We start from the raw sequence: 72,089 nt of genomic DNA, 5'->3' as shown, positions 1-72,089 counted from the left end.
GAATTTAATCCAGTGCTTCTCAAACTCAGGGAGAGCATCAGAACCACCTGGATCGTTGTTAAAAACACAGATTGATGCTCCCCCCCCCCCAGGGATTCTGAGTCATTCCCAAGGGAGAATGAAGTTTCTGGTCTTTGGAGGACATTTTGGAAAGCACTATTTTAGTCTTTAGTCTCCGTAAATAATCCAAGTGATTCTCAACTTGGGATATTTTAGCCCCCAGGGGACACTTGGCAATGTCAGGAGGCATCCCAGCTCTCATCTTTGGGGGTGTGGGATGCCTCCAGCACCTAGTGGGTAGAGACCAGGGATGCTGCAAAATTTCCTACTTAGAGTGCACCACGAAAGAATGGTCTGGTCCAAAATGTCAATGGCTTTCTGGTGGAGAGCCCCAATGACATACAGCGAGATCCACACATGCTATGGCTTTTTGTCTTTGAGCAGTTTACTGAGTGTCCGTAAGCTTTAATTTGTCAATATATAAAATAGAAATAAAATGTTAATAGAGTTATAAAAAAGATGAGATGAGATAATGCAACAAATTATGCAGCCGATTGTAAACTCGCCATAAAAATGTATTGATATAAAATGTATCCCTCCACTTTAATAATATATAATTTCCTAGTCAAGAAAGGCATATATTCAGAATCACAGGGGGCTTTGAGGTTCTATTATAAATAAGCAACCTATTGTCACATCAAGCTAATCACCCAGCAAAAAAATGCATATTGGCCTTTCCTGGCAAGATGCGTCTTTTATTTTTTAATGTTTATTTATTGACTTTGAGAGAGAGAGAGAGCAGGGTAGGGGCAGAGAAAGAGGGAGAGAGAATCCCAAGCAGGTTCTACACTGTCAGCACAGACCCCACCACAGGGCTCGAACCCACAAACTGTGAGATCATGACCTGAGCCAAAACCAAGAGTTGGACATTCAACCGACTGAATCACCCGGGCGCCCCTGGAACAATGAGTCCGGAGAATTGAAAGAACAATGTGTCTTCTTCTGTTTCCACCAATGGAAACTTCCGTTTCTTGATAGCACCCTGAGTCACCAGACTTAACATCAGGCCAACAGAAATCCATTCCAGCCCGTGTAACTGATCCACGTGGCTACCTTATTTGAAACCCTCCACTGTGCTGGTGGTGGTTAACTTGCAAATGAACTTGCCATGATGATGAGAAACGATGGACACGTCTTTTACAAAAGTGTCTCCATGGTTTCGCCAGGAAAATATCAGCCCTCGTTCAAGCATCGGCAAAGCGTTATTAAAGACTAGGTATGCGTGACTTAAAAGTGTTTATTTACCGCCCCCCCAAATGCTCTTGATATTACAAAATTTATGATTTTTCAAATGGTATTCTCCAAAGTCTTTCTCTCCAGGGCCTGCTGTTTTGATATTTAATACATGAGATGTGCCAGATAGAAGGTTGAGGAGGAGGAATGTCTATCAAAATTGCTAATAATTTAGAGCCATTATGCCAGGGAGCTTTTCAGAGGAAGAAGCAGAAAGGATGAGACATTTCAACGTGGCTCTGACATCCCTCTCTGCCGTTCTTTCCACCCTCAGCTCTTAATTGCCCACGGACGCTTCTCCAGTGAGTGCCTGACAGTTCTGCCTTTCCGGAACTCGCACATGGGGGAGTAAACAGCCTTTATTTTTGCGTAAGAGTCTTCAAATGCAACATTTATAAATACAAGAAGCAAGCCGGAGGGCCAAGGACATGGTTACGCATGCTAATGGGTGATGAATATTCTCAGCACTGGTGTCTACATAGTGCTGAAGGAGAGAGAGCCCACTGGACTCCTGTAGACACCTGCCTGACTGACGATGCCTTTTTGTCTGATCTGAGTTAGGTTCTCTCCAAGGCAAGTGTCAGCTCTGAAAAGGCTCTTGGGGTTTCCTTGCTGTGATGGACTATGGCAGGGACACGGGCCCTCGGAAGTGATTATTTTGACACTTTGGCAGTTGTTGTAGATATATATAGATATATATATATCTCTATATATATAGAGAGAGAGAGTTTTTTTTAATGGGCTAGGCTGTTAAATGGATGCCATCGAGGAGGAGAAATGATTGCTTGGATCTCTGGAAAATGTACGAAAACATCAGTAGGAGATTTTTGTCCTTCCCCGAGACGTGTTTACTATCGTAACTGTGAGAGCAATATTACCACAATTACGTGCAATGCCTTCTCAAACTAACTTTTTCCTCTTTCTTTTACTCAAAAAACATATCTTTGGTATCTTTTAATGTGGGCGTATCCCACAAATACAGCACTCATGTCCTTTCTGAACTTTTGAGAACAAAACACTTTCGCCCTAATACGAACTTTGTCCTGATGATAAGAGTCAAAAATGGAAGAAGGCCTCCAGTGTTGATCTTGCATTTTGGTGTGCCTCTCCAGACCCCCCCCCCCCAACTCTTAGGTAAAACAAGCAAAAAAGCATTGGGTCCATGATCTTACTTTCCAACCACGTGTGGGCTCCAGTTAGCTGACATTTGACTGATGATCTCATCACACTACTGAAGCTGTTCTAGCCAGGATTTTGTTTTTAATTTTTGTATTAATGTTTTTATTTATTTTTGAAGGAGAGAGAGAGACAGAGCATGAGCAGGGGAGGAATGGGGGGGGGGTGGACACAGAATCCAAAGCAGGCTCCAGGCTCTGAGCTGTCAGCACAGAGCCCGATGCGGGGCTCGAACCCATGAACTACAACATCACGACCTGAGCCGGAGTCAGATGCTTAACCGACTGAGCCACCCAGGTGCCCTGATGATGGATAATATTTTAATTGAAGCAACACCAAAAGGGATTTGAGGGCAGCCATGGCCGGAGAACTGGAACATTCTAGTCTAGGTTCTAAAGAAAGCTTGGTGCGAGGAAAGCTGGTTTCCCTCACTTGCTCGTGCATTTATGAACAAGGGACGTGTTTATCCTGTGCCTCGTGTGCTGTTTGCCCCATCGGGGTCTGCCCTGATGCCGTGGCCTACAATCAAGAGATGGAGGAAACAGAAACAGTCGGGTGGAAAACCCTGGCCACGTTTTCCCCGAACCCGAAGCTCCATTCCAGAGACCTGCAGTGTAAGTCACCAAGGAGGAGCCATGCTCTCTAGAAGGCAGGAAACGAGCCTGTGGGGCCAGGCTGCTGGGGAGGCACTCTCTCCGTGCTGCCTCCCCACTCTTCCCTTTGGATGCGAGCACGATACTGTTGGGCACTCCGCTCAGAGATGCCCGCAGATCAACCGTCAGGAAGCTGATTGCAAATAATTTGATCATCACTCAGCACCTGAGAAATACTCTGTTTCTCTCACGATTACACAACCTCTTGGCGAACGTGGATTTATTTCACTGAAAAATGTGTGAGGCGAAAACAGCACGTCCATCAAATCAAGGAGTAAGGAGGAAAGCTCCCTGTCCAAATGACAGACAAAGGGAGATGTGGTCATGCGCTTGGTAGCCTCAAGGATCCCTGTTCACCGTCAGCGTTCAGTTCTTTGGGGACATTGAGGCAGGGTCCTCACAGTTGTGCTCCCGACAAGCCAGCCTGATGCCCCCACTCCCTCCCTCCGTGCTCCCCCAGCATCCTCTGAACACGTGTCACTTCTGCTTCTGATGCATTCTTCTGCTGTGTTCACCTCTGCCCCCTGGCCTCCTCACTGCTTCCAAGAGCGTTTCTTGCAGGATTTGTTAACAAACATGGGTGAACCACTTGTCACTCAAAAGAGCAATTCTCAAAAGATGAGTTTTCATTGGAAAGGAACTTCAGCTTCCTGGGGAGAAGGCAGACTCCTGTCCAAAAGCCAACTCTGATTTCTGCCTGGCCCACGGGTCTTTAAAGGGTTTCATCAGTTAAGGGAGTGCAGTGGTCTGTGATGTTCCTGGTAACAGGCAGACTCGACGACCTCAGCTACAGAGTTATCTTGGTGCTTCGATGTTGTGCGAGAAGTTCTGGTTCTTGGTGCCCAGGGAGTGGTTTTGCAAGGTCTGGTTCTTTGGAACCCCCAAAGGCAGGGCAGGTGGGGGGAATGTTGTGCAAAGGTACTCTGTTCTTTCTGCACAGGAGGGCAGGCTCAACAAATGCACACAGGTTGGTCAGTAAAGTCATTTGTGTGATCTTGAAAAAACAAAAAACACGTGCTCAAAGATTGCCAGGGTTATCAGAAAACCAAGGGCCTTCAAACAGACCTGTGGGCCTCTGTGACCTGGGAACGTTGAGGTCCTTCGCTCCACAAAAGCCACCGGACTGCAGATCTCAAAGGAAGTAAATTAGTTCCGTTACAGATCAAGGGCCTTAGGTCAGCAAAGAAGGAGCGTGTTAACTTGAAGCAAGTTAACCCTTAAACACTGGCTGCAGTCTCTAGGTAGCTGGGACCAAAGGAACAGTGCTTGGAGAAGCCACCTTAATGAACCAATGTGTCTAGCCATGTTGATGAAGGACGCTCCTCCCCGCAAATCAGTGAACACTCCATTTTCCATACATCCTTTGGGATCTGCCGTCCAGTGGCTGCCGTCCAGTTCCAGTGGGAACACGTGGTGACATTAATTTTTATCACTCATTACCGTGGCGATGGCTAACTGTACTGTTCATGGTATGTCTGCGTCCATGATGCGTCGTGCAAATTAATCATGGGATTTGCACCTTCACAAATGTTACGTAATTACTAATTCCTGATAGTTTTATTAAAATTACAGATATGCAACTGGGAAATTGAGAGAAAGCTGCACACAGGATGTGTGTGGCCATAGTTCTTAATCCTCTTGTCTTTGGAATAAAAAGTGGGACTCCGTGTTCTCACTGTTGTACCCCTCATAGTTTTTTAGCTTCATGCCTGGCTATGTCCTTCTGCTCCAGGAAAGGAAAAACTAATAGAAAAGCCCAGTTCTCTGTTCTTTTTTGTGCCAGCTAGAAGTTTACCCCAGCACCAAGCCCTAACCCAGTGAAAACCCCAAATCTGGGACGCCTGAGTGGCTCAGTCAGTTGAGCGTCTGCCTTCAGCTCAGGTCATGATCTCACAGCTTGTGGGTTCGAGCCCGCATCGGGCCCTGTGCTGACAGCTTGGAGCTTGGAGCCTGCTTGCGATTCTGTGTCTCCCTCTCTCTCTGCCCCTCCCCTGCTTACATTTTGTCTCTCTCTCTCAAAAATAATAAAGCATCTTTAAAAATTAAAAAACAAACAAACAAATCTCTCTTCTTTCCTTGTTCTTTCTACCCATTTTCAGATGTTGGGGAGGAAGAATTTCCTCTGCCATTCAAGGTCCTCCTGGTTGAACTAAGAATCAAGTTGACACGAGGCAGATGAGCATGAGAAAATCACGTTTACTTTACTACGTACGGGGAACCCACACAGACACGGAAATTCCAACGACAGGCAAAATAAGGTACATATGTCATTCTGAATTAGGGGAAAGGGGCTAAGGGTCCGGGTCTTCAAAGGAAAGGAACATAGTTCTCAGGAATACGAAGAAGGAAATGTTTGTCTGTGATCAGAAACCAGTCTCGTGGCTGTTCCTAAATTATTCGCAACCAAAGAGAAAGTGAGAGTCTCTTGTCTGGCCCACATCGAATGATCCTTATGCTCTGGGCTGGGGAGAGGCTGAGCTTTCCAGGGCGTGTCGTTTAAACAATATCAGCCTCCTAAAAACTGAGAAGAAAGGAAGGTCTGTTCACCAGACAGCCGTCCCCATCTGCTGCCAGCAGTCACCTATGCGTGGAGTACCTTACCCTTTCTCCAGTCTCCAAGCCGTGGCAAGCAGGGAACAGCCTCTTTAATTTAACACTGTGAATATGAAAATAAATAAGCTCACAGGGTACATGCTCTGTGAAAATATACGGCCAGGAATAATAGCTATCTTCGACCTTTGCCTGCAACATTCATGTGTTTCAATTAATTTTTAAGACGGTCTGATAGTATAGAAATGTACAGGGAAAGACATCCAAATAATTGTGGAAGGGAGAAGCTTGAGTTATTTGTAATCATGTGGAAAATTAATTAGAATTAGATAATCACAGCTTTTTACAACGGTGGGATATTTCATTTAAAAATTCATTAATTTATGTATGAATAACAATCTTTAATTTAGTCACTGTATTTTAGCATCTAATTATTTGTGGGAGAGCCATAATTCGCTAATTTTGAGTATACCCAAATGGATTCATTTGACTTCTTAACAACCAGAGGACTAAACTGAAACATGGCAAAACCTTTTAAAAACGTGGCGCCTCAGGTTGTCATCAAAATCTGTCATAACATAATATTTTAAGGCTGCTAAAAGCATCCTACGGTAGGGCGTTAATCAATACTGAGAAGAAAATTAGTGTTGGTGGTTATGAAATACACATTAAAACATTTTCGTTAATAGTTTGGAGTTTTAAATAATGCACAGGTTCGGGGAGAAATCTTATGTGAGGCAGGGGGATTCTGAGACATGTGTGCAGCTGTGAGTGTCGTGTCAGCACTAAAACAGCTCCCCTGTCCTTGGCTGGTGCATCAGTCACGAGCCTCGTAGGGTTCAAAGCTTATGAATGTTTACAGGCAACGCCTGCAAGGTTCAACTCCGAGTCATTTGTTTGGAAGAAAATAAAGTATTTGTTTCTGCACAGCCGTGTTATTAACAATGGCAAGGTTCCCAAACAACCCTCAAAAAAATCTTCTGTCTAGCCTTCCACAAAAAAACAAGATACTCAAGACTTTCGGTGCACAACCATAGGACATAACACCATGGTAGTCATAAATAAATGAATATAGACTCGAATGTTTTAAAATCACAGTTTCAGAAACCTCTTAAACGTTGAAACACAGAATGAAGGAGTTTCCTTTCGAGGATGATGAAGTGTCAGATGTAGCACTTTATGGGAATTCTGCAGACTCATTCTGGAACCTTTGAAGGAGTTGGTACGTTTGGTTTCTTAGCACTGGCTGCAAGGACGGAGGTTGGACCAGAAGAGGACATGTGGACAAACATTCCCTGAGAGGCAGGGACTGTCGCTAGGAAAAAACCCAGAAAGGAACAGAACAGGGCTTGGGGAGTGATCCTCGTCACCCTAACAAAAATGATGCAGACCTAAAACCTTGGCAACAGAATTCTTAGGCCAACACTGGGCGGAGCCGTTGAGAATCTGGTTAAAGCAAACTGGAGGGCAGAGTCCATTCAAAGGTACATACTAACCGAGCGAGCGCCCAGTGCAAAATCCCTACATAGCATTTGAGAATCCAAGGTCAATTTTCAACATGCAAAGCTTAATTGTGGGGTCAGTCTTTGCTGGTTGGCTCATTTGTATACGGGACTTAAATGTTTCCAGAATTTCAAAACGCATACCTTAATCGTAAGGTCAGTGTTTGCTGGCTGGCCCAGCTGCGTATCGGAGTTAAATATTTCTAAAAAGATACTTCCTGGGGCGCCTGGGTGGCTCAGTCGGTTAAGCATCCGACTTCGGCTCAGGTCATGATCTCGCGGTTCGTGAGTTCAAGCCCCGCGTCGGGCTCTGTGCTGATGGCTCAGAGCCTGGAGCCTGTTTCGGATTCTGTGTCTCCCTCTCTCTCTGACCCTCCCCCATTCATGCTCTGTCTCTCTCTCTGCCTCAAAAACAAAGGTTAAAAAAAAAATTAAAAAGATACTTCCTTGCTTTTGATGGTGACCAGCGTAGCTGCCCAGACATCCAAGCTATTTTCTGACGTGTCAGAGTGACTTCAGGTCATCTCCATTGAATGAGTAGCGACCTCATTACCCTAAAGATGTAGAAGTTGTACTTAAAAAGACTCTGTTTGCTTTGTTTCCATTTATTTCTTGCATATTGGAAATGTAAATTTCTGAGACTCCAATTCTCCCGTTGCGTTTTCTCACACAAGCTACCGGAGGGGGATTTCATAGATGTTTCCTCAGTATTTACCAAATACTTAGCATTTCCACTTGTGGTTTCCAACTCAACATATCTGAAAATGATTCCGTTCAATGAAGCCAGGTTTTGGTCTTGGGTCGTTCTGTTTAGAGGTGATAATTGGGCTGGGGTTTGAGACACCGGGACATCCTTTTTGTCTTATGGTTTCCTTCCTCCAAAAATTATGGAACTGAATCTGTTGAGCCGTGCTTTTCCATTTTACCGCCATATCCTCTTTATTGATGCTGGTAACAGACCAACTGATGCCTTCTCATGTACAAGACCTTTGTGAGCACAGCCTAGTTTCCTTGGTATTAGAATGATGTTGAGTACATTAGAGTTTTCCACATATTATATGGCATTTATTATATGAAAGCTGTTTTAGATTCTCGCCAAAACTGGGGGTAACTCATTTTGCTGATCTAGACTTAAGTTTGATTTTTTAAACTACAAACAGTGATCACGTCTAAGGACAAGAGACTTAAAGACCTGTCAAAGATATAGAAGGTATGGGCCAGGGCAGACAGCACGTTTTGCCTAAAATTGGGTATTTGTTTCAAAAGAATGGAGCACAGGATCTTGGGCAGAAATGGTGCAAAAAAAAAAAATTCGACCATGAGGATTTGACAGGATTCTTGGGCTGGCATAATTTGTGAATTGTGATAATTTGGGGGTTCCTTTGGTTGGAATAATGTGAAATCGTATTATCCTAAGAAAGATGCATGCAGGTATTGGCATGACATAGTTGGCATCCATTCACAAAATGTTTATTTTCCCCTGTGTGAAGACTGCAAAGACATCAGTAAGTGTATGAAGGTGGGTCGAGACATTCAGATCTCAGCAGTGGCACGTAACTTAGCATCTCTTGAAACACCGTCGACAGATAATGCATACTGCTGTCCACAGTAGGTGGTGACCCACTTATGGGTAAAATAGGGCCTTATTTATGTTTCCATACTAATGAGGAATATCTTACCACAGTAGGAACATAATAGCATAAAGAAAAATAAAGAAGGAAAAACACCTAAGGAAAACAGTAGGACTTAATCAAAAATCCCAATGTGACACCAATTATAAATTTTGAATTGCCATTTGAGAATGAGCATGTCAATATCTTGAGGCAGAGATAGAAATTTCCATTTCGTTTTATTTTATTTATTTTACATTTATTTATTTCGAGAGAGAGAGAGAGAGTGAGCAAGAACAGGGGAGGGGGAGAGAGAGGGAGAGAGAGAACCCCAAGCAGGGTCCCTCATATCAGCACAGAGCCCACTTCAGGACTTGAGCCCACAAACCATGAGATCGTGACCTGAGCCAAAGTCAGGAGTCACAAGCTTAACCAACTGAGCCACCCAGGTGCCCCTAGGAGGTTCTGTGTCAGAGGGAACATTCACATGAGGGCAGAAGTTTTGGTTCTCTATTCTTGAAATATGTGGTTTCAGTTCCAACCAAAGAATCTTTTTCAGGCATATCTCATGACACCCATCTGGGTGTCCTTAGAGAAATCATTGAACCTCAGGGGTCCTAAAGGCCAGTGATAAAAGTCTGTAGCAAGACCCTTAAAGCCAAATGAGAATGTTCAACGTTTGAAGCATGCATGCATTATTCTAGAGAGAGACTCATAATGTGAATCAGATGCTCCAAAGCTCTGTGATCCCAGAAATATTAACAACCACTAACAATTCCCTTGAGTCATTTTTTTCTGATTTTTCAAATGATGGAATGGAGCACACTGACCTTAAAGTCAGTAGTAGCTCTATAATTGTAGGCATCTGTGAATTATATAGTAACTTCTTAGAGACAGACTTCCTCTCCCCTTTCCCTTGGTATCCTATCTCAGCATGGCCTCCTAACATCTCCACAAGGAAATAAATCACGTTGAACCAAAGTAAGTGATCACGAAGACAGAACTGCATCTGTCAGTGCCCACAGATTCAAGATTCCCTTTGAAGAACGTGTCAGATACCATGGTTTATTGCATCACAGGGAAATATTGTTTAGAAATAATAGTAACTGCTACCTAAACCATAGGAAAGTGTCTTCAATCAATCAAGTCCAATAATGGCATGTTGCTACAGAGCCGTTTCATTCAAAGGATCAATCATTTGCAACCCGCATAACTATTTTCCAAAACTAATAATCTTGCACATTTATGGGGAACTTTTTCTTTTGCAGTGGGTGTTCACCTACTTTGAAATCATTTAGTCTTCATTTAATCTCATTGCCCTCACATATAGTCACATAAATGTGAAGATAGGTAGCCATATTTTTCAGCATTTAGGGAAAAAAAATACCATCCCAAACCATGAGATATTAGGAATGTCTCCCCAATATGGCACAGACAGGAATGGATGGGAAAAGTACCAATCAGGTCACGGTTCATGACAGTGTCAGGAAAAAATAAAACCTTAGCAGAAACACACCTGTAACACAAACAAGGAATGAAAACAGACCCGTATATGCTTGTTGTAGCAAAGGAGCCATGTCTGAATAAACCGTGGTGTAATCATTTGGCATTATGACTTGTCTTCAGAAATTATATCAATTGACTTAGGGTCACCGCCCAGAGTTGCCGGCTTGAGTATGTATCCCTCATGCATATATTGTCAAAAGTGGCAGCATCCAGTTGTGCCTGCCCTCGTGGTGGAAATCAGCTTTTAATTTACGCCACACAAGGTCTCTACGTGTATCCCATGCCATGTCGCACAGGGGCTGGGTAGTATTCCTTCTCATGTTGGGAGACCACAGTCCGTGAAAAAAGGAATCTCCCCATATGTCCATTTCAAGAAGTAAATTTGAGATGTTGTATTTACAGGTCCTGTCTCTGGTAAGTGGAGATTCTTTGCTATTCTTGGTTTGTTTTTTTGTGTCACAGAAATTGGGAGTGTTGGCAAGATACGATGCAGTAAGCCAGAGAACATTACCATTGCGTGGGGAGCCCACCTAGCCATTCAACAGAGGAACAGAGAGAACCCCACATACATAAGGGACAGAATTCCCAAACATTGCTCTAGGATATCTCAAAGGGAGAGTGCAGGGTGGCAAGGAGAATGGACTGGAGGCAGCGGATGAGACGTGGCATTCATATGCTATTTCACCCCGACTTACCTTGGTGGCACCACATGGCCACCATCTTGGACCTTCGACACAGTTCGTAAAAACAAGAGGCAACTCTTCACTGAAGGGAAGGGCCAGTGCCCCACCCTTGGCATCCTAGGAACGTGCAGTTGAAACACAGAGGAGGTAGTTTAGGTAGAGCTTTGACCTCGAGCCAGAGAAGGAGACACATGGGCTATCTGAATTCCCAAGTATATTTCACTTGGCCCGCAAAATGGTTTTTTAAAATGTTTAACCTGTAGGTACTTCAAGCCCCAGACACATTCATCCGTGCCCTACATCCTCCACCATTTCCCTTATTATTACCCCTGGCCTTAAAGGAATTTGAATTTCCAAACAGTGCAGAGGATTGAGTGCTCTCACACTCGATAATTTTGTAAATCTAAATTTACCTAGGAGAGATGGCAAGACAGCAAAGAAATGTCCACTTAAATAGCATTACGATTTCCATCTTTAATAGAGTGAATACATGTCTGGTCTAGCTCCAACTGTAATCATTGCCTGGTTATTTTTTTTTTAATAAGACAACTGAGTGATTTAAAATCCAATTTTTCTTCTTTAGGGCTTTATCTATTTATCATTCATTTCCAAGTGGAAAATAAGTTAGGCAAGCATAAAGTATTGGTTGTAAACTTAGCATATCAACAAAGCTCATGTGCAGAAATCCTCAACAATATAACAAAGACCAGAATTTGTTATTAGCCCGAAATAAATTTTCATTAGGAAGGATGAGGGTATCCAGCAGTGGAATTAGGATATGAGGTGGTTTACCTTGAATATCCTTCACACGTGCCACTCTGAGGACTAAAAATTTAATAAGAAGTTATTGGATTAAAGTTCCTTCTTTGAAAACAGTGACAGAATTACATGGGCTCTGATCATAATCATCCGTTAAAAAGACATGTCAAGGGAACCAAGTGCCTTAAGACAATGTAAGACTTTGAGGCAGGGAAGTTTTATTATATGGACAAGTTTGACTATGGCTAGAGCACAGAAGTGAGCAATCCTGGGTGAACACAGATGTCACCTTGTGCCCTAGGAAGAATTAGGGGCATCGCCTCTAGCAATTTAGCTAAAGGTGTTCTCTTAAGCTGGGAACTTCTATAAAAAACAAACTAAGGAGGAATTTGGCTTTCAAATCCATAGACTTAAGGACAAGACAGAGTTCTAACAAAATGTTTTGCATGTATGCGTTGCCTTCATGGCCACCATGGTTTAACACCACACCTCTTTAAAAACCTCAGGTGTTTCTCTGTTCTCTACCCAGGAGGTGTTCAAGGTGCCACATCATGCATGAGTCAGCTAGAGCTCAGAGAAGCAAAATATTTTGATCGGGGTAAAACGGGTTGAGTTGGTTTTCAAGAAGTCTGGCACACTTTACCATTCATGCTCAATCTTTGGAATCCTGTCCAAAGGAGTAGGGATATGAAGAAGAAGCCCAGAGAAATCTTAACCTTTCTTTCTTTCTTTCTTTCTTTTTCTTTCTTTCTTTCTTTCTTTCTTTCTTTCTTTCTTTCTTTCCTTCTTTCTTTCTCTCTTTCTTTCTCTCTTTCTTTCTTTCTTTCTTTCTTTCTTTCTTTCCTTCTTTCTTTCTTTCTTTCCTGTTTCTTTCTTTCTTCATTTATGGATATAGTTACGATGTTTCAAGATGTACACCTAATCTCATGACTCACCCCTTAAGAAATAGGAGATAATAGGGCGCTTGGGTGGCTGGCTCACTTGGCTAAGCATCCGACTCTTGATTTCGGCACAGGTCATGATCTCATGGTTCGTGAGTTTGAGCCCTGTGTCTGGCTCTGTGCTGACAATTTAGAGTCTGGAGCCTGCTTCGGATTCTGTGTCTCCCTCTCTCTCTGCCCTTCCCCTGCTTGTTCTCTCTGTCTCTCTCAAACAAAAATTAAAAAAAAAAAGTTGAAATGAGATGATCTCCCTTTTGTGTTCCAACCACGTACCCCCAATTCTCTGAACCATGTCTACATATCTTCACAAAGTCACCAGCAAGTTTGACTTTAATGTGCTCATGCACTATTCAAGAGCAGCCTGCTTCAGCCTGATTCCTGCCAGTATCTGAGTTACTGAAGTTGCCTTTTCATCCCCAAAGATAACTGTGGACCAAGCCCACAGGGCCTGTCTCTTAGGAGCATTCCACTCACCTGTCCATCCGCCCCTTGAGTCCATCCTTCCTTCCACGACTGGGAGCTCATTTTCCTACCTCATTGAATGGTTCATCTTTATGATCTCTTTCCATGGCTTTCTTCCCAATTTTTTTTTTATGAAATTTATTGACAAATTGGTTTCCATACAACACCCAGTGCTCATCCCAAAAGGTGCCCTCCTCAATACCCATCACCCACCCTCTCCTCCCTCCCACCCCCCATCAACCCTCAGTTTGTTCTCAGTTTTTAACAGTCTCTTATGCTTTGGCTCTCTCCCATTCTAACCTCTTTTTTTTTTTTTTCCTTCCCCTCCCCCATGGGTTCCTGTTCATTTTCTCAGGATCCACATAAGAGTGAAACCATATGGTATCTGTCTTTCTCTGTATGGCTTATTTCACTTAGCATCACACTCTCCAGTTCCATCCACGTTGCTACAAAAGGCCATATTTCATTTTTTCTCATTGCCACGTAATATTCCATTGTGTATATAAACCACAATTTCTTTATCCATTCATCAGTTGATGGACATTTAGGCTCTTTCCATAATTTGGCTATTGTTGAGAGTGCTGCTATGGACATTGGGGTACAAGTGGCCCTATGCATCAGTGCTCCTGTATCCCTTGGATAAATTCCTAGCAGTGCTATTGCTGGGTCATAGGGTAGGTCTATTTTTAATTTTTTGAGGAACCTCCACACTGCTTTCCAGAGCGGCTGCACCAATTTGCATTCCCACCAACAGTGCAAGAGGGTTCCCGTTTCTCCACATCCTCTCCAGCATCTATAGTCTCCTGATTTGTTCATTTTGGCCAGTCTGACTGGCGTGAGGTGATACCTGAGTGTGGTTTTGATTTGTATTTCCCTGATAAGGAGTGACGCTGAACATCTTTTCATGTGCCTGTTGGCCATCCGGATGTCTTCTTTAGAGAAGTGTCTATTCATGTTTTCTGCCCATTTCTTCACTGGGTTATTTGTTTTTCGGGTGTGGAGTTTGGTGAGTTCTTTATAGATTTTGGATACTAGCCCTTTGTCCAATATGTCATTTGCGAATATCTTTTCCCATTCCGTTGGTTGCCTTTTAGTTTTGTTGGTTGTTTCCTTTGCTGTGCAGAAGCTTTTTATCTTCATAAGGTCCCAGTAATTCACTTTTGCTTTTAATTCCCTTGCCTTTGGGGATGTGTCGAGTAAGAGATTGCTACGGCTGAGGTCAGAGAGGTCTTTTCCTGCTTTCTCCTCTAAGGTTTTGATGGTGTCCTGTCTCACATTTAGGTCCTTTATCCATTTTGAGTTTATTTTTGTGAATGGTGTGAGAAAGTGGTCTAGTTTCAACCTTCTGCATGTTGCTGTCCAGTTCTCCCAGCACCATTTGTTAAAGAGGCTGTCTTTTTTCCATTGGATGTTCTTTCCTGCTTTGTCAAAGATGAGTTGGCCATACATTTGTGGGTCTAGTTCTGGGGTTTCTATTCTATTCCATTGGTCTATGTGTCTGTTTTGGTGCCAATACCATGCTGTCTTGATGATGACAGCTTTGTAGTAGAGGCTAAAGTCTGGGATTGTGATGCCTCCTGCTTTGGTCTTCTTCTTCAAAATTCCTTTGGCTATTCGGGGCCTTTTGTGGTTCCATATGAATTTTAGGATGGCTTGTTCTAGTTTCGAGAAGAATGCTGGTGCAATTTTGATTGGGATCGCATTGAATGTGTAGATAGCTTTGGGTAGTATTGACATTTTGACAATATTTATTTTTCCAATCCATGAGCAGGGAATGTCTTTCCATTTCTTTAAATCTTCTTCAATTTCCTTCAGAAGCTTTCTATAGTTTTCAGCATACAGATCCTTTACATCTTTGGTTAGATTTATTCCTAGGTATTTTATGCTTCTTGGTGCAATTGTGAATGGGATCAGTTTCTTTATTTGTCTTTCTGTTGCTTCATTGTTAGTGTATAAGAATGCAACTGATTTCTGTACATTGATTTTGTATCCTGCAACTTTGCTGAATTCCTGTATCAGTTCTAGCAGACTTTTGGTGGAGTCTATCAGATTTTCCATGTATAATATCATGTCATCTGCAAAAAGCGAAAGCTTGACTTCATCTTTGCCAATTTTGATGCCTTTGATTTCCTTTTGTTGTCTGATTGCTGATGCTAGAACTTCCAGCACTATGTTAAACAGCAGCGGTGAGAGTGGGCATCCTTGTCGTGTTCCTGATCTCAGGGAAAAAGCTTTCAGTTTTTCCCCGTTGAGGATGATGTTAGCTGTGGGCTTTTCATAAATGGCTTTTATGATCTTTAAGTATGTTCCTTCTATCCCGACTTTCTCAAGGGTTTTTATTAAGAAAGGGTGCTGGATTTTGTCGAAGGCCTTTTCTGCATCGATTGACAGGATCATATGGTTCTTCTCTTTTTTTTTGTTAATGTGATGTATCACGTTGATTGATTTGCGAATGTTGAACCAGCCCTGCATCCCAGGAATGAATCCCACTTGGTCATGGTGAATAATTCTTTTTATATGCTGTTGAATTCGATTTGCTAGTATCTTATTGAGAATTTTTGCATCCATATTCATCAGGGATATTGGCCTGTAGTTCTCTTTTTTTACTGGGTCTCTGTCTGGTTTAGGAATCAAAGTAATACTGGCTTCATAGAATGAGTCTGGCAGTTTTCCATCCCTTTCTATTTCTTGGAATAGCTTGAGAAGGATAGGTATTATCTCTGCTTTAAACGTCTGGGAGAACTCCCCTGGGAAGCCATCTGGTCCTGGACTCTTATTTGTTGGGAGATTTTTGATAACCGATTCAATTTCTTCGCTGGTTATGGGTCTGTTCAAGCTTTCTATTTCCTCCTGATTGAGTTTTGGAAGAGTGTGGGTGTTCAGGAATTTGTCCATTTCTTCCAGGTTGTCCAGTTTGTTGGCATATAATTTTTCATAGTATTCCCTGATAATTGTTTGTATCTCTGAGGGATTGGTTGTAATCATTCCATTTTCATTCATGATTTTATCTATTTGGGTCATCTCCCTTTTCTTTTTGAGAAGCCTGGCTAGAGGTTTGTCAATTTTGTTTATTTTTTCAAAAAACCAACTTTTGGTTTCGTTGATCTGCTCTACAGTTTTTTTAGTTTCTATATTGTTTATTTCTGCTCTGATCTTTATTATTTCTCTTCTTCTGCTGGGTTTAGTCTGTCTTTGCTGTTCTGCTTCTAGTTCCTTTAGGTGTGCTGTTAGATTTTGTATTTGGGATTTTTCTTGTTTCTTGAGATAGGCCTGGATTGCAATGTATTTTCCTCTCAGGACTGCCTTTGCTGCGTCCCAAAGCGTTTGGATTGTTGTATTTTCATTTTCGTTTGTTTCCATATATTTTTTAATTTCTTCTCTAATTGTCTGGTTGACCCACTCATTCGTTAGTAGGGTGTTCTTTAACCTCCATGCTTTTGGAGGTTTTCCAGTCTTTTTTCTGTGGTTGATTTCAAGCTTCATAGCATTGTGGTCTGAAAGTAAGCATGGTATAATTTCAATTCTTGTAAAGTTATGAAGGGCTGTTTTGTGACCCAGTATATGATCTATCTTGGAGAATGTTCCATGTGCACTCGAGAAGAAAGTATATTCTGTTGCTTTGGGATGCAGAGTTCTAAATATATCTGTCAAGTCCATCTGATCCAATGTCTCATTCAGGGCCCTTGTTTCTTTATTGACCGTGTGTCTAGATGATCTATCCATTTCTGTAAGTGGTGTATTAAAGTCCCCTGCAATTACCACATTCTTATCAATAAGGTTGCTTGTGTTTATGAGTAATTGTTTTATATATTTGGGGGCTCCGGTATTCGGTGCATAGACATTTATAATTGTTAGCTCTTCCTGATGGATAGACCCTGTAACTATTATATAATGTCCTTCTTCATCTCTTGTTACAGACTTTAATTTAAAGTCTAGTTTGTCTGATATAAGTATGGCTACTCCAGCTTTCTTTTGGCTTCCAGTCGCATGATAAATAGTTTTCCATCCCCTCACTCTCAATCTAAAGGTGTCCTCAGGTCTAAAATGAGTCTCTTGTAGACAGCAAATAGATGGGTCTTGTTTTTTTATCCATTCTGATACCCTATGTCTTTTGGTTGGCGCATTTAATCCATTTACATTCAGTGTTATTATAGAAAGATACGGGTTTAGAGTCATTGTGATGTCTGTATGTTTTATGCTTGTAGTGATGTCTCTGGGACTTTGTCTCACAGGGTCCCCCTTAGGATCTCTTGTAGGGCTGGTTTAGTGGTGACAAATTCCTTCAGTTTTTGTTTGTTTGGGAAGATCTTTATCTCTCCTTCTATTCTAAATGACAGACTTGCTGGATAAAGGATTCTCGGCTGCATATTTTTTCTGTCTAGCACCCTGAAAATCTCGTGCCAATTCTTTCTGGCCTGCCAAGTTTCAAAAGAGAGATCAGTCACGAGTCTTATAGGTCTCCCTTTATATGTGAGGGCACGTTTACCCCTCGCTGCTTTCAGAATTTTCTCTTTATCCTTGTATTTTGCCAGTTTCACTATGATATGTCGTGCAGAAGATCGATTCAAGTTACGTCTGAAGGGAGTTCTCTGTGCCTCTTGGATTTCAATGCCTTTTTCCTTCCCCAGTTCAGGGAAGTTCTCAGCTATTATTTCTTCAAGTACCCCTTCAGCACCTTTCCCTCTCTCTTCCTCCTCTGGGATACCAATTATGCGTAGATTATTTCTTTTTAGTGTATCACTTAGTTCTCTAATTTTCCCCTCATACTCCTGGATTTTTTTATCTCTCTTTTTCTCAGCTTCCTCTTTTTCCATAACTTTATCTTCTAGTTCACCTATTCTCTCCTCTGCCTCTTCAAGCCGAGCTGTGGTGGTTTCCATTTTATTATGCATTTCGTTTAAAGCGTTTTTCAGCTCCTCGTGACTGTTCCTTAGTCCCTTGATCTCTGTAGCAAGAGATTCTCTGCTATCCTGTATACTGTTTTCAAGCCCAGCGATTAATTTTATGACTATTATTCTAAATTCACTTTCTGTTATGTTATTTAAGTCCTTTTTGATCAGCTCATTAGCTGTTGTTATTTCCTGGAGATTCTTCTGAGGGGAATTCTTCCGCTTGGTCATTTTGGATAGTCCCTGGCGTGGTGAGGACCTGCAGGGCACTTCCGCTGTGCTGTGGTGTATAACTGGAGTTGGTGGGCGGGGCCGCAATCAGACCTGATGTCTGCCCCCAGCCCACCGCTGGGGCCACAGTCAGACTGGTGTGTGCCTTCTCTTCCCCTCTCCTAGGGGTGGGATTCACTGTGGGGTGGGGTGGCTCGTCTGGGCTACTTGCACCCTGCCAGGCTTGTGATGCTGGGGATCTGGCGTATTAGCTGGGGTGGGTAGGCAAGGTGCTCGGGGGCAGGAGGGGCAGGCTTAGATCGCTTCTCCTTAGGTGATCCACTTCAGGAGGGGCCCTGTGGCAGCGGGAGGGAGTCAGATCCGCTGCCGGAGGTTTGGCTCCGCAGAAGCGCAGAGTTGGGTGTTTGCGCGGAGGGAGCAAGTTCCCTGGCAGGAACCGGTTCCCTTTGGGATTTCGGCTGGGGGATGGGCGGGGGAGATGGCGCTGGCAAGCGCCTTTGTTCCCCACCAAACTGAGCTCTGTCGTCAGGGGGCTCAGCAGCTCTCCCTCTGGTTGTCCTCCAGCCTTCCCGCTTTCCGAGCAGAGCTGTTAACTTATGACCTCCCAGACGCTAAGTCGCGCTTGTTGTGGGAACACAGTCCGTCAGGCCCCTCCGCTTTTGCAAGCCAGACTCGGGGGCTCTGCTTGGCCGGCGAGCCGCCCCTCCGCCCCGGCTCCCTCCCGCCAGTCCGTGGAGCGCGCACCGCCTCGCCGCCCTTCCTACCCTCTTCCGTGGGCCTCTCGTCTGCGCTTGGCTCCGGCGACTCCGTTCTGCTAATCCTCTGGCGGTTTTCTGGGTTTTTTAGGCAGGTGTAGATGGAATCTAAGTGATCAGTAGGACGTGCGGTGAGCCCAGCGTCCTCCTAAGCCGCCATCTTGCCGCAACTCTCTTCCCAATTTTTAACACTGGGGAGCTCGGCTAGCTTGGTTTGGGACTTCTGGGCCCTTCCCTCCATCTACTCTGTCTGTAGGTAACTATATTCGTCCTCACACTTTACATCCCACCTCTGTATGGGTTGATTTCCAAATTACTATGCCCAAGGGCCCCTTCTCTAAACTCCCATCTTATATAAGCACTTGACTTCATGGTTTCCCCAGAGTGTCATCCCACGAGATCTCCAACTTACCAACCCAGAGACAAAGCTTTGATTTTTCTCTCCAGACTTGGAGGAGGAGGAGGAGGAAGAGATAGAAGATAAAATAAAGGAGAAAAGCAAAGATGTGAGAACAGAGAATAGAAAATACACGCCAGGTTCAGTCCCTGAGTCCCATCCTTGGCTGGCTGGCCCAGCTGACAACCGGCCTCTTTTGTGGAAGTCTGCTTCTGTTCTGTTTCGGTTACTGTGAAACAACACAACCTCAGCATCCTTAATCATCACCTCCATGCATGTTGTTCCCTAATCAGATATCTGTATCATGGCCTCTCCTCTTTGCCCCAGATTCACATTTACAAAGGTCTCTCAGATATTTCCGGCCAGCCGCCCTGCCGGCACCTAAATTTCAACAAATCTAGAACCTAATTAATCATCCTATCCCCAATTCCAACCCTTCTCACTGGGCTCCCTCTTGTCTTAATGGCTTCATCATTTTTATAGTCAAGGTGGAATCCTTTTGGCTGATCTGTCATCCGTGCTGTGGTCATCCTACTGTTTGCCAGCCAGCGGCGTTTTGCGGATGGACGTGTAGTGTCCAAGCACTCCCCCACATTTTGACCTTTGCCTGGCATTGACTGTGTCCTCAATAACATCTTCAAAAGACAAGTGGAACCCCTCCTTTGTTTCCTCACACAGGGCCCCTCATAAGAATCCTATATTCCCATTCCTGCTGATGTCTTCACCTTTCCCTCCTCAGCTCACGCTAAATGAAAATTTCCACATCACCCATCAAATGCCATTCTTGGGGGTTTCTTCTCCCTGCTTGTCCTCATCGCTTGTTGGTTCCTTACTTCCCCATCCTTCTCTGTGGCCTTCTGGTCCTCCCTCTCCTCTGACACCAGCTCTCCCTCTCCCTTCCACTCTCCTTCCTCCGCTCCCCTGGACTATATCCTTCTCTTCCTTCTTCCCCCCACCTTTCCCTTTTTTGTACCCCCTCTGCCACCATCACTGCTGTTCTCTCCAAGATGTATCTGTGTTGGGTGATTCCTCTGTTTCTCTCTCATCTCCTCAAAGGCCCTGCAAGATGGATGTTGCCCTTGTCACTTGGTAAACAAGACGTCTGTGGAATGTGGGGTAGGTCCCCTCACTGACCCTCAGCCAGTTGCCCCGCAGCTCAACCAGTATCCATTGCTGAGTTGGGCGCCCTGATCATGGGTCTCCATGCTTTGTTGTTCCCATCAGCAATCACACAAATGGTACCATCTTGCATTTCGTTATTATTTTTTTTGTATTTTGTTAACTTTATTTATCTTGAGAAAGACAGAGTATGACCACTGAAAGGGCAGAGAGAGAGAGAAGGAGAGAGAGAATTCCAAGCAGGATCTGCACTGTCAGCACGGAGCCCAACCCAGGGCTCAGTCCCATGAACCGTAAGACCATGACCTGAGCCGAAACCAAGAATCAGACACTTAATGGACTGAGCCACCCAGGCGCCCCTCAGGTACACGATCTCGAATTTCAAAGTGAGTTTTAAATGTTACAGGAGGTCACCTTCCCCACCATCCTCTGCTCAACTTCACAGAAAAACTCCTCAATCACTGTTGAAATTCACTAACTTCCCTTTTCTCTCCTTTATGTTCTCTTGAGTGCATTCCTATCGACTATTATCCCCATGACTGGACTGAGCCACTTGTTGGACAATTTGTCCAACGATCTCTTCGAGGACAAACTCATCGGTCATCTCTTGGCATTCCTTGTTGTCCACATCAGTGCTGATTTACCACCTTTCTCCTCTAGTCTTTTTGCAAACTGCTGGCCCACCTCATTTGCTTCCATTCATTCATTCATTCATTCATTCAATAAAGACAAACTTTATTAATAAAAGTCAGCCCTTCTCTGCATCACCTCCACCCACCAGAACAAATGCACTTTCTCTTTCCAGCAAAGATATAGACGCATCTTTAAGACGGATGCTTCACATTTGGCTTCCCACTTATTGGATGTGTTGTCTTTTCCACTGAATTTTTATCCTCTAGGGGCCAAAGCTGATAAATTTTGCTGTTTCTCACAGTCTGCAGCATATGGAAAACTCTCACTAAATATTTGTTAAATGGATAATAAAAGAGAGAATGGATTTTATCATTTCTCACTGTGTAAGCGTAACATCTCTACTTCGCTTAATAAAATTCACAAGAGAGTGGATTGTCACTTTCACGGTTAGTTTTTATCTTCAAGATAATAACAGTAGCTGCATGATTCCAATTCCAGTCAACAGCCAACTTTTTAAAAAATCATTTCTCATGTTATTTAAGTTTCTCTAATGAGTTTGAAAATTCTATTTCAGGTTGCAAATGAAAAATCTAATCACTGCTTTTTGGTTTGGAGTATCTCCATTGATGTCCCTAGTTTATTCTGTACAAATGCAGTCCTTTGATATTGTGATGCAGGGAGTGAAGACATTTTTTTTTACCGTGTCCTCTCTGCTTGGGGAGCTCAAAGTCCCTAAGTGACACGTGTCCTGACTGTGTCTACCACCTGTATGGAAACCTTTACTCCTTGCCTGTTGCCTGTGGAGTAAAACCCAAAACATTTTCACCTGCTGCTACGTGTCTGGGGAAAATTCTCATTTCGGTTATTTGTAACTGAGTCTGAACTCGGTTCGCACTTCGACTCACATTCACTTTCCTGATTCTATCATTTCCACTTGTGTATCACAGAGTCGAGAACCTAAGCGTTTCCAAGAACTGTGTTTATGGCCTTTTATTGACCAGGAATGGCCCCTTCATATCCTATGTTGTCAAATCCAAGATGCTTTTCAAGGTGAACTCACTCAGTCACTCTTACTGGGTAAAGTACTATTCCCACTGAAATCACTCGTTTTCTCTTATTGATTGCTATGGGCTCATAGCTGAAGACACCACACCCACAGCCTGTAGGATCTTAATGGTTTTTATACCACATGACATTTGTGCAGAGAGGGGCATGGCTGATTTTGTTTCATTTTGACTGCCTCAAATAATTCATTTGTATTTTTTTAAGTTTATTTATTTTGAGAGGAAGACAGCATGTGAGTGAGGAGGGCCAGAGGCAGAGAGGGAGAGAGAGAATCCCAAGCCGGCTTGAGCTGTCAGCACAGAGCCCAACACGGGGCTCAAACTCACAAACCATGAGATCATGACCTGAGCCAAAATCAAGAGTGGGACACTCGACCGACTAAGCCACCCAGGTGCCTGGTAATTTTGGTTTTAATTTCATTAAAACACAGTGTGTTTGCCTTCAAAAGTCTTCATCATTAATGCCATTGGATGGCTGTATTTTGGGGAGAGGAAATGTGAAATACTGAGTTAGGATCCAAGCACACAGTCAGGTCTCTGTCAGTCTGTAACTCATTGAGAATATGTTACCCCCAACAGTTAACAGTTGACCTTACACTGATTTCCTGCTAGGTCCTCACAGATACGAGGATGCCCCAATAACACGTGTCGCTGGCAAAGCTATTGATCTCTAGGGCATTTTTTTTTAGTGCATTATATTTTTAATTCCTCTGCCACTCCATGATACTGGTTAGCATTTTTATTTCTCAGGTGAAGACTTGCAAATCAATCAGAGCATTAAGTGGATCTCCAGAAGTTTCACAGCAATTTAGAAATGAAACCAAGATTTAATACCAGCCTGCTTAAAAAGTATGTATTCGACAGGAAGTGAAGGTATCATGTGATTTATTTATTTTTTGGTATCACGTTATTTAAATGGTTGTGATACATAATGGAAAACACTGCCTTTACACAACAGGAGAAGTCAAACATTTCTATAAAATATATATTTTTTAATTTTAAAAAATGTCCTTCAAAATATCCATCATCATATGGGCACTCGGTTAAGCATCTGACTCTTGATTTCAAGCCCCACGTGGGGATCTGCACTGACAGTGTGGTCCCTGCTTGGGATAAGTACATTTATAGTGACTTACAAACCTGCGAAACCCACCCACAATTATACCTTTGCATGTAACAAAAAGAAATGTATTTATGTACGTATGCATTATACTTACGTATATGTTTAAATATCACTTCTTTTTAATGTTTATTTATTTTGAGAGACAGCAAGCACAAACAGGGCAGGGACAGAGAGAGGGAGAGAGAACGCCAAGCTTGAGCACAGCCTTGAACCCATGAACCGTGAGTTCGTGACCTGAGCTGAGATCAAGAGTTGGGTGCTTAACCAGTTGAGCCAGCCAGGGGCCCCTAAATATCACATTTTTAATTTAATTTTTTTTAACGTTTATTTATTTTTGAGACAGAGAGAGACAGAGCATGAACGGGGGAGGGTCAGAGAGAGAGAGACACAGAATCCAAAACAGGCTCCAGGCTCTGAGCTGTCAGCACAGAGCCCGACGCGGGGCTCAAACTCACGGACCGTGAGATCACGACCTGAGCCGAAGTCGGCCGCTCAACAAACTGAGCCACCCAGGCGCCCCTAAATACACATTTTTATAACCATTGTCACAGTTGCAAGTTGTGGAGGCTTTGATCATATTATAATTCAAGATGAATTATATCTATATAATATGTATATTTATGTGTATATATATTACAAATTAACATTACATATTACATATTACATAATACAAATATATTATGTATATATTTATATATATTATGTAAATTACTTATATAGCATATATACACGCCATAAAACCTTGGTTTGCAAGAATAATTCGTTCCAAAAACATGCTTGTAATCCAAAGCACTTGTGTATCAAAGCGAATTGCAAGAACATTGGCTCATTTGTAATCACGTTACATTGGGCATCACGTACCACTCGTTAATGCGAGACATCTCTCGGTCATCAAGTTAAAATGTATTAGAAATGTTTGCTCGTCTTGTGGAACACTCGGAGAACAAGTCACTCACAATCCAAGGTTTTACTGTATATGTAAATGATAAATACATACGAATATTTAGGTGCCGCTTGTAATTTACTTTGTATCTGCTGACATTTAATATTCTTTAGTATGATCATAAGCAACACAGAGCAAGACAAGTTCACCCACCTTAAAAATACTACCAAATGGGGACGCCTGGTGGCTCAGCCGGTTAAGCATCCAACTTTGGCTCAGGTCACGGTCTCACACTTTGTGAGTTTGAACGCCATGTTGGACTCTATGCTGACAGCTCAGAGCCTGCTTGGCATTCTCTCTCCCTCTCTCTCTCTCTCTCTCTCTCTCTCTCTCTCTCTCTCTCAAAAATAATTAAATACTAAAATAAACAAATAAACACTTGTCACCTACCGAGAGTATTTGCTACAGGACCACACCGTATCACTATCCCCCCATTGTCATCCAGGGTGCCATGTCGATGATGCACGCCGTGCAACAGATGGGAAAAATCCTCATGCAACTTAACAACACGCTCACGTTTTCCTGTAGTTCTGCCGAAACACAACTTTGTGAGAGCTCCCTCCGTTAAAGCCAAGGTAAGCCACACCTGCTACAAAAGCATAGCTCCCATGTCCACAAAGTCTCTGGTAGCCTTGAACGTCTGATTCTCCTTCTGGAAACATCCTGTACAGACTAGAGTATAGGCGGGTGCGTGTGTCTTTTCCTTGGGTTTTTGGATTTTTGTTGTCATTGGGAGGATGCTACAATGAGCTGGTGTTCCCGGAGCTGTATCTGTAGGAATTCTTGGAGGGTTGCATTTGAAATATGTGCTGCTCAACAAAAATACTGTTTCTACCAAACTCCCGGAGGACCAACCAATTTAGAATTATGTCTTTTTATTTCTTTTTTATTTTTTTAAATGTTTATTTGTTTTTGAGAGAGCGAGAGAGAGAAACACAATACAAGCTGGGGAGGAGCAGAGAGAGAGACACACACAGAATCCGAAGCAGGCTCCAGACTTAGCTACAAACACAGAGCCCCACACAGGGCTCAAACTCACGAGCCGTGAGATCGTGACCTAAGGTGAAATCAAGAGTTAGATGCTCAACCTCCTGATCTGTAAAGACCATCATCCACTTTTTGTTACTAATGACAACCTTCGTCTCTCAGGAGTGGCTGGAAACGCTCCCTTCTGGCTTTCATATTTGGGGAACACTTCTTCGTGTCCTCCTCAAGGCACTCGGGGGTCATTTTTTCCTTCTCTGTCAAAGTTTACAATAATGACTTACAGTGTGGAACATGGCGTTTTGTGACCAGTCATTTTTCCTGCATCTCTTTAAAAACTTCCAGACTTTTGAGGGCAGGAGGTTGGGAACCCCGACCCAAGCCAGAGGAGATACATGCCCATCACACTCAAGATGAACACACAATCCAAAGAGAAAGCTCATAAGCCAGTGGTCCATGTTGCTGCAATTTATATTTTCACTCTAATACATACCCAGTTTTAATATAGGATCCATGTTGATTAACAGACTCAATGTGTATTCTCAAATGTATAATAAAATAGAAAGAAAAGCCATAAACTGTGCCAAAAATTGATATGCCATCAAGCCCAGTGGCTCCGGGCATTAAAAAAAAAAAAACCTAAATCATGAATATTTCTTATTCAATTCTCTTGGGCTGAGGAATGCATAACCAGCTTCTCTACAGATTAGATAAAACAAAAACCATTGGATGGATATACTGAATTCAACTAAAACATTATATTCTAATGCATGTGCCATTTGAGATACATCTTACTCTTTTTATACAGAGTGAGTCCCTGCCTTTTATTATTTTTTTAATAACATCAGATTACCGTGGCCACAAATCAACTCGTGAGACCATAAGCAAGTTACTGAACTATTACTATTTTTTAAATTTATTTTGAGTGTGGAGGAGATTTAAGAATATTCACAGGCTGGTTCAGAACTACATTCAAATAAGCCATCAGTGAAGGCTGGGCATATAAGACAAGCTCTCAGTGCTTCATCTGTACGCCTTCAACTTGTCAGAATACTTGAATACCCTTTCCTTTCATAATAAACTGTCCCAAAGGTCATGGAGCAGGATAAAAAAAAAAACACGTGATAAATGTTCTCATCTTTTGCATTGCAATGGAAAGTATTCACTGAGCTTCACGGAGACTGAAAACTTAGCCTATGGCTTTTATACTGAATTTCTAGTCTCCTTTTTTTGTTATTGACATTTGATAATAGCAAAGAGAATAGCACTGATACTATTTACCTTAAGATGTTCCATTAGCAGACACACCCACGGAATTAGCTTTGTAGAGCCCTGTCCCCACGCACTGTGAGGGCTCCCTGACTGTCACATCCTCTCTGGAGGGAATCAAGTGCTTTCCAAAGGACATGCGTTTTTCCAGTTAGGCGTTTAGGGGGTCGGTGTCCTTTTAGAAGCTCCCCCCAATCTCAGAATGTGGCGTATTTATTTACAGTGACACTCTCACAGTTAAGTCACGCCCTTGTGTTTAGTGAGTGGTGAACATTTTCACAGAGTGACCCAGTGTCTTTGGAGAAACAACCCCAAGGAGTCAGGAAATTTAAGTCGGGTGGTACGATAGCAGACACTGAGCGTGTCAGGTTCATGGGGAATGTAGCAACAGCAAGGAACCAGCAGGTGCTGGGGATATGCTGGGTCAGAGTTTGCACAGACACTACCCTGTCGGTTCTGTTCTAACTTGATTAGAAAACCCTTAATCAAATACTGATAAGCAAAGTCCTTAAAGCAAAACGCTGACTTCAATATACCTCTCCTACAATAGCCAGTGAGAAGACCCTTTCTTGTTATGAAAAAAAAAGTGTATTATTCTCTTTTGCTTTGCCTAAAATTTGCATGGGTGATAACGCTATTTCTAGTGCCCACATCGCCGGGTACCTGTTCCTTTGCCATTTGCAAGATTTTCCCCGGGCTGTCAGAATACCTGGAAGGATTCTCTAGCAAGGATGGCAAAGAGGCTATGTCCAGAATGAGAAAAGCGACTCTATAAAGAGAGCACAACAGACACATTTAGAATATGGAGGTGTAGAGGGTATATACTGTTTTCAGAAATCAGTTTCTATTTCTGATTAATGACCTCCCTGTTCCCCAGATGGATGCGTATGTAGTTTAGGTTACCCGTTAGGGTTCAGATAATTCTCCTGACCTCTCTGATATTTTTTTTAAATGTTTATTTGTTTACCTTGAGGGGGGTGGAAAGGCAGAGAGAGGGAGAGAGAGAATCCCAAGTAGACTCCCTGCTGTCAGCGCAAAGCCTGACGCAGGGCTCAGTCCCACGGCCGTGAGCCCAAGTCAAGAGTCAGTGGGTCAACCCACTGAGCCACCCCGGTGCCCGCTCAGTCTGTCCTCTCTGATCTTGATTCTTAACGTAATCCATTCTGAAAGAGAATGGGAACTGGCATCAGTTTTCCTTTTGTGTTTCATTCCCGAGTTCTCCCGGTAAAGGTAGACGTAGTTATGAGGGGCAGGCATATGAGGACATAGTTTTTTAATCCTAGGAATTGGCTAAGACAAAGTGGGCCCCTCAGGCCATTCAAAAGACGAAGGCAAATCAAACGGAAGTAGATCGTTTGTGGGGAAATATAACCATGCCTTTGGGTCAGGCTCTACACTGTGTTCTCTCTTGAATGGAAGCCTCCAAACATGGAAAGAAGCCTTCCTGATGTTTCCATTTTCCATGAGCCACCACTTGACCTTATTAATATTCCCTTATAATCTCTGTGGAGCTGGTCTTTTGAAGTAATTTATATTATTAATTATTCCCTCCGGATACTTTCTGAGATCAAGAAAGGTGTCAGGATATTGTCGACAACGACCACCTACTTTCTATACGTGTTACTCTGCTGTGGCTGCTATAAGAGAAACCGTGGACCCGGGGGCTTATGAACAAGGGACACTTACTTCTTACAGTTCTGAAGGCTGGATGTCCACGATCAAGGCACCTGCAGATGGAGTTTCTGCTGAGGGCCTTGCTTCCAGGTTCATGGACGACATCATCTCACTGCACCGTCATATGATGGAAAGGGTGGGGGGCTTTCTGGAGTCTCTTCTAAAAGGACACCTAATCCCACCATGGGGACTCCACCCTAAAGTGGAAGGAATCCCGCCCCACTGCCTACCACCATCGCCTTGGGGGTTAGGATGCCAACCTACAAATTTTGGGGAGGGGGACACAGGCATTCAAATACAGATATTTACCAACATATATTTACCATGTACCCACTAGTTGGGTAGGTAGAAACTGTTACACAAGGTCTCTGTGCTCACTGACTTTATATTTGAGGTTGATTCTCGGTAAACAATAAGGAAAACACACAGATGTTGGAAATCACCATACACAGCATGACTTCAATAAGTAGGATGAGGGGTCCGTAAGTGGAAGGAGAAGATATACGCAGGGGTCACTGGTGATCATGGGTCTGTCCATGTGAGCCCACACTCACCTCACTAGCCATACAACAGGTGTAGACACCACGCAGGTTCAAGGCTAAATTCGCATCCATTGTACCATGGGAGTATTTGAGCTGAGAATGCAGATCCCTCCAGGCCCCTTAAGAGAAACACCGTTAATCATCTGAACGAGTCAGTTCTCTTTTCACAGGTGCCTCCAAGTAAATGACTATTTATTCCCTCAGCTGATGGATATCAATAAATCCAGAGACACCACCCCCATATGGCCCCAGTGTCAAACATATTCCATCGTGACTTGCAGAGAAAAATCATACGCAGGGACAAAGTCGCAAGGGAGATCCAAAGAAGCCCATCTTTCTAGAGCCTTCAAGAGGCCAAGGTGCTCCCACGTTTCCATGGCTGCAGGGACACACGAGTAGTTGTGAGTTCAGCTAGTCACGCCAGGAATGACATGGGAGCATCGCGCCTTCTGGCTTATGGACCTACCTCCTGCCCACCGAGAACTTCCTTCAGACCAGACAACTTTCTCATCAGCCAACAAATCCACCATACTCTCCGGGAAGGGTGAAGAAATGATACCCCCAAGATTTATTACAGAGCATTACTTATATAATTTGTTGGGCAAATAAAAAGAAAAGAAAAGAAAAAGAAAAAGGAACAATGATAGAGACAGTCTCCCTGGATTTCCTTTCTTTCTTTCTTTCTTTTTTTTTTCTTTTTTTACTTTTATGATTTTTACTTTAAAAGTCATTTCGAAGACATCCCCTTAGGTAAAATAGGATATTCTTTATTTTATTACAAGCAAAAGAATCAACTTTAATTCACTTCCCTAGAGATTTTCCAACTTCTATAAAGATGATAATGTGCACAATAAAATTTAACTGACTTCTAGAAAATCTACTATTAGGAATTTCATTTGAAATCATCTTGAACTTTTTAAAACCTCTTTTTTTTTTATGTAGTCGGATGCTCCTACTTCTTCAGAAGGAAGAAGGCTTCAGACTATGACAGATTTTCCAGAAAGGCCTTTAATTTGGTGCCTCAGGCTTCTGTCATGAAAATAAACATGGGATGTGAAACAGAGGAGCCTATTTTGATTTTGTTGACACTAAGTTACAAAATAACAAGGACTCGATTGTGGATTTTAACAAGGCCGTTAACATGATAAGAAAGCGTGCTGTTAAACCACAAGGACAATTCGGGTCAAACCTTACAGTTTTCCAAATATTTATTAAAGTTCTTCACCAACTTCTTTCTGCAACTATGGCAACAAGAAAACCAGAGTCTATGAATGCCATTTTCCAGGATGTGCCCTGAAAATGTTTATAGTAAATGTGCTTCCACATAAATTACTCAATGAACTAGACATAAAATGTAATTATGTTATGTTATTAAAAAGTACATCAGAAGGACCAACATTGGGCACATAATTCAATCCAGTGCCTAAAACCTATGCCCTTCATGTTTTTAAAATAAATATTTGATGCTTTTGTATTTTTCTTTTTAAAAGACTTTTTTTTTAATGTTTATTTTGAGAGATAGTGAGCAGGAACATGGTGGGGGGCGGAGGCGGGGACAAGGATCCAAAGTGAGCTCTGCTCTGACAGCAGAGAGCCCCGTGCGAGATTCAAACTCCCGTACTGTGCGATGATGACCTGAACCGAAGTTGGATACTCAACCAACTGAGCCACCCAGGTGCCCCTAAAAGACTTTATTTTTTAGAACAGGTTTAGTTTCATGGCACAGTTGAGAAGAAGAGACAAAGAAGTCCCATACACCCACTGTCCCCCACAAATGCACAGCCTCCCCCGTTATCCACGTCAATCAAAGTAGGACATTTGTTACAACTAATGAGCTCACAGTGCCATGTTCTCATCCTGTAAAGTCCATAGTACACATTTGGGTGCATTCTTGGCGTTGGACTTCCTGACTTTGACTAGGTGTCCACCGTAGCTTATGATACAGAATAGTTTCACTGCCCTAAAAAATCCCTTGTGCTCCGAATATTCATCCCTCCATCTGCCCCAACCCCACAGTGCATATACTGGTTCTGTTCCTCCAGGGAACCCTAATTATGGAGGAAACACTGTTAGATAAATCTGTACATTCAGTTTGACCAAGATCAGACGGGTAAAAGAAAGGAAAAAGGAAGAGAAAGGTTTTCTGCCTCCTGGGATCAAGAGCAGGAACAAATGTGGCTGATCAGCCGTACAAATGTCCAGCACCCATCACCCCACAGGCAAAATTATCTCACTGGTATGGTGGACCCTGGAGGAGCTGACAGCTGAAGAAGTTCTTGCTGAGAAGTGAGCTGCGTGGCACCACATGGCGTCATCTACCTGTGGGTTGACCAGTTGTACAAAAGAGTTCCATGAAGTATATTGGTCTCCCCCAAAAAGCCAAGAAGAGACCAGGTGTAGGGTGTTGGGGGGGGGGGTCATCTGTGTCTCCCTGAGTCAGTGGTTAGCTTGAGCTCACATCACATAATCGAGTCACCAAACCCATGGCCTTGAGATGCATTCTGGACTCTGGAGCCTGGGAAGCTGCAGCCTCTCCTGAAGAGAAATACCCCTGCAGCAAGGCAAGCCAAATCCACCCTTTTGTAAAGAAAAAATCAGTGACCCCTTCTAGGGGCCACAAAAGAAGACATCAATCAGATAAGATCGGACCCCTCTTTTCAGGGGACAAACTCAGTGGGCAGAATAATGGCAGATGGGTTTCATCAAGCTCAGTTGTATGACTTAGGAAGAGTGAAAAACGGAAGTACCCCTCTAACGGGTTGTAACTCGTTGGATGCTGCTGCATAAACAAACACTATCTGAGTCCCTTCTCTCTTCCCTTGTCTCCTTCATTTCTTCCTTTTTCTCTACATGTATGCGATGTGCAATAGACACGTTCTTCTTATAAAGCTTTCAGTTGAAAATGTAACTCAAAGAACGAGCAAAAAAGATATCTGCCCTTGAGGACTTCATACTCTGTTGCAGAACCCTGACTGGCAAAGTAGAGTCACGATGGGGCTCCACGATGGCTGGTCTTCCCAGGAATGGACACGAGAAAGGAAGAACTTCTTCAACAAGATACTCAGTGCTCTTAAGGACAAGCTACTACCATGACGTGGCCGGTAGTGGTAGTGTCTCACATGAAGTGACCCAAATCGGAGTATGAATATTAAATACGTTTCAAAATTAGAGCAGGCATTGAAAGATATTCCTTTCGTGGCCCAGTTGGATTTGCTTAACTCATTTGATATACGGCACCATGTGGCAACCCGCAACATCAAGGTCTCAAATAGAATTTCTAAATGTTAGATCAAAGGAGAGTGAATGGAGAAACAAAAAAGGATCCAGCAACTTGACTTGTAAGACATCTGCCGAACGTTGGGAGGCTCAAGTCTGGCCGCAGGTGGCTATGCGCCAAGAATAAGATGTGAGATCTCAGGGATCCTGTTTCCACAAGACGTCCAGTGCCTCAGTCTCCCCACTGCCCATTGGATGGTGCACACCGGCATATCCACGGCAAGGTGCACAATGCATTGCGGGAAGGATCAAGCAGTAGAGCGCGAGTTATTCTTTTTATGGGATACATAATCTTAACCAGCAAGACCAGATAGCAGGCATGAGTGATACCAGAATGCATTTGTAAAGAAGCACAACTAACATCAAATTATTATCGCGCTAGGGGCGCCTGGGTGGCACAGTTGGTTAAGCGTCTGACTTCAACCAGGTCACAATCTCGCGGTCCGTGAGTTCGAGCCTGGCGTCAGGCTCTGGGCTGATGGCTCAGAGCCTGGAGTCTGTTTCCGACTCTGTGTCTCCCTCTCTCTCTGCCCCTCCCCGTTCATGCTCTGTCTCTCTCTGTCCCAAAAATAAATAAACGTTGAAAAAAAATTTTTTTTAAATAATAAAAAAAATTATTATCGTGCTGGGTGTAGCCATATACAAAGGAGCTGATGTTGGTTTCGAACCCCCTTTGGAGATTCATGCGTGACATTTACAAAATTGCGTGAAAAATGCCAACCTTTATTCGAGAATTGGAATGACTATATTTCTGTGGGCATGTGTCCCTAAAATGTAAGCGCTCTTGCAATGTGCAGACAAAACTCCCTTACTACGTTGGTGGATGGTTTATATGGCAGGATGCTACCGATGTCCTCATCTTTGTGGTTTTCTCAATCCTCCCCTCTTCCTACCCAAGGTTTGAATGTTGGTGCTTTCCAGGAACCAGACCCTAGTTGTCCTCAGGCTCATTTAGCGGACTTTTTGTTTTTGTTTTATTTTTTGGTAACAAAGCTCCCTCAGAAATTTTAAAGAGAGATTTGCCTTTCTTACCTAGAAGTTTCTTGAACCCATAAATTCCAAACAGAGCAGTTCCTCAGAAAGTTAAACATGGACTTTCCATATGACTTAGCTTGACTCCTTATGGCATCCCCCGCCTTCAAACATACCCAAACCAGTTGAAAGCCGGGACTCAACACACCTTTGTACACCAATGTCCACGGCAGCATTAGTCACAGTGCCCCAAAGGTAGAAGCAGTGTAAAAGTCCAACAGATGAAGGGAGTATATGCAGTAGAATGGGGCACAAACATACAATTGAGTTTTAAAAAGGCAGGAAGTGCCGCCATGCTACAACATGGATAACTTTGAGGTATTATGCTGGATGAAATAGGTTAGTCACAAAAAGACAAGTTCTGTATGACTGCACTTATATGGAACGTACAGGGTCACATGCATAGGTATGGAAAGTGGAGGATGGCTCTCAGCAGCTGGGAGAGGGGGCTGAGGACTTAGCATTTAATAAGGTGAGAGCTTCAGTTTGGGGAGATGGAAAAGTTCTGCAGACAGACGGTGGGCATGGTTGCACAACAATGGAGTGTATTTAATGCCTGGAAACTGTACACTTAAAAATGGTTAAAAGGACACATTTTAGGGGCACCTGGTTGGCTCGGTTGGTTAAGCATCCAACTTCGGCTCAGGTCATGATCTCGTGATTCATGAATTCGAGCCCTGCATTAGGCTCTGTGCTGACAGCTGAGAGCCTGGAGCCTGCTTCGGATTCTGTGTCTCCCTCTTTCTCTGCCCCTCCCCTGCTCACACTCTGTCTCTGTCTTTCAAAAATAAATAAATGTTAAAATGGCACATTTTATATACATACCCCCGAAACACATATAATGGAGGTCAGCAGAGAGAGAGAGAGTCCCAACAACAGTTGGATTGAAGGCAGGATCCCCATGGAATGGGAATGTAAGAAGGGGTGCTGTGTCTCTGGAACCCAGTGGTTCCCAATGGTAGTGTCCCTGAGGCAAGAGTGAGTCCACAGATGGACGTGGCTGGAGGCCTGGCCCAAACGTGCTGAATCCTGACACAATCTGACTGACCTTCCTGACTTCCACGTGAACCATTGGTGCATATCTGGGAAGCAACATCAATCACAAGAAAGTTGCAAGGGTGCAGAGTGTTGCAGGGGGACTCTACCACTGTGTTGGGGCCCCACGTGGCCTCCTAGCTGCTCACAGATGCCCGCTGTCCCTGGTGCCTCAATGCCCACCCTCCAGTGACTAATCAAAGTTTATTACTGCTTCACATGGAGGAAGTCAGGATGATATATGTTTCATTTCCAAGGTTAAATTACATTAAAGTCATGTAGGGATGCAGACTGGACACACAGATTTAGTGGGAAATCTCTGTGCCCTCCTCCCCAGGTCCTGACAACTTCTTGTCTCCATGCATTGGTCTCTGACTTCATAACCTCCACCACCACAAACAGAGAGCTATTTTCCTCTCTCCATAGTTCCCAGAAGCTAAAATGGAAATATGTGAACATCCATGAAGCCAGGAATTTCAATTACTGCATGTGGAGGGGCAGAGAGAGAGAGGGAGAGAATCCCAACCAGGCTCCATGCTGTCAGCACAGAGCCCAATGCGAAGCTTGAACTCAACAAACCGAGATCATGACCTGAGGCGAAACCAAGAGTTGGATGCTTAACCGACTGAGCCACCGAGGTGGCCCTTGAATGTATTTTTCCACCAAGGCCGCCAGGTGTACTTTTTCATGTTTAAAATGGAAGAGGTGACATCCTTCAAATTTGCATGTTTATTCTCAGAATAGCACAGACAGTGTAGTTCGGTCTATGCTCTCAAGAACTATTCCTGGCTGCATAAATGAAAGAAATGTCAACCTTATACGTACTAGTTCCTATCATACAAAACCATCTATACCCCTCTGAGAATTTGTGCTGCCTTAATATTCGGGTGCACCGTGAATATAGGCTGATGGTCCTCAGGACTATGTAAGCTAGCATTTGTTTAAAAAGGAGAAGCTATGAAGATAATCTCTCCAAGACATCTTTAAGAAAGCCATTTGTACAAACAGATCATAAGAATGCAGGGGACTAAATGATGGCACAGGAAGAACTTGGGATGAAAGCTTTGGTACAAGATGGAAAAGCTAATTGTGAAGTGTTCCTGCTTTTAAAAAAGGTGGGTATGGGGTAATGATTTTGCATTCAACATGAAGATTTTCTTCATTTCATTTCAATTATTTTTCTCTTTCGCCAAAGCCAGTCCGTGGGCTAGCGAAGAAAAGCGAAATGCCACGTAGCATGTACACACAATGAAAAATGAGGCAATAAACCTTAGAGAAAATACATTTCAAAGAGGTAATTCATAATCCCAATTAACAAACATACGGGAACAAGACTGCGTCTGCTTCTAATTTTAGTAGGAGAGGCAGGAAAATTTTCAAAGTGAACACAGTATCATTGTCTGAAGCATTCGACACAAAGAAACTATAAATTCAGCGCGAAGCAGTCTTGTTGATAAAATAGGAGTCATTTTCACGTCATAATATAATTTATGGAACATTTTCGCACACGTAAGTTTCTTGGATCAAAAGTCTTTCTGAAGGAAGGAGGCCATGGGCATTATCTCTATTCTGCAGAAAACTAACAGAGGCTCATAAATACTGAAACTTGTCAAATTCACACACACACACACACACACACACACACCGTCATTTTAGGCTATCTACGTACACGGTTGCTCTTCCGCGGCCTTTAAATGCGATAGTCTGCATCTAGCATGGATTTGAGTTCATCGCGGGTAGTTTTTCTCTTCATATTTTTCCTACTGTTGTCTTTTTTAAGATGCCATTTCTTCGTTGCATTGAAGTATAATTAACATACAATTTTACATTAAGTCCAGATGTACAACATATCGATTCAACAATTCCATACATTACCCAGGGCTCCTCTAAGTATAGAGTATTCCTCAGTCACCCAACAATGTATTACAGTATTATTGACTCTATTGCCCATGCTGTGCTTTTCATGTCCATGGTTATTTATTTTCTAGCTCTTGATCTCTTTTTCGTATTTCACCCATCCAACTACCCACCTCTGTCTGGCAACCAGTAATTTCTTCTCTGTATTTGGGAGTCTGTTTTGTGTGTGCATCTGTTTTGTTTCTGAGATTCCACATGTGAGTGAAATCACATGGTATTTGTCTTTCTCTGACTTATTTCAGTTAACGGAGTAGTCTACAGCTCCATCCATGTTGTTGCAAATGGCAAGAGTTCATTCTTGTGTATGGCTGAGTAATATTCCACTGTGTATACGTACCACGTGTTCCATATGCATTCATCTTAGTGATGACACTTGGGCTGCTTCCATAATTTGACCGTGGTAAATAATGCTGCAGTAAACACAGGGGTGCCTATATCTTTTTGAATTCGTATTTTTGTTTTCTTTGGATAAATAAACCCTAGAATTAACAGGATCATATGGTATTTCTAGTTCTAACTTTTTGAGGAACCTCCATACCGTTTTCCATGGTGGTTGTACCAATGTACACAGAAGACACGTGACATGACACTTTTATAGCAACATGGCACTGATGTCATCATAAGACTTGATTACACATGAGGGTTATTTTATTTCCCACTTACTCACCTGCAAAGTGAATTGAGCTAACAGTACAGTTAGCACTAAAGAGTGGCTTGGGGTCTGAAGGCAAAAAGACAGGGTCTCCGCTTCTGTTTCTACAAAGGCAGTCCATCTAGTTCAAACATTAACCCAAAACACATGAGGTGCAATTGGAAGAAAATCATTCAGCAGAATGACCCCTGCATGGCACGGTGTATCACTCAGGACGTCGTAAACATAAATATGAATGTGCTCACCATCCCCTTGAGATCTTCCTAAAAGCAGATCCTACTTCAGTGCCTGAGAGTCTGGCATGAAGTTCACCCCCAGGAAATTGTCGTGTTGCTCCTTCAAGAACCATTCTCTGAGGCACAAAAACCTAGATTTGGGGGTTTTTAAGGGTTTTTGGTCACAGCCAGGCACGCCTGTGGGTTTCCACCTGTCAAGATGCAGCCATTTGAACACGTTGGCATCTTACCCAGGGTAGGCACTTGACAATACTATCAGGTTTTTATCAGCTTTTTTGAGATGAAATTCGTATGCCATAGAATGCACTGTTGAAAATGTACAAGCCAGGAGCACCTGGGTGGCTTAGTCAGTTAAGCGTCAGGTCATGATCTCATGGTTCGTGGGTTCGTGCCCCACATCAGGCTTTGTGCTAACAACTCGGAGCCTGGAGCCTGCTTCAGATTCTGTGTCTCCCCCCTCTCTCTGCCTCTCCCCTGCTCATGCTCACTCTCTCTCTCTCAAAAAATAAACATTAAAAAAATAAAAAGAAAATGTACAAGCCTGTGTGTGTGTGTGTGTGTGTTTTAGTATATTGAGTTGTCCAAGCATCTCCACTGCCTATCCCAGATCATTTTCATCACCACAAAGGGCACTTTTTCATGCATGGCTAGTCCTTCCTGATTTCCACGTCTCCAGTTGGGAACCACCCGTCTACATTCTGTCTCTATGGATGTGCATATTCAAGGCAGTCCATTCATATAAATGGACTCCTACATTGTGTCTTTGATGGCTGGCTCCTTTCACTTGGCAGAATGTTTCCTTTGCCATGTTTTAAATATGCAGTATCATGGATACTTCCAATCAGGATGCTAGAAAAATACCCCTGCTGTAATCGACGATGTGTGTAATTCCCAGAGACTGTGTGCATCCTGGGAACAGATATTTCTTATGTTGACCTGCTGGACTAAAATCACACTCCCTCGAACCTAAGTGTTGATAGATGCTCACGTACATCACAGTAGGCTTCTGTGGTTTCAAACGCAGATTCCAAGAATATCATGTTTTAGCATCTACCCAGCAACGAACCAACAGAGACCAAGACCAAAGTACATTTCAGGTTTTCTAACCAAATTCCAGATGTCTTTTTTTCTCTCCTTCTCATATGTTCTGACTTGTCTCTGTTTTCCGATTAAACACAGCAAAAGCATTTCTGTGTTTGTTTTCCCCCGAATTGCTTAATAATCCAGGAACAGCTAGGAATGTTATGAATCACTTTGGTGCATCAATTACTCTGTCGTGTCCTCCCAATGCTGCTTTAGACAGACATACTGACAAAATCTAGAAGAAAGTATCAGTTGAGTCATGGATTCTCTCAGAGTAATACTGTCTGCTTTTTAATAACGTGCAGTTTTCTTTCAGCATTATGCCAATCCTCAAACTACGATTTTGCATAAAAATTACTTGATTTAAAAAAAAAAAAAAGAAGTGTTGAGTTCATTAACACTAAGTGCTGGGAATTCAGCTAAATAATTCTTTCTCTAACTAAGCTCGACAGCCCAGCACAAAACGCAAAACCAACAATTTTCCTTTAAAGATCAATACTTTATCAAGGTTTATTACAGTGAGGAAATATTCCTTCTTCGATGGCTTTTCATCCTCTTTCTATCAATAACACCATTCTCCACTTCTGGTAATAGCTTGCCATGGATCATTAGATAAATGCCTTTTTAATAAAGAGAATCCAGGTGTACTGGTAAAATGCTATGATTGAGTATCTTTAATCTCTCGGCTTCATTAGGCAGGGACAGGCTATCACGCTCTTTTCTTATTCATTCGGCTCGAGCTGCCAACCTTTCCCTGTGGCTATTAATGATGACAGCTCATTCATTACTTTATGAGAATAGAGAAACATTTCCATCTTCATTCTGCGTATTTCTCCATCCCCCAAGACTGGCAATTTAGAAACCCGCTTCCGCACCCCCAGAACCCACTGCCTCCACTGCCTTCCCTAGCAGCCACCGCCAATATCGCCATCCAAATGCAGAGTTGAGAGTCACCGGTTCAATTGGTTCTGAGTATTCCCCCTCCCCCCAGTTGATTTAGGTGTCACACATACACACACACACACACACACACACACGGAAATCAAGGCGTTGATTATGATTCATAGGACATCAAATGACAATAGCACCATGCTTTTTTCCTTCTGACAAGGCACGTGGTAGGGATAATGCTCACTCTGCAAAGGAGAACCCATTACCCAGACCAGCGGGCTCTTGACAGGACCTGAGAAATCACTCAGGTCCGGAATCACAGCTACAGCACAAGTAGAGGGAAGACTCTTCTATTTCCATTCATTTATTTTTTTTAATGTTTTATTTTTTTTTCTGAGAGAGAGAGAGAGAGAGCACAAGTGGTGTAGGGACAGAGAGAGAGGGAGACAGAGGATCCAAAGCAGGCTGCAGGCTGACAGCAGTGAGTCCAACGCGGGGCTTGAACTCACCAAGCACGAGATCATGACCTGAGCCAAAGTCGGATGCTCAACTAACTGAGTCACTCAGGACCCCTTCATTCATTTCGAACAAGGAGTAAGACCCCTCCTCTCTTTTAACCACATGGAGGAAGATGGGCGGTTTGGGGAAGATTATTTTTACTATGCTGGGAAGACTGTCATTACTCTACTTGTGGTCTATCACTCAGATTTATAGATTTAGAACAGGAAAGGCCGAGGATAATTCTAAGCTTGGGATTTTTCCAGGCAGCCAGGTAATGAAGGAGTCAGAAAGTGGACAGAAGCTGCCGGCAAGTTGTACCTGCCTGAGAATGGAATTGGCAACCATGAAGCCTTTCAACAGGTGAATGCAACAGGATATCGTTCAGGGATACAAGGAAATAAGCTGTCAACCCGTGGAAAGACATGGAGAAAACTTAAATGCATGTTCATAAGTGAAAGAAGTCCATCTGAAAAGGCTCCCTGTGCTATGATTTGAGCTCTATGACATTTTAGGAGAAGGCAGAACCATGGTGTCAGTAAAAAAAAAAAATCAGTGGTTGCCGGAGACTTGGGGGTGGGGAATGAGCAGACAAAACGCAGGAAATTTTTAGGGCAGTGAAACTGTTTTGTATGAGTCTGTAATGGCAGACACACGTCATTATGCATTTGTCCAAACCCAGAATGCCCAAAACAAAGATAGAGCCAGTAATGCAAACCATAACCCTTTATTAATAATATTCGTATTTTTCATTGATTATCATAAATGTAGCACACTAGTACCAGATGTTATTAATAGGGCAGATTGTGTAAGCAGGGAGAGGGGTACGTGGGAACTCTACTTCCAATTTCTAAAAAAATAAACCCGTTACTTTTTAAAGGGTTTGGTTGTCCCAAGAACCGTGACGTTTGCAACCATTTTGGAATGGGTTGTGGCCTCGGCAAGGCGCTTAAAGAAAATCACTTTGCCCGAATTCCACGTGAAAATGGCATGATGGTAGGTGATGCATTGGTTTTCTTCTCCTGAGATCTGGGCGACCGTCCAAAGAGCATCTACGATGTAAGTTAAGCATAGATTTTATTAAGGGTGGAGAGAAAAGTGCATGGTCTTTGAAGTGAAGGAAATAAGAAACTGAGTTATGACATAGCGATGCATTATAGACAAAGACAGAACGGTGTTGTTAACGTTGGGTATGCTCAAGATGCACGTACATGTCTACCTATGAGAGAGAAGGCACACGTCACGGTGAGTCCAGACCCGTGTTGGCATTTGTGATTGTTTAAAATAGACTGTAGGAGTTGCCTGGGTTTCTGAATATCTTTTGAGTCACAGTGGGGTTCAGAAGTTAGTTCATTTCCCTCTGCAATCTCTACCTTCTAGAAAGTGATAGAATCACTGTTTTGTGACTAGAAATCACAGTGTCTTCTCTATCAATTAAGAGGCACGTTTATATTATTCTATTTGCTAATCTGAGCTTTGTTGTGATTACGGAGAGAGAGAATCCCAAGCAGGCTCCCAAGAGTTGTTCGACACCGGGGGACTGACAGGATTTTGTCTGCATGGGCCAATGGGAGCCTCAGTGGGTGACATACTACCGAGGAAAACACAAAAGGAACAGAATACATGTCGCTGTCGTGTGCAGAAAATATATATTTCTTTCCAGCAGATTTCCTTGCCAAATACAAAAACACATCATTTTAGAACATGACTGTTAATATATACAAATCACATGTATCTTTAGATATGGGCCAATCCAACAAGAGTAGAATCATGCAGAGCTCAGTGATGTCCTAGCTTCAGTCTCGTTGGGATGGTCTGATTCTGGTACCGGGGGCAATGTGCGTGGGAGACGGGTTTGTGCGATGCCGTATATGAAAGAACTTTAAAGCACTAAAACCTGTAACTTATTGTAAATGTGTACATATGTAAATTAGTATATACTATCATAATTATAGACACACATCACATAGATACTGTTATATATTCAATACATATAACATGATGTTATAATGATTATTTACTTCTTTATTTTTAAGTTTATTTATTTATTTTGAGGGAGACAGAGAGCAAGTGGGGGAGGGGCAGAGAGAGAAAAAGAGACAGAGAATACCAAGCAGGATCCATGGTAGCAACAGAGAACCCAACGCGGGGGGTTCGAGCTCAGGAAGTGAGAGATCATGACCTGAGCTGAAATCAAGAGATAGACACTTAAGTGACTGACCCACCCAGGTGTGCCTATAACCATTATTTAATATAATCATATTACACGTAATATATGTTTATCATTTATTATACATTAGATTATCTAAACCTAGCAAATAAATGAACATACTTCTATCCTACGTATTAGTTGTATGTACATAAGAGATATATTACATATATAGTATATATTATACACATGTCTATGTACATTATATATAATACATACATACATGCTATATATAAATATATAATACATATATACTACAATATATACATATATACATATACATATACAATATATACACATGTACATATATAATACATATATACAAATATATATTACATACAAGTTATATATTATAGACCCATTGTATATAAGTAAATCAATTTAAATATAAGGGTCTTCATAAAAACTCTTCAACGGCAGTTTCCTTGAAACCTTATTCTTTTTTTTTAAGTTTTTTATTTATTTTGAGAGGCAGAGACAAGGTGAGGGAAGGGCAGAGAGAGAGAGAGAGAAAGAGAGACGGAGAGAGAGAGAATCCCAAGCAGGCTCCACACTGTCAGCCCAGAGTCCTACATGGGGCATTTTCCTGCTACATTGGAGGACCCATCTTTATGAAAAACGTATCTTTTCCTCTTTTGGCCTCTTCCTCCTCTTTCAGTGATCATAAACATCGGTTTCTGAGGGCAAATAGGGCTTCACAGATACCCATTTGTATCTCACAGAAATACCAACCTTTGGGCTGCCACGAGGCTGGGCTCCAGTTAGGGGGGGAGAAATCCAGCAGAGATATTTCATAGAATTGTGGGAGCAGGGGTGAGCTGTGGAGGTCATGACCAATGAGTCCTGCACTCATCATTGAGGTGGAAAGCAATAGGTGGAAGGGACTCCCTTTCCCATCTCACCGTGATAGGCAGATAAAAGCAAAATACGCCCAACGCTGCGTTACATGCGGCCAGTCACTGCGCATAACTGTGGCGGAGATTGGCTGCTTGGCCCTACAGTATCTCCTGGTCTCCTGTTCCTTGTCACCGTCTAGAATTCCCATCACATCTCCACCTTTACACAACACCACGGGGTTAATTCTCATCAGTGGGCTTTGGGCAAGACCAGAGGGTGCCATTGGCAAGCTACGTTCATCCTGTCTGATGGCAAAGCCCCAATGGTCAGGGTCACCTCTACCTGCCTTGCACAGGTAAAGCCCCCTTTTAGTCTTTGAAAGAGCACCTGTTTCTCCCCAGTGTGGGCAATAACCCCTGGTGTAGACTATGAGGTTAGCAAGAAATGGATTCCTGTTGGGGGAAGCCGTTGTGACTGTGGTCGTCTCTACCGCAGGCACCCTCTCGTGACAACTACAACAGGCAGACTGAGATCCATGACTCAACACTATGGGCGAACCACTTTCACAGGGAAAGTCAGCGTATTCATTGTTTTAAAAACACTGAAAGACATCTAGCGTCTCAGCTATTGAGTGCAACACAGTGGAGACCTTCTGTCCAAAGCATAGGAGGACCATTATTTTAAGAGTCTTTACGCTGCAAAGCCATCGTTCGTTTTAGGGTGGAGAGAGCCATGCTTTCCACCATAACATGACTGGGCTCTTGGCCCATCCACAGGAACATCATGTTGAAGTTGAAAACCTCTTCCTTTTTCTCTGCATTCGGCATTTTCTCTTGCACGCCTCCCAGGCAAGAAAACCATCAGAAAGGTTAAATGAATATGAAGGTGACAGTTTCATACGATAGAATAATTTCGTTTAATGAAAAGAAACTCCATGTAGCTTGTTGCCTTGGGCTGCAGAGATGGGTACTCAGTAAAAGGTCAACTTGATATTTTTTATTGTTTAGATTACTTTTTCTTCCTGTCCCTGCAAACACTTGGTGCTTGGCTAAATGAAAATAAAGAACAGATAAGCTCACGACTCAACATTATTGTCCTCTGCATACAAAGTTCCACATTCCAGGTGGGTTTTTTTTTCTTTTTTTAATGTCTATTTGTTTATTTTGAGAGAGAGTGTGTAAACAGAGGAGGGGCAGAGAGAGAGAGAATCCCAAGCAGGCTCAGAGCTGTCCGCACAGAGCACCACACGGGGCTCAAACTCACGAACTGTGAGATCATGACCTGAGCCGAAGTCAAGAGTCGGTGGCTTAACTGACTGAGCCACCCAGGCGCCCCAAGGGGATTTTTTTCCCCGTAAAGAAAGCCTTACCCTTGTGAAATAATGCATCGTTGCTGTGCTCACATTAAGGAAACTTCTTGAAGAAACTTCTCTGTGTTGTATAGTAACCCTCCATGTGGGCTGGTTCCCTCTTTTCAAACCTGGCAAAGTGCAAAGACGACCCAAGAGACACCTGCCTGATTGGGACTTTGCCAGTGTGAGAACATAGCTACACAACGTCCCTCCCAATGAAACACCTTCCTTGGAGGATACGTCTTTGTTCAGTACTTGGGGTTTAAAGGAAGCCAAAGGAAAGGTAGAAATCAGAAACAGACGCAAGCATCTGCCGACCCAAGAACATACAAGAGGAAGAATTCGTTGTTCGTTTTCCCACCTTCAGGCAACAATATCTAATGATTTTTGAACACGAGCAGCCAACATGGTATATGTATTGCTCAGGCTGGCGGGAACATCGATGGCGGGCCCGGTCATGTCCCACAATCAGTTAATGGTGCGGATCTCAAGTTTTCCTTCATCGCAGGTGGCTTCTCTGTTTCTGAGTTCTCAGAACGCCTCCGTGCCTGCATTTCACTCTACGGTACAGTTATCAGCACAGTGGCCTGGTTCTTCGTGGAATTATTGTGCTAAAACGAACCCGCCGTACATCCATTGATAAGAACTGTCCGGAACGGGCAGATCCGGACACAGAAAGCTGAGTCGTGGTCTCCAGGGGCTGCGGAGGTGGGGAAATACAGAGCATCTGGTTAGCACACACCGTGTTTCCTCTGGAGCCGGATAAAAACGTCCTGGGACCAGACCGTGGTGACATGGCACACTCTGGTGAGCACACTCAGTGTGCCGCTGAGTTGCACACTTTCACCCGTTAATTTTACGTGAATTGTGCTTCAACGAAACAAGCATGCACTTGCGTGTCATTAGCTCTGAGCAGCCAGTGGGTACAGGCCAGACTCAACGCTCCTCAATGTACCATGAAGGTGCCCAACACCTCGTACCTGTGCAAGCTCTCCGCGAGCCAAGTCGGTCCCAGGGCACACCCGAAACCTAGGGAGATTCATGATGGCGGCCAGGAAAAGGGGAGCTTCTCCCGTGCACAGGAAGGGGGTCGGTGGGGAGGCTGGGGCTGTTCCTACCTGGGCATTGCAGGGAGACCGCTGTCTCAGGGCAGGAGTTACAGGATCTGACATGCAAAAGACACAGCACGCTATGGGTCACAGTTTGGGAGAGCCACGTAACCACCTGTGGGACACCAAATCTCACAAAACGTTTCCCTGGGAAGCTCATACATTTGCTGAGCCTTGAAGGGCGGGTGCGAGTTCTCAGGGGAGACAAATGGGGGAAGGGGGACCGTTCCGTCTGGCGAACAGGAGACAGCTGCAAACTGCAGGTGCCAGATCCCCCGGTGCCACTGAGCTCCCTCTGCCCTTAAAACGGAGATGAGCCAGGCAGGGCACTCATCACACACGGTGTGCGTGTGCTTTGATAGACATGCTTGTTTGATAGAGCTCTTTGCTTTAGGGGCCCTGGGTGTCCAGTCCCCCCTTCTTTTACATGCATCGCACTTGGTCAAGGTGCCTGTGCCGTTTCCACGGACATGTTGACAATTTTCCGTACGTGCCTATGGGATCCAAGGGTGCGTTTTGCATAATGTTGTTGAGTGGGGAAAGCCCCCACTCTCACAGGCCTCTGCTGTTTTGGGGTTCAGTGCCACATTCCTCTGCTTCATCGGGTCTGTCTCGGGAGAGATCCCGGACGTGGCTGGGAGCCAGGCTCCAAAGCGATCTTAAGGCAGGAACGGGAGACCTCTGTTGCCTGTCAGTTCAGATCCAGTATCTTCCCACTTTGGGAAATGTGCCTGGGAACTTTGCAGGGAACGTATTTTTGCGAATGTAAACTCAGAGACATTCTCCCAGGCCATCTGTTTAAAAGGACTGACGCATTTTGTATTACAAAGTGGAATGCTTACGTAAGTGTCAAACTGAGCATTGTCTCTTACTGGTGGCGTCTCCACCAAAGCGTAAACCATAACGTGGACGCAAATCTCACCGGTTGCATTCAAAGACTCGTAATTGATTCCTAGGATTGGATTCCACAGGAAAATGTGCTCGACGGTCAGAAGCCCTTGCTACTTTATCCTAACTGTGGTGACGATCTGGAAAGGAGTCTTGGTCACTGACCCAACAGTCAACGGTAGGTACCGTGTGGTCTCAAAAGAGACAGTTGTTTGCGAACCCCCACGATCACATGCCAATCATGTACTCATCCTGGCAAACAGCCAAACAGGAAGGCATCCATTTCCAGCTTCTCATGAGTTAACTAAGTGCTATGTTCACGCATAGACCTTGGTGAAGGCGCTAATGAAAAATCATGGTGGCTGTGATGACAAGAGCAATGAATCTGGTGAATTAGAAAGCTGCGTTGGACAGCCACTGGCAAAACAGTACGTATTGGAAGGACCCGTTCCTGAATGTCTCACATTTCACGTCATAAAGAACAGCCTTTCTATTCACAGCAGAGGTGGGACAGACTCTGTATGATATTGCATACGTCTTTACAAATGTGTGGAGTTTTGAAACATTCTCCAATTCCCACACCACTTTGCCATACAATATTTTTTATTAACTATATGTGAAATGTCTAATAGATGCCATACATTGGGCTAGTCCCTGTGGATATGAAAACATTTTTTAATGCGTATTTATTTTTGCAAGACAGAGAGACAGAGCTTCAGTGGGGGAAGAGCAGAGAGAGAGGGAAATGCAGAATCGGAAGCAGGCTCCAGGCTGTCAGCACAGAGCCCCATGTGGGGCTCGAACCCACGAACCGTGAGACCATGACCTGAGCCGAAGTCAGATGCTTAACTGACTGAGCCACCCAGGTGCCCCTGAAAACATTTTTTTATATAAAAGGACACCTGTGTTCAAGGCATTTCCTGGTCCTGTCTTGGCCTCCATGCTTTCAATCATTTCTCCTTCAAAATATTAGGATCCACAGACTAACCCTACACTCTATGTTAACTAACTTGGATTTAAATAAAATCTTGGAAGGGAAAAAATTCAGAACACGAGGAGACAGGTTCCAAGTCCAACATCCTGGACAAGACAGAACTATGGAGATGGTAAACAGATTGATCGGGGGTCTCCAGGGACGGGGGGACAGCAGATGGACAGACAGAACAGATGCGTATCATACATCCGTCAAACCCACAGAAGGCACAGCAAGCGTGAATCCTGATGTAAACTAGGACTTGGGGTATTCTGAGCTGTCGGTGTAGGTTCATCCCTGGTTAAAAAAAGCACCGCGTGGTGACAGAAGTTGGTAACGGGGGACGCCGTGGGCATGTGGGGCAGAAGGAGGAACATAGCAGCTCTCCGTACCTCCCTTGCAATTTTTGCAGTGAACCCAATCCTGCTTTTTTTTCCTTAAGATTTTACCTTTTTATTTTATTTATTTTTTATTTTGAGAGAGAGAGCACCAGTGTGAGCAGGGGAGAGGGGCAGAGGGAGGAGAAAGAGAATTGTAAGCAGGATCCACACTCAGCACGGAGCCCCACACTGAGCCCAAATCAAGAGTCAGATGCTCAATCAGCTGAGTCGCCCATGTACCCCCAAAACCCTGGTTTACAAAAAAAAACTTAAGTCTTAGGCACACGCACATACACAAGAGGAAGGTTTTAGTTTTCAGAAATTTGGAATACTGTTATCTGCCAATTCTTATCTCCACTTGAGAAGGAGAGAGAGACAGAGAGAGAGAGAGAGAGAGAGAGAGAGAGAGAGAGAGAGTTATTCTGTCCTGTACCTGCTGTGAAGGTGATTCAGCCTTGGAATCGGCTCTTGGTCAGAAAGTTTCGGATCCTCCCTGGCTAGTTAGTGTTAACTTGAACTTCAGTCCTGGTGGGCAGCACATTTACACATGTGCCCCAGAAGAGCCCTTGACTCATCCTGACCATCTCTCTCCTCAGTGAATTCAGAAGAGCGGTCTCAAATAATAACATATCATGGTAGCCATTCACCTGTCTAAGGCACATCCTGATACTATACCTGCTTTTGGTTTTGTTCTGTTTTGTTTTGTTTTACAACGAAGACCATTAAATCTTAGAGAACCCTGAAACGACATGCCCTGGGGATCAAAGAGTCTGCAGGTTGACAGTAACGTCTTCCTACTTCCCCCTACGTGGGACCCTCCGCGCAAACCCACCTGCTGGTGACGTTCACTTTCCCCAGGTAGATGTTCGTGAGCTCAAAGACCATCCTGGTTAAAAGCCTGAGAGCCACGCCCTGGAGACACCAGAGTGCTTCTCAAAGCTTGACTAGGACCTATGTTCTCAACATATTTCAGACCGTTAATTAGTAAGGTGGGTACGAAAGGGGTTTCTACATGACGTTAGAGAAATCTTTGTGCCACAGCAAATTATGCACACGCACTGAGCCCAGCAGGGAAAGTAGTATTTATTCCATTTACACATAGGCGAATGGATACCTCCAGGAAGAGATCCACCAAATGGCACCGTGTCTCACACTGTAGTGACCAAAATCGCCAGCCTTACCGACCTTCAGTGGACTCACAGTTGTGTTCTGATAACAGCCCTCGAAGCTGGGATGCCTACAGGTCAACACTAACTCCTTTCACATTGAAATAAACTGATTACCATTTATATTTGAACAGTTTAGAGCAATTTGGGACCCATTTAAGAAAAATGTTTGCGCAAAACTGGAATTTAAATTTGTTGGAAGATTGGTGTTGATTCAGACACAAGCCACAGAGCTTCAGGTCACAAAGCCCAAAACACATCCCATGCAGATGAGGTCCGGGTGACAAAATATCATCCTGTTTCCCGCCACGGCCGCCTCCCACCTCTAGAACTCCCTGTGAAAAACCCCCATTGACACGTTCATTTTCCAATCTCCCGGCTGAGATGAAAATGATTTCCCACCACAAATTGCCTGCCGCAGCAAAAATGGATGGCTTTTCAGGCAAACACGTTAACGTTCCCACCTGAAGATTTGCTTCTAAAAGGTTATATTTTTCCTCTTCACTTTAAAGATTAAAATATCCAATTGAGCAGGGTGGGTTTGAATTATGCAGCGACGGGGAGTGTGGAAATACGTTCCCTGTAAACAGTCTCTGAGGTCTCCTACCTTCTGCCACCTTCGGGGGGACGATGCCAACCTTTTCCTCCACGCGACCCAGCCAGGAAGCATTCCTTTGTACCTTCCGAGTCAGGCTGGAGCCCACGTTAAAATTTAATTCTAATGAATACTGACAGAAATGGAGAATTACTTCGGAATGTGATTCCAAGTCTTAACTGTCCATTCATTAGCGTGTTTTTGTTTTTGTTTTGATTTCACTGGATTTTGGCACATTCGCAAAACTCTTACTAGTTGAGGAATATAGAACACCCTCCACAAAGCCTAATGATAAGCCTAATGATATTTCTCTCCGAAATTTTTCTTTATGTCTAAAATTCCCTTTTTTATAAATCATATTGGATTAGAGTCGACCCTAATGAAGGCATCTTAACTTCATTATTAAATGAAGACCTTATTTCCAAATAAAATTGCATATATATATATATATATATATATATATATAATATGTTTTAAGGGGCTCTTGGGTGGCTCATTCAGTTGAACGCCTGGCTCTTGATTTTGGCTCAGGTCATGATCTCACGGTTCATGATTTGGAGCCCCATATTGGGCTCTGCATTCACAGCATGGACCCTGCTTGGGATTCTCTCTCTCTCTCTCTGCCTTCCAGCCCTCTCAAAACAAATAAACATCTAAAAACTGTCAAGAACATAAACTTATTAATATTTGTTCATTGTGGGTGGGTTTTTTTTTGTGGGTTTGCATTTGTGGTAATTTTGAGACTTAACTGAAGAAATCCATAAACATTGTGAACAACGGTGGTTTATAAACAAGATCATAATATGAAATGCTAAGAGATTTACGTGGCAATTTATCCCATCTGTGGCTTGGATTCCTCACTAGACCATGGAGTGCTTCCTCATACAAATGTCGGTAGAACACCAGGGGCCTATATAATCTTCAATTCAAAGTCTATCAGAAGCCTACCCTGCGTGTTTCCACCTCTGCAATCTCCTATCACCCCCTGCCTTCTGCTTCTGGTAATGGCCGGGTCTTGGAGAAGTCAAATTTCTGCCCTGTTTGTATGCCTTTCAAACTTCAGATGCATCTGTAATCCACACCTGTAAATGAGTGGGGGGATTGCCTATGTTCTTAGACACATGATGTACATCTTTAATATGCCTTCCTTTCCTGCTATTTAAAGACTTCGTTTTTTTAAGCATACATTTAAATTAAAACCACGGTGAGAAATGGTAACTTTGGGCAAGTAAAACTCGGATGTGCTTGTTCACTACACCCAATCCAAATGATGTCACTGTTGGTTCTCAGCCTCACCATAATGAAGGCACGACATTCTTGAGTTCTTCTTTTGCAGGAGTGAGCCCCGTGCTCTCACGGAGCATTCTACTCAGGAAGTTGTCAGACAGCCTCTTAAATTGCATTTACTATAATACACTTTCCAGAGGCATTGGAGATGCCAGCGCCTTTGACGGCTTGCATGGCTAAACCAAGTCTATGCAGTTATGGACCAGCTCCAAGAGAGCCTCAAAGATAAATGACTCCCGTAAAGCCCACTGTCACGTCGGCCGTCCTGGCTGAAAACCAATGTGCTGTAAAATTGGACCTCTCTGTATCCTCACTTCCCAACAGGGTGTGCTAATGGTCTGTCTCTCTTGCATGTAAAGAGCAACGTGGATCATTAAATAGCCAAGTCGGAAGAGAACCACTCACAGCTCAAAAGCTGTTACCCACACAAGCAATATTACTTCTCAGTATATTTTCTGGACCGTTCACATTTTTGTTCTCTCTTCTGTTAACAGAGTTCACCCGTTGCAATGCTGGGTGTTGGTTCCAAGAGCTTATCTGTCTCCTTTCCTTCCAGGAGAGACACCGTGCCATATGGTTAGACTCTGTGCATCACGGACTGAAGTCAGGTGTGTCACGATAGGGAAACTGGCCTCCACACACCTTGCCCCCGAATGATTCTATCTCAGCCTCCACCTGCGAAACACCACACAGTGATGTGCAGAAACGCGCAGAGCAACCATTCCACGACGTGTCAACCCAAATGCGAGGCCAATACCCACATTCAAACCAGCTGTTTGTTTTAAAATAATACCATAAAACAGTGCTGAATTCCAGGGGGTCAAAGTGGTGTTCAGTACACCTCCAAAACTCTGCGTAGGCTTTTACCATCTTGTATTTTCATCCCAGGACTTTCTGCAAATACACAAGCCGGTCTGTACTGTACCTTGCACACACATCTTGTTTTTACGATGATGTTAATACATTCTGCACATCATCATGCACACTGCTTTGGTCACAAACACCTGTGTGCCTTGGAGACGTTCCCAGCAGCACATAAGTCAGCCTCACATTGTCATCCTACCCCTGTGCTGTGCAATAACGCACTTCCTGGAGGAGGTAAATCCATTCTATTGACCGGATCACACCGCACACGTGAGTTCTCCTATGTCCAACTGCCTGTAGCCAAATCTTTCCTAAATAACTCCCAGGCATTATAAACCCAGTGGGTTCAAGCCATAAGGTTGTCCTGCTCTTTTCCTTTTCAATTAAGATCAAGGCCATCTAGACCCCACTAAGAAGCTTCGGGACCATTTGTGACTCATTGAAATCGGTTCTTTTTTCATGCCGTGTTATTTACCAAAAGGTGTGGTTGGTTACCCTCCCTGTGTGCCTTCCTGCAAAAAATATATGCTGAGGTCCCAACCCCAGGGCTTCAGAATGTGACCTTATTTGGAAATTGGGTCATTGCAGGTGGAATATAGGATAAGGTCATACCAGAATAGGGTGGCCCCTAACCCTATATGACCAGTGCTCTTATGAGAAGGGGGAAGCAGGACACCTTGATGGTGGTACTTTGTTATGGCCTGGCCCTGGGAAATCAGCTCACCCCTAAAACCCACTTATATCTGCCCCTCTTCCCCCTCTGTGGCAATGCCAAATTTCATAGCTTTTGGCTCCTCACCAAGGCCACAGCACAACCTTCCAGACTCCAATTCATGCCACCAATAAATATCATGTCCTGGAGTATAGATCAGTGTGCATTTCCCCCTCTTGAATCATTTATGCAATTGCACGTTTACCAGTGAGATTACATCTACGGTCTTATCTATCATGCATTGATTGATGGATATTTGGTTGATGGATTGATTGGGAAAACATCCACTGAGGGCTTCCTAGATACCAGGAGTTGATATGGGAACCAGCCCCCAAGTTCATTGCTCTCTCCTCTCTGGAAATCTCCCTGAATCTCACTGTGGAATATCAACTCTTACTTTGCTGCTGCCTCCTTGACATTCTCAATCTCCAAAACTTATGTGAAGTCACAGGTCCTCTTTGCTCGGGAACAGAAAAAGGCCCTCATGCTATCTCATTACTCTTAAGAGCTACCATGAGGGAGTCCTGTCTCATTTTATTTATTTATTATTTTTTAATGTGTATTTATTTTTGAGACAGGGAGAGACAGAGAATGAGCAGGGGAGGGGCAGAGAGACAGGGAGACACAGAATCTGAAACAGGCTCCAGGCTCTGAGCTGTCAGCAGAGAACCCGACACGGGGCTTGAACTCACAAACCGTGAGATCATGACCCGAGCCAAAGTTGGACGCTTAACCAACTGAACCACCCAGGTGCCCCGTGGTGTCTCATTTTAGATATTGTTTTTTGTTTTTTTGTTTTTTGTTTTTTAATGAGTGAAGCAGAAATTTAGACACAATTAAGAGCCAGGGAACAGTGACACAAGAATATTTGTAACTGTGGTTTATGCTCCTAAATCCCTTCATGCAGCACGGTCAACACACCTGGACAGTGCAGGTCCCTGACCTGGGGCCCCTACTGCCGACGGTCTCCTGTATCACAGACACAAGTCAACCTATAAACACACGGAGTTAATAAGGGACACATTGGACACCCTGTCATGCAAGATCTAGGTCTCACCTCTGGCAGAGACTAAATGCAGCCTGAACTATCTATTCCCACAACTAACACCTTTCGTGTCCCCAGAAACTTCCCCAAGAATTGACCTATGTTCCTGAACTCGAAGGTGACTTATGCTAATGCCCCCAAGGTCTGTGGGTTACAGCCTTGCTCTTGCTAAGGCAGACGCTGCTTTGAGGCGTGGACAGATTTGAGCTGCAGAATTGCTTCCGTGAGTGAAAAAATGCATTAATTTCTCAAGCACTTCCTCCCAGAGCGACTACAGAATGAGCGTGTGCAAGCCATGGCTAGGAATGGCTTTTCCACCAGTAGATGGCTGCACCACAAAAGGCTGTATAAACACCCACATAATATCCTCAATTTTACCTCCTAGGCTGAAGCTGACAATATTTACTCTCTGGCTCTTTACAGAAAAAGCTTGCCAAGTCCTGATGCAGAAGATTGTTGAGTAAAAAACATCATTCCCAGCACCGCCAAGCATGCGCTAATCTCTTCTCTGCGTCTTCCAAATTGTGGCTCCAGATGTTGTCCCTGATTCATGGGGTGTTCACGAAAGCTGGCAAGGCCACCGACAAATGTGTTACAGTAAGCATGGAACAATATTTCAAAAAGTCATACATGTGTAGTTTCATATGTATTACATGGAAAATATGTATATGCACGCAGTGCTAGACATATATAGCGATCTCAATATTTAAACATTTATATTTCATATCAAAGGTTTGATACATATGTGCATATACGTATTTGCATGTTATAGGTATTTATATATGCATAATGGTGCTACATGTGTGTGCATGATGATATGTGTTTGCATATGTACATAATGGTGTGTATATCTATATGAATAGTGATATAGTGATATAACACATATTTGTATATGCATAATGCTGTGCATATGTATTTGCATAACAATATATGCATAAGGATACATGCTTATATGCATAATACATATATGTATCACACTATATAATGGTTTCTTAATATTGTTTACTAGTATATATACTATATAAAGTATATGTTGTATATACATAATATATAACCTATATGTTATAATATATACACATAATGTATATTATTATTCCTTATTTTAGCCACCAGGAGAAGGTTAAATGGTAGATTAAATTTCATTTTGAAAACATAGATTGAAACTCACAAATTTACTTAAATAATTCAAGTTATAAGATTTAATATGTAGGAACTAGAATTTGTGTTATATCTTTTCCTTTTAATAGATTTTAGTATACTGTAGGGAAAAAAACAACTTCTGAAAATATGAAACATATCTTAATAATTTGATATTTTCTATGTATTTTAATGTTACAACGTTTTCACACAATTACATTTCATTGTTTAATCCTTTAGAACAGGGTCAAATGAGGAAAGTTTAATTGCTGGGAATCAGCACATAAAAGCTAAAAGTCAATAGCCATACAATTCCAGTGTCTTTTAATTCGCTACATTCGAATTTTAAAGGCATTCATTACTTTGTAATGTATCCTGAAGCAAGATGAGACACATTAAACAGTGTCCAATATAAGACCAAGAAATAAATTTATACATCTCTTTGTAAACCCAAACACTGAAGCACTTTTCTGGGAAATACACTCATTTCTTAGTGGAGTGCGATTTTCAAAATAAACTTTTTCATGGCCCTTTTCCTGAATAAAACTTCCCAGGCAGGTCAAGGGACACTTGGGAAGTCTCACCTCCTAATAAGGCCACTCGCTGTGGGCGATCCCGCTTTTATCTGTGAAGAAATGTCTTCACATGCACGCAGCATGTAGACCATTGTATTCCCCAGAGATAATTTCAACAACTTACAACGTGGGGGAGGCAAGGCATGGAATGTTCTCCAACATCCTGCCGTCTTTCTCTTGGGCTTAAGCAATTATGCAAATTTAGGACTTCTATCCTAGGATAAATCAAACCCCAGCTCCTGCCACCCCAAAGAGGAGAACTTTGAGCTGCCCTCCGTGTCCTTCACTTCAGGTACAAGTTGGGACTTAGGTCATCTTCCTCCTAATCAGACGTTGGTCATGGGCCTTGGACATTCATGACACGTGGTCACTGATGGCTCATAGGAATGGGCTTTGTGTGACACCAACGAGATCTCACCAGCTAGAAAGCTAATGAGGGCGGCCTTTGATGATCACCGAATGCAATTTTGACTTTGAAAAAAACCTAAAATATTCGTTTTTTTTTCAATGTTCCCTTCAATTAAAAATGTTTTCCTCTGTGGTGCTGATGGTTACATAGCTTTGTGAATGGAGGATGCAATACTGCTAAATTGTACATTTTAGAAAATGTTAGAAGATAAACAGACAAGTAAATATTTTAATCATTAATACCATCATTAATACCATTACTAAGGATTTTCATAATTATAATTTCATATTCCACAGTTTCCATATTACATAAGCATTTTCCAATGTATAGGAGATTGTATAAAATAGATATTTTGATTAATTAATACTTGAATTAAATGATCAAATCACTAAAATAATACAATTAAAGTACTATCAATGGTCAAGAAAGTATTAAAATTAATTTCAAGATTAAATAATTGATATCATTCAGTAAGTAATAAATGGGGTGCCCGGGTGGCTCAGTCAGTTAAGCATCTGACTCGACTCCAGCTCAGCTCATAATCTCATGGCTTCATGGGTTTGAGTCCCGCATCAGGCTCTGTGCAGACAGTACAAAGCCCACTTGGGATTCTCTCTCTCTCTCCTTGTGTCTCTGCCCCTCACTCACTCACACTGCTTCTGTCTCTCAAAAAAAAGAAAAGAAAACTTAAATAGGTATAAATAAATGATATTACATAATTAAAATGAATTATACTGATTGAACTATTATTGAGTATTTAAGTCAACTCAGACACGTATTCCTGCCTTTTTGGTCACTCGGTACAAAGAAAAGCAGTGAATGTAGTCGAGAGATCTCTAAAGAACCAAATAGACACTTTCCCTCCTGAGTGAAAAGCTCCCTCCAGTGACAGTTTTGTATGTTTTTTATGAAAAGTAAACAGGACGTCCCCGAGAGCCCCTGGACCTTGCTGCACTGGTGTAATTCTGTACCCCGTGTGTTCAGAGCACCCGACCTGTCTGGTGTCTCTACGTAAGTGCCGGTCATGATCTGTCAGGAACAGATATTTGGGGGAGTTTCTTAATATGGGAGGAAACCACAAGGAGACATCTAAGGGATACCCAATGTCTGTCCTGCGGACAGTGGCTTATGTTGTAGGAGGGACAGCAGACAGATACAGAAATATATTCTATTCTTTTCTTTTTTTTATTTTTTTATTCTTTTATTTTATTTTAAAAAATTTTTTAATGTTTATTTATTTTTGAGAGACAGAGACACAGCATAAGCAGGGAGGCACAGAGAGAGAGAGAGACAGACCCAGAATCAAAGCAGGCTCCAGGCTCCGAGCTGTCAGCCCAGAGCCCGACGTGGGGCTCGAACCCACAAAATGTGACATCATGAGCTGAACTGACGTTGGACGCTTAACCGACTGAGCCATCTAGGTGCCTGTACTTTTTTTCCTTTAAAAAACTTTTTTTAGTATCTATTCATTTTTTAATTTATATCCAAGATCGTTAGCACACAGTGGTACAATTTCAGGAGTAGATTCCAGTGATTCATCCCCTACGTATAACACCCAGGGCTCATCCCAGCAAGTAGAAATGTATTTCAAACCACAGTAACCAGTGCTGTTTGTGGGCATGCCCGTCAAGCGCCCCATATTATCTCATTTAAATTCTCTGCAGGCTCCGAAGGGAGGGGGAATGTGATCCCAAAATGCTCAGCCATGAAGAGACAGAGCTGAGATGGGGAATCCTGCCCTCCCCTGTCCCTTCCGTAGACCTTATTGTGGAAGTCACATCCAAGGTGAGGGAGCTGTGGAGAGCTGGTACAATTTACACAGAAGGCATATGGAAAACACACATCTGAGGATCCCGGGTGAACTCACGTGTCCAGCGGACACACAAGGGGGACACCCGTAGGAGGCTCTGTTCCCCTTACAACACACGTCCACTCTTTTTTTTCTTTCTTTTTTGTGTAAGTTTTAAGTACTGATTCCCTTTTTCATTTTTAGTGTATTCAATAGGACTGAAATATTACTTTGAGTAAAATTTTCAATATTTTTGAAAAGATGGGTTGTCTACTCTAAACTCAAGAAAGCCTGCATACAACTGCTACTCCCTGAGATGTTTTCAAAGCTCCTGAGAATTTAAAGAACACAGTAATTCTGTAATTTGGGACCTAGTAGAAACATTGGACAGCTCATGGCAAGATTTCTAGTAATTGTGCACAGGTAATAAACAAAACACTGTGTAAATTGCCCTCCCGCCATGTCCCCAGTTCATCTTTACGGTGATAAAGAAAACATAGTTAAGAGCAGAGCCTTGAATTTTACCGTCCTGGCTCAAATTCTGCCTCTTCCCCTTACTAGCTGGGTTGGAGAATCCCAAGCAGGTTCCATGGTGTTAGAGCAGAGTCCGACGCAGGGCTCGAACTCACGAACCCTGAGACCATGACCTCAGCCAAAATCAAGAAGCTGATGCTTAACGGACTGAGCCACCCAAGCACACTGTGTATCCATTTTTCATGATGTCCTCTCCTTTAGCTTAAAGTGACCCTCAGTTAACTGACGGACCTCAGGCTCTAGAGCCATGTCCGTAGAACATCATCTCCCACCGCCCAAATCAACACCTACAATGTTCCAAAGGGGTCACCACTCATCCTGTCTCCCAGGGTATCCTGACCGGAACCCGTTCATCATCTGACCGATGGCACTTGCACGGTGATCTCCCACCCCGTCCCATCTCATGGACAACTGGTCGCATTTACCTCATTTGCAGAGCCCCATGCTGTTCATGCAAACCCTACATCCTTGAAGCTTCCCCATCATCATGGGCTTAAGTCTCCTGTTCCCTCCCTGTGGGTCTCGGACGTATCAGTTATAGCAATTTCTCTCTCTGGCCCAGAACCAAAGTGTTGCTTGCCCTGAATAAAGATCTCATAACTCCGTTACCTATGAAAGCCAGCATCGTAGACACAGGACGCACTCTGCAGCCCATCGATTCGTGCTATTATTTACTGACTTTGTCTAGAAAAGCTCAGATTCAATAGGCAGCTGGAAAAGGGCCGTGTTTACAGGAAGAGGCTGAGTGCTGTGATGCTAACCCCTTTCTCCGCATCCCTGTGCACCAGGCAGGGTCTGCTTTCCAGGGATACATTCCCTATGCTTAGCAAGATTTGGGAATCAGGGTACGCTGCAGACTGCAGGCGAGAAAATGTGCCCCAGATCCCAGGGCTCCACGCAGATCTGAAAGTGGGGGTCAGGTGTACCCTTATAACAACACTGTGTGCTCCCCAAGATCCATTAGCAAAACAGAGGGAGAGAGAAAGTGTGAGCAGGGGAGGGGCAGACAGAGAGGGAGACAGAGAGAATCCCAAGCTGGCTCTGTGCTGTCAGCACAGAACCCAATGTGGGGCTCAGTCCTACCGTGAGATCATGACCAGAAGCTTTTAATTTTTTAATGTTTATTTATTTTTGAGAGAGAGACAGAGTGTGAGTGGGGAGGGAGCAGAGAGAGAGAGGGAGACACAGAATCCCAAGCAGGTTCCAAGCTCTGAGCTGTCAGCACAGAGCCCGACGTGGGGCTCGAATTCGCAAGCCATGAGATCATGACCTGAGCCGAAGTTAGACAGACACTTAACTGACTGAGCCACCCAGGCGCCCCTAGAGTCTATTTTTTATTGCTTTTTTCTACTTTTCCCAATTTGTTTATGAAGGGAAGGAAAAATAAGATAAAAACAGAGAGGGAGGCAAACCATAAGAGACTCTTAAATATAGGAAATGAACTGAGGGTTCCTGAAGGGGAGGGGGGATGGGCTAGATGGGTGATGGGCATTAAGGAGGGCACTTCTTGGGGTCTTTCGAGGTGCCCGGGTCAGTCATTCGGTTAAGCGTCCGACTTTGGCTCAGGTTACGATCTCATGGTTCATGAGTTCAAACCCCATGTCTGACTCTGTGCTGACAGCTCACAGCCTAGAGCCTGCTTCCAATTCTGTGCCTCCCTCTCTCTGCCCCTTCCCTGCTCTCTCTCTCTCCCTCAGAAGTAAATAAGCATTAAAAAAGAAAAAGAAAATTCATAGCCCTAGGTAATGATACAAATTGATAGATCTTACATTTCCACCCATATTTGACCCACAGTGTCTGTCAATCTCTCTCTCTCTCTCTCTCTCTCTGTCTCTCACACACACACACACACACCTCTTAGAAATGCAGTCTTCGCCCCATACACAGATCACAGTTTAATACATAGCTCGGTTGTGTATGATGGAAAGTTAACCATACGTTTACGTTGATAAAGCTGGTCCCGTCTTCCAAGACTTCCATATCGTGTAAAACCTACCCTAATTGTGGATTCTCGCCAGGAAATACGATTTTGATCCATAAAACGTTGACTTGGCTATCTTGTTTCTATGCCCGCTTCCCAATGAGATTGCCTATGCAATTAGTTCATGAAGAAAGTGCCTACGAAAACATCGCCAAGCAGGGCAATAACCTGATCCAATTTGTAGTCATTAACTGTCCGGGAATACGGAATCCTCCGACCTCCTGGGCTCTCTGAGGCTCTTGCGAAGCCATTTCCAGATAGAATCCATCAATCGTAGCAATTCGATGATATCTAAGATCTCATTTTAAATGACAACCACGTAATAAGAAAGATGATGTCCACAGGAAACGATAATGGATGCAACATACTGACAAAGTACGAAATCCGTGTGGATTCCCGGAATTTGATACAGAGAGTTGTGCCTGATAGAGTGGAGGCCGGAAGAGTTATTTTGTAACAATCTGTGAATTTTACTTAAAAATTTTTCTTAATGTTTATTTACTTTTGAGATAGAGAGCATGAGGTGGAGAGGGGCAGAGAGAGAGAGGGAGACACAGAATCCGAAGCAGGCTCCGGGCTCTTAACTGTCAGCAAAGAGCCCGACGTGGGGCTCGAACTCATGAACCTGAGATCATGACCCAAGCTGAAGTCGGACGCTCAACTGACTGGGCCACCCAGGTGGCCCGGAGTTCTACTTGTTTTAATGGCAAGAATCTTTATTACAGGGCGAGTACATGGATTACATTTACCAGAAATTCTCTGCAAAACCTTCGGGATATTCGTGTGGGACCAAAGCCTGGGATCTGGTTGTCCGTTCCACGTTCCATATCCCTGCAGAGATTTTTTGCAAATGTCTAACCTTATCATTTCTATTTATGCCCTTTTGTCTTCACCCGCTGACCTGGGCCTCTGGGAGGTTAATTGCAGATTCTGAAGTCTCTCCCTGGAGAGGATCAGGATGCAGAGCAAAACTGGAACAGGCAACTTTCCGTATATGTTGCAATTGCGAAAATAGGATGACACAAAGGTCAAATTGTTCCCATTCCCAGGTGAAAAAATATGTTAGTGTAACACCTTTGGAAGAGCGAACTAGGTATCTTATGTTTCAACATAAAAGCACCTTGAACCCCAAGTGGTAGCTTTAATGGACACATATCGAGCTAATGTTGCACTTTATTTCACCCGTGGTAGATGGAATCAACACTTTCACCCCCCACCATTCAGCCCCTGGCCACCATGAATCTGGTATCTGTGTCCGTGGGTTTGTCTGTTGGGGACACGATCACACATGACACGTCCTCTGGGTACGCAGCTCACACTTTGCTTTTCCATGCATCCCTGGACGGGTGTCTGCATGGTTTCCACGTGTCGGTACGAGCAGAGGAGGGGCAGAGAAACAAGGAGAGAATCCCAAGGAGGCTCTGAGCTGTCAGCACAGAACTGAGTCTGGGCTCGAACTCACGAACCGTGAGATCACGACCTGAGCCGAAATCAATAGCTAGATGCTTACCCCCACCCACGTGCCCTGAATTTTATTTTTTTTAATGGCCAGAAACATATAAGACACATCCATTTCTAAAAAAAAAAAAAAAAAAGCCATTCTTTTCCAGAAGAGAAAAACTGGAATCAGACAGCCAGTTGCTGGGCACCTGGCTGGCTCCATCCCTGGAGTGTGCGACCGTTGACCTTGGGGTTCTGAGTTCGAGTTCGACATTGAGGACTTAAAAAAAAACCAAGCAACCCAGGGACTTGCATCACCTCAGGGGCCATGATAAAAAGCCATAAGCAGATGATTGCCATGTATCTAGTAACCCTACTGGAATGACGGCCCCTTTTAGTTTTATTTCACATTAGCTTTGTGTATATGACTTATAATATTTTATATAGAAATGCAATTCCTTTCCACTTACAGTTATTTCACTGTTAGCCCATTTCTTTTTTTTTTAATAATTTTTTTTTCAACGTTTATTTATTTTCGGGACAGAGAGAGACAGAGCATGAACGGGGGAGGGGCAGAGAGAGAGGGAGACACAGAATAGGAAACAGGCTCCAGGCTCTGAGCCATCAGCCCCGAGCCCGACGCGGGGCTCGAACTCACGGACCGCGAGATCGTGACCTGGCCGAAGTCGGACGCTTAACCGACTGCGCCACCCAGGCGCCCCTTCTTTTTTTTTTAATGTTGATTTATTTGGGTGTGTATTACTTATACTTATTTCACTGTTAGATGTGAATTCCTTTTTCTATGCCATGTACTGACCTCAGCCCCTTTCTACTGTTTTTAACTTTTTTAATGTCTCTTTATTTTTGACAGAGACAGAATGAGCGGCGGGGAGGGGGCACGGAGAGAGAGAGAATCCCAAGGAGGCTCCACACTGTCAGCCCAAAGCCCAACGTGGGGCTTGAACTCCCAAACCTCGAGATCGTGACCTGAGCTGAAGTCGGACACTCAACCGACTGAGCCCCCCCAGGCGCCCCCCAGCCCATTCCTAATTTTCAACTCTGGTTGAGTGACTTCGCATCCCTCCTGGCCAGAGGGACGAACTGTTAAAAATATTGACGACAGACTTTTGCCCACGTAGGAGACCCTGTGTGTCTCTTATGTTGAGAACATGTCATTTTCTTGCCTTATAATTGGTGGCATTTACTGATACATATTTTCTGAGACTGGTTAGGAATATGCTGAGATCCCGTTGCTTTAACAAGTATTTAACGAGTATTTCCCCTTTTCTGTCTTCATGGCTGTAACGGCAAGCTGATCACCCTTTATCTTTTTTGCTCTCTCTCTCTCTCTCTTTTTTTTTTTAGCTGTGTTCCTATCAATGTATGCCGGAAGTCTGCCTTTGCGTCCCCCTTTCCAATTAAGAAATGTTTATCACAGGTTAAAGTTGAGGAGGACTCTTGATTTCCGCTCGGCTGATGATCTCACGGTCTGTGAGTTCGAGCCCCGCGTCGGGCTCTGGGCTGACAGCTTGGAGCCGGGAGCCTGCTTCGGATTCTGGGTCTCCCTCTCTCTCTGCCCCTCCCCTGCTCTCTCTCTCTCTGTCTCTCAAATAATAATAAAAAATGTAAAAAATAATAAATATTTTAAATAAATAAATAAACAAAACAAAACAAGTTATAATATGTGACCCTGGAGCCTGCTTGGGATTCTGTGTCTCCCTCTCTCTCTGCTCCTCCCCTGCTCTATTTGTCTCTCTCCCTCTTTCTAAAAAATAAACATGCTTTAAAAATATTAAAATGCCTCCTGAGGGATACCAGGCTTGCCCAGTGGGTAGAGCATGTGACTTTTGATTTCAGGGTCATGAGTTTGAGCCCCACTTTGGGTATAGGGATTACTTAAAAATAAAATCTCAAGGAAAAAAATGAAATAAAAATAAAACGCAAAAGAAAGAGAGAAAGAAGGAAAGAAAGAAGAAAAGAGTGTGAGACAGAGAAAGAGAGAAGGAATAGGAAAGAAATGCCTCTGGCTACAAAAGTCTTTAGTTAATATAGAGGAACAATGAAAATAGCATGGTAATTATCAATATTTTACTTAATTATTCCTTCCAAAATGGGTTCTACCCTCTCAGGTATCGGACAGGATGGGAAATATAAATATTTTCCAAGTAAAGTACATTTCTTATCAATATTCAACTGAAAGAGTAAATCCTACACCATCATGTATAATGCACAAGCAGCTTTGTTAAATATTTAATAGGTTTGGAGCGCCTGGGTGGCTCAGTCGGTTGAGCATCTGCCTCTTGGTTTCGGCTCAGGCCATGATCTCATGGTTCATGGGGTCGAGCCCCACATCAGGCTCTGTGCTGACTGTGTGAATTGGGATTCTCTCTCTCCCTCTCTCTGCCCCTCCCTGCCCCTCTCTGTGTCAAAATAAATAAATAAACATTGAAAAAAATATTTAATAGACTATCCAAGCAGGAATAATGACTACACTATATATATATATATATATTACATAGGTATTAAACATATACTTTCTATGTATATTATACAAATTATTCTGTGTGTACTATACATATTATAGATAGTAGTGTATTCGTATATAATAGTATAATATAAAATAATTACATAATACATGATATATACTATAACATAATATCTATCACACTATTATACATGTACCATATCAGATACATATACTAACAATTCTTTTTTTTTTTTTAATTTTTTTTTCAACGTTTATTTATTTTTGGGACAGAGAGAGACAGAGCATGAACAGGGGAGGGGCAGAGAGAGAGGGAGACACAGAATCGGAAACAGGCTCCAGGCTCTGAGCCATCAGCCCAGAGCCCGACGCGGGGCTCGAACTCCCGGACCGCGAGATCGTGACCTGGCTGAAGTCGGACGCTTAACCGACTGCGCCACCCAGGCGCCCCACTAACAATTCTTTAAGCACTTGCTAAATGTCAAAATAGTACATAAAGGACTTTATATATACTGTATATATATATATATATATATACTGTATATACACTACATGTATATCACATATATATAGTAACAATTCTTTAAGTACTTGCTAAATGTAAACAGCATGTAAAGTACTGTACTTTATATACATTGTGTATACACTCTATGTATCAGATACACATACTAACAATTGTTTACGCACTTGCTAAGTGTAAAAATAGCACATAAAGTATTGTAACATATATACACTGTATATACTATATGTACGCTCTGTATATTCAATATATATATATATATATATATATATACATCAGATGTATACATAAACTAACAATTCTTTCAATCATTTGCTAAATCAATGTCAGCCAGCCTCATTCTCCCCGTCTTCCTGTGGCAGTGATGTTTCTACGTCTGGTTTATAGAAAATATGCCATCTTTTAAAACCTTCTTGACAGCTATCAGAGCTTTTTAGGAGAACACTTAAAAATCACAGAAATACTTCAGTGGTGTTCCGTCTTCTCTGTTCTCGTTAGTAACCGTGTAGAGAGAGGATCCATATATCCCATGGCAGACTTTAACCCCAAGGTCAGCCCAAGACCTCTGCAGATCTATGGAAAATGTCACGCTTTCAGGAGACCAATTGGGTTCAGAAAAGTTCAGCCATAGCTAAATAGAAACTATATGGCTCACTACAGTTTAAATTAGACACAGAAATGGGGCTGAAGTGTTTTCTGCACATCGGAGCTGTTTAAACCTCGCAAAATATTTGCAGTTCATGGATCTGATGAGGGATTTAGGTCCAGAACATATAAAGAACTCTCACATCTCAGTAATAAAAACACATATAACCCCCTTAAAAATGGGGGGGGGGAGGGAGGAAAGCCACACAAAAACCCTAGTATATGCAGAGTACAATCTATGCAAAACCTCTTTTATGTTTCTCTTTGCCTCTGTAGGTGAAGTATCAGGGGTTCAAGAATTGTACTGGAAAGTGTCTTCTATTAGTTTCCTGGGGTGCCATGACTCAATACGATGGAGTATGCAGCTTAAACAACCCACATTGGTTTCCCATGGCTTGGGGGCCTGGGAGTGTGAGACCCAGGAGGGGCGGAGGCTGGTTCTTCGTGAGGCCTCTCTCATTGGCGTGTAGAGGTCGTCTTGTCCCTGTGTCCTCACGTGGTCATCCCTGTGTGCGTGTCTGTGTCCTGATCTCTTCTTAAAAGGACCCCATTCTACCTGAATCCCCTTGTAAAATGACCCCACCTGCAAATACAGATACATCCTGAGGTCTCAGAGGTCTCAGAGGTTAGGACTTCCACACGTGAATTTGGGGCAAGACTTGCCTCCATCCGCAATGTTCGACTAGTCATATTCTGTCACTGGAGCTCCCGTCGGTACAAATTTTTAGAAAGAAGAGATTGAGAGGCAGACGTGAACACATACGCTAAATATAACAAGTCTCCCGTTCAAGAAAACTACTCCGTGTTTCTAAGAAAGGCTTCCTTGTAACTACAAACATCAGGCGTTTGTAATGTGTCTCCGTAAATCCTTCTTTCCCATCCTTCCGTGCCGACTCCTAGACTCTGGTTACATTCCCAACGACGTGGCGAATCAGGGTGTCTGAGACTTATGTCAGAGAACGCACAATCGACATCATGTCAGTGCTCCCCATCCGTGCCGCGTAAAGGCCCTCTTTGCACCAGCTCCGTAGGAAGAGGACCCTACAGGCATCCACACGCGCCCGTTCTCTACGAGGACCGTGTCCGGCTGGTGGTATTTGCTCCTGAGGCTCAACCCACCAGCGTGTCTCCTCTGTGCCCAGACCAACAATCCCGTCCTTGAGTGGCATCCCCGGGAAAGCTGGTCCGTCCCCTAAGGGCCCGCCGCTTGTCACGACAGGTGTGATGCTGCTATTGCACACGTGTTGTTACAGGCTTTCCTGCTACAGATCTGAGCTCATCACCCACAGCCCCTACCTGTGGCTCACCCTGTGGACCCGCCTTCCCCTGTGTGCCATGTGGCTGAGATTTCAACTCTGACGGTCGGGGAATCGATGCCTTGGACGTGCCTCCACTTAGAGCCACCTGACAGACATTTAAGTGGCTCAGACGAAGGACACTGAAAAAACATAGCGAGACGATGCTGTCTCGGGCTTTCAAAGGCGTTCGGGATGTGTGTTTTCCAAAAAAGGTCACTTGACAGATGAGGGGGAAAATGCAGTATTTAAGAGAGAAAACTTGCCATTTTAGTGACTGCTGCGCCTTGAAAAACAAACAGACCGACAAAGCTGGCCTCAAGTTTCCAACTTGTTACAGAAGAACGATAAGAATAGCATAAAATGGAGAACTGAGGTATTTCAAATTAATTTAGATATTATTTAAGTATATATATATATATGTACATTTAGGAATGTAGATGTATATATGTATGTTATATATTCTATTATATAAATATTTATATAACCTATTATATAGAGTTATATAGATTTGTAGATTATATAAGTTATAAATTATATATAAAAAGATTTATAGATTACATAAATATATTTTTATATCTGTATTTACATAAATATGTAATTATATGAAATATATTTACTACATGCTTATACATAATATATTATTATACTATATAGCTATACATAGCACATATTTTTATATATATATAGTTCTCATTGCTTCTGAAATATATATGTATTTTTTAATAAAATGAGAAGTTAACTCTTTAAGGAAAAACAATGCAAAATATAGCGCATTAAACTAAATATCTGAGGTCGAAATTCCCCTTTTATGAAATCATGCACTTAATATAAAGAGTACTTTTTTTAAAATGCTTATTTATTTTTGATCAGCACACAGCCGTCTTCGGATCCTGCGTTCGCCTCTCTGCGACCACGGGGCTCGAACTCAAGAACCGCGAGATCATGACCTGACCCACAGTCAGATGCTTAACGGAGCGAGCCACCCAGGCACCCCAAGGAGTGCTTTCAACTACACCATAGTAATAAGGTCAATATTGGGGAAAACAAAGAAAATCAGAGTGTATTCCCTTTGCTTTCACAAACCTTATTCTGGGGCCAAAAGGCGAAAGAACCTGACACTCATGATTGCATCTGGCACAATTTTCTGCAAAGTTCTGGAATGTTCCTCCTCTGCTCTCGCAAGGGCGAAAACACAGATTTTACAATGCTGCTGACTTTCGAAGGAACACGAAAGCCAAGACTTGGCTTCTCCTGCCATTCCGTGGAGGTGACGATAGGGAAGAATCCATAAACTTCTCCAACCGTAACATAAACGAGCTAGGCCAAGTAAATGAACCCATCAGAAGGATGCTCCAGTGTTACACAGTGCACATTCTGGAGAACTCTGGGCCAGTAGAGTTACCATCATCCTCAGACACAGGTCTGAAAGATGCCAGGTCTATGCTATAGCCGCATGGCTCGGAAATCAGTGCAGGTACCTTTGGGTTTTATGTTTCCTCACGGAGTCTGTGGGGAGCCATGTAGGGTACCATTTATGCCTCCCTCCTTCCTCTTAGATGACCATCTTCCACGATGGGTCTGGGCACAAGGCTGTGCACTGAAACACTTCCTCAACCTCTTTTGCTTTCAGCCATGGCCCCGACACTCATTTCTGGCCAGTTACCTGTAGGAGACATGCTGAAGTTCAAATTCAGGTCCTTCCCAAAGCAATGTACTTACCTTCTAACTCTCCCTCTCTGGCCCATGGCATCACTTTCAACCAGGAAACAGGACAGCCCGCTCCCACATCCCTTTACAACAGTGTTATGGACTAAATTATGGTCTCCTGGTGGGGGACAAAAGATACTTTAAAGACCTATTTTTAGGGGCACCTGGGGGGATCAGTCGGTTAAGCGTCCGACTTCAGCTCAAGTCACGATCTCACGGTTCGTGGGTTCGGGGCCTGTGTCGGGCTCTGTGCTGATGCCTCAGAGCCCGGAGCCTGCTCTGGATTCTGTGTCTCCCCTCTCTCTGCTCCTCCCTTGCTCGTATTCTGCCTCCTTCTGTCTCATAAATAAATAAGCAAATAAATAAACGACCTATTTTTAAAGATGTATTTTTTGCCCTTTATTCTGTAAATGGATTGAGTCATATTCATATATTTTCTGATGATCAACCGTTCTTGAATTCCTAGGATAGCCACAATTTGGTTATGACGGACAATTAAGAAAGTAGCTACACCTCCAAAATGAACACCATGATTTTATCCAGCAACAGCACTCCTGCGAATGGACTCTAAGAAAACCAGTGGACCAGATTTAGAGTCCCCACGTACACATGTACTTGTTTTCGCCTTATTTTTAGCAAGATTTAAATAAAAGCAAAGAAGGGAAAGAAAGCCAGTTAAATGTGCCACAACAGGGAATAATTAACCAAATCATCGTGCAATCATCCAAGGAAATAAATAACATGAATTTAAATTTAAATGGATGCGTCATGCATTCTGTATGCCTCCACTATAGAATTCACTCCAGATAGTAATTTGTGATGATATTTGCCTTTGCATATATAATGTTTACATTCGTGAATAATTAAAGTGTTATTAAAAATAGTGGAAGTGAATTTTAATGTATTTTAAAAACTCCCTTTCCCCTCTTCCCAGCCTTTAAAGATAATGCGTACATAAATAATAAACGTGCTATTTGGAGCATTACTCCAATCGATGCAGACGTAGAAGAAAGTGCTGTTGTCTGCTAGGGGAAGAAAAAGAAGGAACATCTAGTACCCATTAAAAAGATGCAAATACAGGGGCACCTGGGTGGCTCAGTCGGTTAAGCATCCAACTTCAGCTCAGGTCATGAGGTAGCAGTTCATGGGTTCCAGCCCTGCACTGGGCTCTGTGCTGACAGCTCGGAGCCTGAACCCTGCTTTGGATTCTGTGTCTCCCTCTCTCTCTGCCCCTCGCCTGCTCGTGATCTGTCGCTTGGTCGAAAATAAGCGAACATTAAAAAATATAAAAAATTTTTGAAAGATGCAAATATAACAAAATGTCAACAGCAGGCAAAGAACAGAAGGAAGGAAGGAAGGAAGAAAAATGAGAGGTTGTCATTCCCAGGTCGCCCCAAATCTTTTGCCTTACAATTCTTGTGCATTGTGTCTATTCAGCCACATCAATGTTCTGCCTGAGCGCAAACGTCCAAAGCTGATAATTTGTTTGACCTTTGTTTAAAAATAAATTGTTTGCCTATCACAAGATAACAGGGATATGCAGGAAAATAATGAGCCAGACCGTCATCTTGCCAAGGTAGAAAGAAATTGGATGACCAGTGAGCCTTGAGAGATCGGGATGCTTTTCCCGTGACATTCTTTTAGCTCATAACAAACTAATGCTGTCTGCTCTCTGGGAAGAAAAAAAAAAGACTTCAGTGCTTGTAAGACTTCAGTATCGCCTGAAATCTGGTTCACTGACTTTCTTAACTCCCTCACGTCCAGCATATGCCAAATCCACCAGCAGCGTTGGGTTTCTTATGAAACTGAAATGCAGCCAGGATTGGGTTTTAAGGCAGCACCCCGTCTTAAATACAGCATTTGATGTCTTTGTCTCCTGAAGCCCTACAAAGAACTCTGCCCAAGCGTACTTCTGACTACTTTCTTCTTTTTTAAAAAAATTTTTTAATGTTCATTTATTCTTGAGAAAGAGAGACAGAGAGTGAGCAGGGGAGGGGTAGAGAGAGAGGGAGACACAGAATCCGAAGCAGGCTCCAGGCTCTGAGCCGTCGGCACACCTTTGTAACAGCCTACAAGGCCGGTTCACACTTGGGGAAGGCTGTGCGACGCAGGCCCATTCCTGAGACACCCCTAGTGATTTCCACCTCTACGTCCGGCCCCTCACCTCTTCAGCACCCACACGGGGACACATCCGCCTACACAGTCACCTTCCACCTAACCCTCACTGTCCATCCACCCCTTAACACATCCACACTCCAGCCCTGCCCTCCATGGATGTCCATACTCCATCAATCCCCTTAACACACATCTACGTTCCAGCCCTCCCCTCCATGGATGCCCATACTCCATCCATCCCCTTAACACACGTCCACACTCCAGTCCTGCCCTCCATGAGTGTCCATACTCCACCCATCCCCTTAACACACATCCACGCTCCAGTCCTGTCCTCCATGGGTGCCCATACTCCCATCAATTCCCTACAGCAGCCACATGATCACCAGTGAGAACAGTAATGTGGTCGAGTGTGTGGTCATTGAACAAGACACCGGCCATGGAAGTCGATGTAGACAATGTCTTTGAAGCAGAGACTTCCAGGGTCCCAGGTACCCAGAATGGGATCTAAAATGAAGTGCAGGTCTTTGATCTTTTGGTGTCCTCGCAGGGAGAAATCGGGACGCCGGATGATCAGAACTGGGTCCTGGGAAGTAGGTAGGACCCAGGACAGAAGCCTCTAGCCTCCGTGCTCATGGGGTTATTTTCCAGGTTTACCAGATAGCCCATCCGGCACACAGCACCCCATCTCTGGTGTTCTATCCTGGCACTCAGCAGAGTGAGAAGTGCCCACAACTGGGAACCACTTGCAAATACCCCAGAAGGAACGATCTACTTCTAATCTGCCTGCTGCCCCATGACCGCAGGGTGGACTTGTATTCGGCAGGTGGGGTAGGTGCGGACAGACTGCCTGAGCTGTAGGTATTCTACCCACCCCCAGGGAGGGCACCACCCTCATTTCTGAATGCCAGGTGCACCCTGGTGGTCAGCCTTGCCAGACTCCCTTGGGCTTGGAGAGCAGAGAATTGCAGCCAGCTCATCGCCTGGCCAGTGGGCTGAGGAAATCCCCCCTCGAATGCCATCCTTGGGTGGGCCGCCCCCTCGCCCTGGGGTCCCCATGCTCTAGGTCACCTTCATGATCAGCACAAGCTGCCGTGCCTACTCCTGGAGAGATTAGCTTGGATTTCTGCGTGAGTCGCTGAGGCGGGCACTTAGAACGTGTTCAGGTTTCTCTAAACGTGTTCTAAACCACTGGCTGCTTTCAGAAAGGCTCTTTTCTGCGTTGAGTATTTCCCCTTATCTTCTCTGTGAACAGTAGGGTCCACCTGGGTTGTCACTCTGTTTTCATTTCTGCAGCCGTCCCTGTGTTCCTGTTTCCATTGTATGCGTTTTTAGAATAGACAGTGTTTCCTAGACTTCCCTCCTTGCCGCTCTCATAAACAAACTCTGGCATTTGGGGTCTGTTGAGAGTGAAGAAGCCCTTATCTCTGCTCCCTTACAAAAAGCTTTGGGACGTTTTGCTTCGTGTGCGGAAGGCTGGTTTTGTTTATCTCTTCCGAAGCACAACTGAGGTCTCCGTAAGCATTCCTTTCTGTTGCCCCTCACCCTTAATTCCTGCCCTGTTGGTGAGTGGTCAAGCTCCTGCGGGGGGGGGGCGGGGATCATGTCAAACCATTTCTCTTTCAACACTGCCACGGCCCACAGAACTATGTGTGCAATTCTGCGCTGTTTTTCCCACTAACACATGCCTGTGCCCCAGCCAGTGCCGCTCCCTGCGGAAGCCCGGATATTCAAGCCCTCTACTAGCCCTCTGTAGATTCCCCCCTATCCCCCTTGTTTCCTGCGCATTCCCTCCGTCTTACCTCTTTTACTATTATTCTTTGACACATTTCTCCGACCACCTTTCCTGCACAATGTGCATGTAGAGCCTCCTCGCATTAGGACGCCTTTCGTGAAATCAGTAGAAACGTGTGTTCATTTACCTTAGATTCTCCCTTCTGGAAGCACAGGAGTGCCTTAAGCCATTGCCTTCATTTATACATGTTTGGGAATCCAATAATAACAGAGTTATACTTTAAAAAATTTTTTTTAATGTTTTATTTATTTTTGAGGCAGAAAGTGACAGAGCATGAGCAGGGAAGGGGCAGAGAGAGAGGGAGACACACAATGCAAAGCAGGCTCCAGGCTCTGAGCTGTCAGCACAGAGCCCGACGCGGGGCTCGAACTCACAGACCGTGAGATCGTGACCTGAGCTGAAGTCGGATGCCCAACCGACTGAGCCACCCAGGCGCCGCCAGAGTCATACTTCAAGAAGAACTATTGCACGGGGCCGCTGGGTGGCTCCGTCCGTTAACTGTCCCAGTTTTGATTTCAGCTCAGGTCATGGTCTCACGGTTTGTGAGAGCAAGCCTCAAGTCAGGCTCTGCACAGTGTGGGGCCTTCTTGGGATTGTATCCCTCCCTCTCTCTCTCTCGGCCCCTTCCTCTACTCACACTTTCTTGCTCTCAAAAAAAAAAAAATTAAAAACATTAAAAAAAAAAGAACTATTAGACAAGTCACTAGAGATTTGTATGTACTTGTTCTGCTTGGCCCCAAGATTAATTTTAAAAATTGGGGCGCCTGGGTGGCGCAGTCGGTTAAGCGTCCGACTTCAGCCAGGTCACGATCTCACGGTCTGTGAGTTCGAGCCCCGCGTCAGGCTCTGGGCTGATGGCTCAGAGCCT

The 72,089-nt window shown here is 43.5% G+C and overlaps 2 long non-coding RNA genes across 2 annotated transcripts; both read left to right on the top strand.

Annotated features, from left to right (window-relative positions):
• Positions 1–22,106: 22,106 nt before the first annotated feature.
• LOC122477257 lies at positions 22,107–41,323 on the top strand. Its single transcript, XR_006295664.1, has 4 exons — positions 22,107–22,236; positions 22,974–23,072; positions 24,735–24,864; positions 39,645–41,323. It is a non-coding gene; the product is annotated as an uncharacterized LOC122477257 (long non-coding RNA).
• A 4,086-nt stretch (positions 41,324–45,409) lies between these two features.
• LOC122477286 lies at positions 45,410–67,539 on the top strand. Its single transcript, XR_006295672.1, has 4 exons — positions 45,410–45,950; positions 50,730–50,781; positions 53,218–53,391; positions 66,478–67,539. It is a non-coding gene; the product is annotated as an uncharacterized LOC122477286 (long non-coding RNA).
• Positions 67,540–72,089: the final 4,550 nt, after the last annotated feature.

This window comes from Prionailurus bengalensis, chromosome X (assembly GCF_016509475.1).
Source record: "Prionailurus bengalensis isolate Pbe53 chromosome X, Fcat_Pben_1.1_paternal_pri, whole genome shotgun sequence".
NCBI classification, from domain to species: Eukaryota; Metazoa; Chordata; class Mammalia; order Carnivora; family Felidae; genus Prionailurus; species Prionailurus bengalensis.
Note: the sequence above shows the minus strand (reverse complement) of the source record. Positions and strands in the feature narration are given on the sequence as shown.